The following is a 71,804-nucleotide window of genomic DNA, read 5'->3' as shown; positions in this document are numbered from 1 at the left end:
TATAAAGGGGAATATGCTTTCAATGAATAAAAAACTAGGAAATTTCAACAGAGAACAGAAATAAATGGACATTTTAGAACTAAAAGGAGAAAATCTGAAATTTTAAAAATAATCAATGGGTGGGCTTACTAGTAAATGGAAAGGACAGAGGAAAGAGTTAGTGAAGATGAAGACAAGTGAATAGAAATCGTTGGATCCAAAGAAGAAGGAGGAAAAAGATTGAAGGAGAGAAAACTTCCCGCGTGCCATGGGGACTAAATTCACTGCCTAGGAATCTCAATAAACCCCAAATACGATAAATTTGAAAGGAATTCTGCCTAAACACCTCATAACCAAGCTGTTGAAAATCAAAGATAAGAAGAAAATCCTGAAAAGAGGAAAAACAACAAATTTCATACAGAATTTGAATGAGTTGGACTTCTCAGCAGAAAGAAGAGAAGCCAGATGTTCTTAAAGATGAACATCTGTAAGAGCTGACAGGAAAAGAACTCTCAACCCCAAATTCTATATTCACTGAATATATCCTTCAGGAATGAGGGCGAAATAAAGACTTCTGCAGACAAAGAAAAACTAACGAGAATGTAATTATAGTGCACGACATGGCTCAACTGGGAATAATATTTACACAGTTAAAACAATGTAAATAATGCATATGGATTTAACCCAAAAAGGCAGATAAAACAAAATTTCAGGGATGGGTGGCAAGTGGGGGGAATGCGTGTGGGTGAGGTGGGAGCTAAATCATCTGCCGAGTCGGTAGAGAATATCTGAAACCTTACAAACCAAGAAATGCCAGTATGAGCATGAATGAAGAGAGAAAGAGTTATTCTCCAGAAGAAGCTGTTAGAGAGGAGTGATTACCCTGGGGGATCAAGAACCCCAGGGTGGGCTGGGTCGGGGAACTGCTGTTCATCATTATAAGCCTTGCAGTGTTATTTGACTTCAAACTACTGTCAGTATCACTTTGATAAAAAGTAAACTTTAAAAATCAGTCAGTCACAAAAAGCCGACGCTTAAGCTCTAAGAAAAGTAATAAGCAGGTCCTACGGGAGTCAGCAGCCTGAGGCCTTCACCTGATTGGGGGGATGGTCAGGCAGGAGACCCAAGGTGCCCAAGCCTGGCTCCCTTGGGTCAGGGCTGCTCCTCTGGGGAGGGCTTCTGGCTGCTGAGGGTGCCGGAGGGGCCCCTCCCCTCCAGAGTCTCCAGATCCTGCCTCTGCCTCACCGGGTGCTGAGGGGGTTAGAGGTGGCAAGGGCCTGGTGGCTGCATCCTCATCTGCCTCCCTTGTTCCTCTTGGCTCCTGACTGGCTGGGCAGCTGCAGCTGGAGATCCTGGAAGCCTGCCTGGAGGAGGAAAGCATGGCCTGGCTAGGCAAAGAGAATTTTATGTCTGGGATGAGGTGTGGCACCAGGTCCTGTGAAGAGTCTGTGCCTAGCCCTTACTGAGAAGACTATGACACTAGACATTTACAAGGCATTTCGAGAGGAAAAGGTGGAGCCTAGAAGAAGCAAGTGTGTTGTCAGGCCCAGATTCCGGACTAAGCGGAGGGAAAGGAAAGTGGGATCCTGCTTTTACATGCCCAAGTCCTCTGTGCTTGTTCCATTGGGATTTCTCCTCCCGCGATTCTGCTGAGCTTCAGATTAAAAAGCTGCCAAGTGAAGGAAGACTTGTCACCAGTAGGGGCTCTCTGCTTGGGTGAGACTCTGGCCAGGCTCCCGCGTGTTCACAATAGGAATGAAGTGCAAACATCCAGCTCCAGGCAGGGCCCAGAAGAAGCTGGAAAGCACAGAGGCCAAGTCAACCAAGGTCACGGGGGGGCCCGGAGTGGAGCTGCTTGCGTATGATCACACAGGTGCACGTCCTGGGCACGGACAGGGAGCTCATGGGCTCCGACAGTGACACTGAATCCGGGGCGCATCCTGGGGTCAGTCTATGCCAAGCCCCAGGAGTCAGTAAACAAGTCATAAAGAGCTCAGTTGAAAGCCGTGAGCGCCAGCGGCACTGGGGGACTCCCCCCCAGCCCCCATCACAAGCCTCCGGCTCACAGGGCTGGGCGTAGGTCCCTGGTCCCTCGGGCTGGATGTCCCTCAGCCTCCTTGGGTCACTCAGTTTTGCTCGTCTCCCACCATCTCCCACAATCTGGAAACCTCAGGTGCCAGGCCACACAGTTCACCTTGCAACACTAATGACAAAAGCAGCTGTCACGCACTGAAAAATGTGGCAGTGGGCCAAGTATTTTATACACATTATTTGAATCTTTCCAGAAAAAAAAAATCATTGCCCATTTTACAACCACCGCTGAGAGGATCAATTATGTGGGTCAACTTGGCGGGGCTGTGGTGCCCAGATGTGTCCAGGCACAGTGCAGATATTGCTGTAAAAGCATTTTCCAGCTGCGATCGACATTTCATCAGCAGACCTTGGGTAAAGCAGATCGCCCCAGCTGTCGTGGGTGGGCCTCATCCATTCAGTTGAAGGCCTTAAGAGAAGGGACTGAGGTCCTCCAGAGGAAGGAGGAATTCGGCTCCAGACTGCCTTTGGACTGGAGACCCCAGCGTCAGCTCCTCCCTGGGGCTGCAGCCGGCCAGCTGCCCTGCAGATTTCAGACTTGCCGGCCCCACAATCCCGTGAGCCAGTTCTTCAAAATAAACCTCTCTATCCTTCTCTCTACATATGCACACACACATCCTACTGGTTCTCTCTCCTTACACACAGTGCCTACTGCGGACTAATACAGAGGCTCAGGAAAGGTAACCCCCGCTCACACACCAAGGAAGAGGCAGTGCGGGCATTCAGACCCGGGCCAGGTCAGCTCGGAAGACACGCTCTTCATACCGCCAAACCGCCCTTTCATCTTGGCCTCTGAGGGGCTTGAGTCAGATGCCGCCCAGATCCCAGTGTCTGAGGGTCCCTAACTCTACGCAGCCTCTCACGGGAAGGGCAGTGGGCGGGAAGGGGCACGTCGCTCTTTTCGAGGCTGCATCAAAGGAGCCTCGTCTTAGTCCTCCTGTGCCACAGGGGCGTCCTTGGCTTATCACCTCTCACGGGGAGATTTTCTCAGTCTGACCTGGGTTTCTGATGAGTCCTGACACAGTGCCTTCCCCAGAGGGGCTGGGTGAACCCAGGAAACCTCAATTCACACGCCGCAGCGCCACCTACTGGTCAGCGAACATGGTCGAAAGCGGCAGATGAACCACATCTCATCCACGAGGCCACCAGACTTATCCCCTTTCAAAGATCGGCAAACAGAGCTTTTGCTCTTCCCTTTCCCCCAGTCACTTAATCACCTATTAAGTGCCAGGCACAAAGCTAGATGTTGCGGTTTCAAAGAGCCGAGTCCCCCTCAGAGGGATTTACAGAACCAGCAGGGGAGAAAAACAAGGAAAGACACAACTGAAAGGGGTACAGTGGGGACACCAAAGGGAGGCCACGTGTCCTGGGGAGGGAAAGGCTTCACCCAGGAGATGGTGGGATCTTGGGCTGAGTTTCCGAAAGTCCGGAGGGGTCTGCAAGGCTGACTGGACGGGGTGTGGGGGGTCATTAGATTCTAAATTCAGAACACTCCCATAAGCACGGGGGACCAGGGGCCAGGAAGGCAATGTTAGTGAACAAAAGACGGATAAGGAAAGACCTCAGTGTGACTTGAGAGCAGGGTGCAAGACAAGATAGAGCTGCACACAGGGGGAGAATGAACCAGGATTCCGGCCCCAGCATCACACACAGCGTGAGGCTCGGAACACCTCTGCCAGTCCCCCCATGAAGACTGTTGTCTGCCCTGCTAAGGACTCTGAACTTCGTCTCCTGAGGAAGGGAGAGTCACGGGAGGGTGTTAAGCCAGTGAGTAAAATGACCTGATTGCTTCAGAAAGATAACCTGGCAGAGTGAGGACAGGGTGACTGAGAAGCAGGAAAATCACTTAAGAGATTATCATCGAGGCAGGCGAGGCTAACTCTGAACTCCAGCAGCGGTGGTGAGGAGACAGAGGTCAGAAGAGACAAGAGCTATTGAGGATTCAGAGGCTGTTGGGCTGGTGATGCCCTGAAGGTGCAGGGAGAAGCGAGTGGGGCGCCGAGATGATTCCCAGGTTTCTGGCTTGGTTGGCTATTCAGGAAACTGGGAAGAAAAGGGGCAGATTTGGAAGACAAGATGATGTGATGGTTCTTGACATGTTGGCCTGTGGGATTTCCACATGTAGCTGCTCAAAAAGTAGTTGGATAAGCAGAATAAAGACCACTGACTTCCAAGGTTGCAGTGAGCGAAGATCTCCTTAAGGAGCTGCAGGCCCTGATTTCATCACTCCTATATAACTACACTATCAGAGACCCTTTATTTGAGCTGCAAAAAGGCTGCATAACACATCAGCCCAAAACAGGCTCCGTACGACAAGCATTTAGACTCATGCTCCTGAGCCTGCCTGTCACTGCGGTTTGGCTGGGCAGCCCTGCCTCAGGGGGTGGGTCAGTCAGGTTGGCTTCAGGCACAGTTCGGGTCTGTTTCACGCGTCTCTCATCCTCCATGATACAATGGCTACTCAGGGCACCATCTTACGATGAATGGCAAGAGTCTCCAAGGGCTAATGAAATTGCACAATGCCTCTTAAGGCCTAGTTCCAGACTTGCACACTATGTCTCCTGCCAACTTAAAAAAAAGCCACATGGATGGCCTAAGCCATTCAACGTCAGTGGGAAGAGAAATACATTCCATCCCTTCATGCACTGCAAGGTCACAGACAAAGGGAATAAGGAATTGAAAACAATATCCAATCTACCACAGCTAGTGGAGCTCCTTACTGTCACGTTGTTTGCTCTTGTCTCTCTGTGTCTCCAGTCATTAGGTCACCCAGCCTCAAATGCCCTCCTGGCCACCTGTCCTCTGGTGTACTGCAAAGATCCTTGCATTCAGATATACAACCTCGGCTCCATTTCCTGATCTTCCCACTAGCTGTGTGATCTTGGTAAAGTCATGTTACCTCCGAGTCTATCTCATCCACTAAAAACATACTCAGAAGATTGCCAGAAAGATTAAAGGGATGATGTCCTAGAAAAAACCTTGTCTTGATAAAGCGCTTCCTCTAAGAACCAGCTAAAGTCCTCCCTCGTCCACAAAGATTTCAATAACTACCATTTCTCCTCCCGACTCTTAAAGAGTTGGCATCCAGTGGCTTCTAGATACAAGAGGAGTTCCTGGAAAGCTCTTCAGAAGTGCTGATCTGTCTTCCAGCCTGTTGATCCAATTCATTCAGAGAGCATTGGCTTAGATTTTCCCAGGTGACTCTACAGCACCACCTGCAGTCTCTACCACATTCCTCAGCACTTCCCGGAATAGTTCACTGTCTCACGTGTGGAAGACTGGGATGTCAGTCCTGGATTTCACAGTCTGCACCTCGAGAAAGTACTTCTCTAAGCCTCACTTTCCTCAGGTGGAGTGGGGACACTCTCATCTCTCTCACACAGCTTTGGGGAAGTTTCCTGGGAAGCACAGGGCACTCGGCACAGTGCCCGGTACTCTAGCAAGTTGTCACATTGCCCCGTCTTACTCGGACTCTGTGTAATAGCTCCATTCACCCAGCACAGCACTGAGTTCACAGCAGATGTGTCACTGTGTAAATACACGGTGATCTGTGGATGGAAGTTGGCGTAGTGAGGACACTGGCTGCTTCTCTCAGCTGATGCTCTTCTCTCCCCACAGTGGTGAGCAAGAATGCACACGCAGCCCTATTTTCCACACAAACATGGCTCACAGGTACATGAGTGACACGTCAAGTGCCAGGTTCTTACTATGCATTTTCATACGTCCCAAGAGCTGACCAGAGAGGAAAGTGTTAACTGTGCTGCTAGAAAACCCTTCACTGAAACAAGCTGCAGCAGCTTTCTGCAGCACACCGTCTGTCTGGGGAAGGAGGGGCTATGCGGGTGGGTGGGAACCCTCTACTTTTCCTCCTTCCCTCTCTACACCCACCATGTGACATTCTGGAGTGGAAGGCACTAGAAGCTGGCATGGAGAAAAGAGGTGCTCCGAGCTCTAGTTGCTGGTGTGCAAAGGGAATCCTGGCACAGATCTTTCCAGGCAGATGCTAAAAATATCCTCCCCACCTCTTAGACTTTCTGTCCTTGAGAGACAAAAATGAGAAGGGAGAGGAAGGTTGGCAAAGGATAAAACCAAATGCATCTAATGTAATGAGAAAGCGGCCCATGAAGAAATGTGTCATTCTCTGTGGGATGCTCTGCTCTGTGAGGTCAAGCATCACACAAGGAATACCTCTGATGCTTTATGGGAAAAGCAAAGCCAAAAACATAAAAACACTCAATCCTCTTGAAAACTAGTGCTTTGGTGGTTCTGAGAGCCTGCAACGTGTAAGACTCAACACTGACGATGACAGGAGCCTCAGGACTTCGCATGGGAAAGTGGAGGCCAAACATGGTGACTGGTGAGGGAAGCAGAGAGCAACCTACACAGCTTGTTCACTACTTACTGCCTGTAAACAGAATGTAACAAACACAGGAAACGTCACTTTATTTTACCTGCCATTTCCTACAGACGACCAGGTTTCTCCCAAATTCATGTGCCTGGAAATGACACAGGCCAGATGGCTCATCAAGAAAACTTGTGAAGTTTTTCTTGGAAAGTGCCACAACTGGGCATCAGGAAAGGCTTCCCCAAGGATATACCTCAGACCTGTTAAGTCTGATCCCTCTTGTTTTGGGGCAGGTAGGTGAGCCCAAGCTCTAAGCCCTTAGCTAAAATATTTAAGTAGTTATCTGGCCCAGAAGCACAGGATCCCTTCAACTTTCATGCATCAGAGTAGCAAGAGGCAGAGTTTCTGTTCTCAGGCAGCCAGACCTCACCTGGGCTGTCTTGTTTGAGTTAAGCGGTGAGTCCATGGGGTATGAGCTATGCAGGTTGTGGGCTGGCATGGTGACACCCGGGGCTCTGGAGCTTTACTGCCATTCCCTAATGGCAGAAGCCCTCTTTTCTGCCGAATCCCATCAACCTGCACAGTGCCTGGCCACAAGAGGCCATCGATCAAATAAGACTGGCATGTGCGGTGAGATGGGCTTGCATCCAAAGAACGGGAACTGCAGAGTGTGGCCCAACACGCAGTGACGGGCTGTATCATTAGAACGCTATCCATTCAAAGAAATATCTACTGGACGATGTGCCAAGCACTATCGAAGTGCTGAGAGTAAGATTTAGGTTCTGTCGTGAGAGGGCAGGGTTTGCAACTAGTGGGAAAGGCAGTCAACAAACACATACTTTAGATAGTGCTGAGTTCCGTAAAGGAAAGAAAATAGGGAGGGGTAGATGGGAGATTCTCAGAAGGTGGAGTGAATGACTCCTCTTCCTCTGGGTCCAGACAAGCTGGCAAGGTGCAAGGAGTAAGATCTGGCCAGGAACTCAGGTCCTCTAATCCTGCCTCCCAGCTCGAGCCAGGCCAGCAGATCGCATTTCCGATCCGCTTGGTACGAGGGACTTCCAAGAAACAAGGGACTGTCAGTCCCAGAAGCCTTTGAATGCCCTGGCTAGAGCGTCTTTGGGCTGCGGACCCACGTGTGGCCAGACCTGGCCAGGCGCCTCAAGGGTAGAGAAAAGGCCCGCGCTCCCCACTTTCCAGCGGGGCCTGCCGCGCACCCGCGACATCCCGTTTCCACTTGCACAAATCAACACGGTCCGAAACCCCAGTTCGAAAGTGACACCGAAAGACGACACCCGCAGCTCGCCTCCAACCCCGCGGACGCAAAGCGGCTGTGGAGGCGGGGCCTGGCGAGACCCAAACAAGTCCCACGTGTCCGGGGCGGAGCCTCCCCCATGACGTCATGGAGCGCGCGTGCGCGAGTGGGTTCACGCGCTGGCGTACCCTTGCTGCGGGGCCGTAAAGCGCGGAAGGTCGTCGCCGCGGTCTCCCGCTTCCCCGGAACTTTTTCATCTCTCCGGCCCGGCCCCCTTCCCATTCCCTGTCCCCGTTCCGGCGCCCGGGTTCCCAGCCAACTGTTGTGGTTGCAGCGCCGCTTCCGCCGAGTGTTACCGAGCGCGGAGCCCGTGAGGGCCCATGAGGTAAAGAGACAGCTGCGGGGCCGCGCGGGCCTTAGCGCGCCGGGACCCCCAGCGTCCCTTCGTTCCGCTTTGGTCTCGCTCAGGGTGGTCTCGGCCGTCCCTGGTTTCCCGTCACTTCTGCCTCGTCCTCTCGGGAAGGCGCCTCCTGGCGCCAGGACTCTGCCCGCCCGGGCCGAGAGGGGTCCGCCTGATCCCCCTCCGCCTCTGCGGCTGTGCCCCGTCGGCCGGAGGTGGTCGGGGCCTCGGGGACCGGAGCCCGGCTGCCTCGCCCCGGCTCCTCCAGGCGTCCGCAGCCGGGCTCGGAAGCCCAGGGCGCCTGGGGTGACCTCGCCGCTGGCTCCCCGCTTCGGGCTTGCACACCCCCGCAGCGCCGGTGAGGCTCCCTGCAGCTCGGACTGCCTTCTCTGCGGGCGGAATCGTTTTCCCGCCTGGAAGCGTGTGGTCCGCTTGCGCTTCACTAACTAGTGAGACGGCTGCAGAAAAAGGCAGTTAGGTGACCGGGGGAAGTCTAAGCCAGGGCCGTGCGCTTTCTTCACTGTTTGACCCCTTGGGCCTGAGTGAATGTCACTCATTTGATTCGGGAATCTTCAGGTCCATTTCGCCCTTGCATGGAAGCGTGTGTACGGGGATGTTCGCGGGGTGGGGTGGGCGGGTCAGGGTGCTCCTTTCGCTGCTAGGGATTTGTATTAATGTCTTAAACTTGCCTTATCATTTGGTACACTTGTTGAAAAATACAGCACCCTGGACCAGCAGCAGGATCAGAATCCCCAGAGGTGGAGACTGGGAATGTGGTGGTGTTTTTTAAACAAGTGTCCCAGGTGGCTCTTATGCTGAGGCAGGTGCGGGAAATGTGTTAATCCGTCCATACTCATGTGTCTTCCTCGTGACCAGCAGCCCTTTTGTACACACCGCTGTGAGCAGACGGAGGAACAACGCAGAGGGAGTGAGAGCTGTCGTCTTGCTCTTGCTGGTGTAAGCACATCTGAGCATAACCAGCCCCAGTATTAAGGTGGTTTAGCAGAAATTATTCTTCTCAGCAGAGAATATCATACATTTGATTTTGTTAAATGTAATTTCATTTAAACTAGGTAACGGTGTCTTGTTTCTTTGTCTTTGACATCTTCATTTTCTTCTCTCCCAGCTTTACCTCCTTTGCAATCAAGCTTTGCTTTGGTTTTGCTGCCACACCTACTGAACAGACTCTGGTGCCTTCCTTTCCTTGGGTGTTTGCATCCACTTTAATTCCTTCCCCCCCCCCCCCAACCCCCCCATCACTTCACTCACTCTTTTGAAGGTCATGATGAGTACAAGGTCAGAAATCCTTTTCTTGGTTCTTATCACCCTGGGCTTTAAGCATTGTGTATTCCATCTTGAAACTCATCTGTTAGTATGTTTCTTCTGCCTGCTGGGGGGTGTGCCTTGTGGTTCTGTCCTCACAGCCACTGTTTCTTTATTCATCTGGTCTTATTTTAAAGACAGCGTGGAGTAATGATTAAATGACAGACTCTAGTGCTGGGCTGGCAGGGTTTGTGTCCTGGCTCTGCCTTTAACCAGTATCATAGGACTTCCCTTCTCTGTGCCTCAGTTTTCTCAAGTGGAGAATAGAAATTATGATATCTACCTTACAGGGCTGTGAGGATTAAATCGGTTGTACACATAAAGTAGCATCTGGCACGTTGTAACTACCTATCAATAGTACCTTTTTCTTTTTGAAAATTCTTTCAGGTTATCTAGATATCCCCTCAAATCGGGGAGCCCTGCCTTGGATCTCAGAATCGTCATTGAATGTTTTCCCATCTCCTTTGTTCTGTCTTCTCATTCATTCATTAAATTATTATTTCCTATTCCTACACTGAATGCTGGGAAAACCACGATCAAGTTATCATTGGTCCTTGTTTCAGAGAGCTGCTTTATAATGGGGACTGAAAAACTCCCACTTCCTGGGTGTTTCTTAGGTATCAACTGCCCTGTTTTTCCTGCATTGTCTGATTTAGTCTTTGTAGTCGAAATGGGAGGTATTTTCCTAGCCCTTGTTTTCGATGAGGAACCTGAAGCACAGGTTGAATAACTTGCTCAAAGTCACACAGCTAATGAGCGGTAGGGGAGATTTTCAAACCCAGATCTGTCTGCCTCTCAAGGCCGTGTTCTCAAGTGGGTTGCCGCGTTGCTTCCGTGGGTGGCAAACAGGCCGTTAACCCAGAGTGGTAAGCTCTGTGCTGGGAGGACTGCAGGATGTTATGGGAGAACGAGGACGAGTCGCCTAACGTGGTGTTGGGGACGAGGGGGTGGGAGAGGCTGTCGCCTAGGCAGGCTGAGAGCTGAGGGGATTATCTCTATTTGGGGAGAGGGCTGGCAGGACCTATGCCAGTTAGGAGCAGTATGCACAGATGCTGGAGGTGAAAGGAAGAGTTCATGCCCGACACGTGTGAGGAGTTACAAGTCCAGGCATATCTCGGAGATGTTGCGGGTTCGGTTCCAGACCACTGCAGTAAAGCCAGTCACACTAGTGTGTTGGTTTTCCAGTGCACATGAAAGTTATGTTTCCACTATACTGTAGTCTGTTAAGTGTGCAATAGCATTGTGTCAAAAAAAAAAACCTCAATTACAAAAGACTTTATTGGTAAAAAATGCTAACCATTATGTGAGCCTTCAGTGAGTTGCAGTCTTTTTGCTGGTGGAGGGTCTTGTCTCCATGTTGATGGCTGCTGACTGATGAGGGTGGTGCTTTTTGAAGGTTGGGGAGGCTGTGGCAGTTTCTTAAAGTAAGGTGACAGTGAAGTTTGCCTCATCGATTGACCCTTCCTTTCACGTCAGTTTCTCTGTAGCCCGCGATGCTGTTTGATAGCATTTTCAAACTTAGACTCAATCCTCTCCAACCTTGCTGCTTCTTTATCAGCTATTTATGTCATATTCTAAATCCTTTGTTGTCATTTCAACAGTCCTTGCAGCATCTTGGCCAGGAGGAGATTCCATCTCAAGAAACTACTTTCTTTTCTCATCCATAGGAAGCAGCTCCTTGTCCGTTACGGTTTTATCATGAGATGGCAGCAGTTCAGTCACATCTTCAGGCTCCAGTTCTAATTCTAGTTCTCGTGCTCTTTCCGCCACGTCTGCAGTTACTTCCTCCAGTGAAGTCTTGACCCCCTCAAAGTTGTTTGTGAGCGTTGGAATCAGCTTCTTCCAAACTCTTGTTAACATTGATATTTTGCCCTCTTCCCGTGAGTCGCGAATGTTCTGAATGGCATTGAGAAGGGTGAGTCCTTTTCAGAAGGTTAATTTACTTTGCCCAGATCTGTCAGAGGAGTCACTATTTATGGCAGAGATAGCCTTACAAAATGTATGTCTTAAAAAGACTTGAAGTCAAAATTACCCCTTGATCCATGTGCTACAGAATGGATGTTGTGTTAGCAGGCATGAAAACAACATTAATCTCATTGTACACCTCCATCAGAGCTCTTGGGTGACCAGGTGCATTGTCAATGAGCAGTAATACTTTGAAAGGAATCTTTTTTTCTGAGTAGTAGGTCTCAGCAGCAGGCTTAGAATCTTTAGCAAACCATGTTGTAAACAGATGTGCTGTTATCCAGGCTTTGTTCCGTGTATACAGCACAGGCAGAGTAGATGTAGCATAATTCTTAAGGGCTCTAGGATTTTCAAAATGGTAAATGAGAATTGACTTCAACTTAAAGTCATCAGCTGCATTAGCCCCTAACGAGAGAGTGAGCCAGGCACTGACTTCTCCTCTGTAGCTGTGAAAGTCCTAGATGGAATCTTCTTCCAATAGAAGGCTGTTGTGTCTACATTGAAAATCTGCTGTTTGGTGTGGCCTCCTCCATTAATTATCTTAGCTGGATCTTCTGGATAACTCGCTGCAGCTTCTACATCAGTACCCGCTCCTTCATCTGCACGTCTGTGTCGGGGAGACGGCTTCTTTCCTTAGACCTCATGAGCCAACCGCTGCCAGCTTCAAACTTTTCTGCAGCTTCCTCACCTCTCTCAGCCTTCACAGAACTGAAGAGAGTTAGGGCCTCCCTCTGGATTAGACTCTGGCTTAAGGGAATGTTGTGGCTGGTTTGATCTTCTATCCAGACCACTCAGACTTTCTCCAGATCAGCAACAGGGCTGTTTCACTTTCTTATCATTCGTGTGTTCACTGGAGTAGCACTTCTAATTTCCTTCAAGAACTTTTCCTTCGCATTCACAAGTTAGCTGTTTGGTGCAAGAGGCCTAGCTTTTGGCCTGTCTCAGCTTTCAACATGTCTTTCTCCCTGAACTTAATCATTTCTAGCATTTGATTTAAAGTGAGAGGTGTGTGACTCTTCCTTTCATTTGGCCATTATAGGGTTATTAATTGGGCTAATTTTAGTATTGCTGTGTCTTAGAGAATAGGGAGGCCCAAGGGAGAGAGACGGGGGAATGACAGAGCAGTGGAGCAGTCAGAACGCACACGTTTATCAATTAAGTTCACCATCTTATATGGGTGTGGTTTGTGGCATCCCAAAATAATTACAATAGTAACATCAAAGATCACTGATCGCAGATCACCATAACAAATATAGTTATGAAAAACTCGGAAATATGGTGAAAATTAGCAAAATGTGACAGACACAAAGTGACCAAATACTTTTGGAAAAATGGCACCGATAGACTTGCTTGATGCAGGGTTGTCACAGACCTTCAGTTTGTAAAAAATGCAATATCTGAGAAGCACAATAAAGCAAAGCGTAATAAAACGGGGTATGCCTGTATGTCTGATGCTTTCAAAAGAAATTAAGGAAATATTTAAATTGTCCTCACTCTACTTCCTTGTTAAGAGATACCTGATTGATTCAGCCTTTTCTTCATAACAACTAAGAGTAATTGCATTCAGGAGGATTGTCATTGCCCCAAGTGTAAGAATGGTTGTATCAGGTGTGTTGATTGCAGACAGCAGGTGTCACCTCTGGCTAACTTGGGCAAAAAGGAGTTTGATGGAAGACTGTTGGGGGCCTTTCGAGTTGACAGGAGGCCACCAGCTGGAGGCAGCATGGAGGCCAGGATGTGGGGACCCCTCGAGTAGCCGGCAGTTCCTCAGCTGGAACACGGGTCTGGGATGGCCTGGCCAGGACGCTGCTGCTCCTGAGATGAGTGACCTCCAGCCATTCACCTACTTGCTCAAGACCCAGTATTCCAGGAGGGTCTGATTGGCTGAGCTCAGGTCACGTGCCCACTGGCTGTACTGGGGAAGGACAGGGAGGGGCCAGCCTTCTGGGGGCTGATGTTGTGAGTAGCCTTCACCAAGGGTCACGCTCCCACCAAAGCTAGGAGGAGAAAGGTCAAATTGCCTAAAAAGGTAAAGAACAGAGACGCATTCTAGGCTGCATCCTTGCCCCCAAAAGATATTTTAGCAAGGCTATCTTTCACTTTTATTGTAGGAGCGATTTTATGTACATTAGAATCTCATTTGATCCTCACAAAACTGCGAGCTGAGACTGTCTGGATAGGGAACGGAACCTTCGTGTTAGTGCATCCGGTGTGCTTTAGATTTTCTGCAGATGCTCAGAGGAATCTAATCGACTTGCTCAAGAATAGCCAGTGGCAGTCCCTGGACTCATCACAGTTCTTCTAACTTAGAATCTAGTGGGCTTGCCTCTCTGCCACCCTATATTTGGCCTGGACTGTCTCATTTTGGGCTGACTTTTCTTACAGGTTACGTAAGGACAGGCTCGATCTTTCTGGCCCAAACTCAGGATCGGCTGATCTCTCTGAAGCGCATCAACTCAAGGCTGAAGTACGTATGAGGCTAGGAGCCTGTCTTGACTTTACTGTCAAACTGACCTCTGCCAGAGGGCCAGTGAATGTCATTGTCCCCCTGTGTTCTGTGGCAGTGTTATAGGCATCCCTTCTGAGATCATCTCTCCTCAAAATAATGGCTGGAAAGTCAGTCCCACTTAGACCTAGCTTGCTGGGCTTCCTCCTTTCTAGAATTACTTGTTAACATGGTATGTAATATTTTTAATCTGGTACGTTAATAAGAAGGCTCATATAACTTGAGAGCTGTCTCCTTCAAAGTAATCACCAGAGGAGGCTCTCCTCAAATTCCAGAAACATCTTTTGCAGTACGTTTTTTGGAACTCCTCTTTTGGTGTTAGCCACGGAGCCTGTGGGATGTTTTCTTATACTCTTTCAGCCATAACAGATGTTGTTATTTGTAAAACTGGAAATAACAGGAGTCGGTTTGGAAGAAAAGATGATGCGACTGTCATAGACACATTAGCCTTCCTAAAGATTCCTGGATGTAGTTCAAAAAATAGTTGGGTAGACAGAATAAAGTCCAATGACTAAGTTTGTGGATGTAAGCTCAGTATAGTAAAGGATCACTGGCTGCTTCTCTCAGATAACATTCTTCTCTTCCTACTGTTGTGTGCGAGAACGCACACACACACACCGTTTTCCACACAGACGTGGGTGATGTGTCAAGTGCTAGGTTCTTACCATGAAGTCAGCTGTAAGGCAGGATGCCAAATCCAGTGAGAGGGATAGTGACTCCAAGAGGAGGACTAGAGGCTTTTCTCCCCAGCCATGCCACCACCATAAATGCCTCTTTACCTCGGCTTCCAAATTTCTAATCTTTGGTGACACTGGTATAAATGGTTTTATGTTTTATGTATGTTTATCTTTGGAGATGGCAAATACATATATTGGGTTACTACACATGAAGAACATTTCACCAGTAGACAAAGCAAAAGTAATTAAAATGTCTGTTTATTCATTTACAAACCTAGTAACATGAAAAGAAAATCTTACTTGAAATCTGGCTTGATAGAAATACAGTGCACAATGTTAATATCACATTCATGGAGGGCAGAAATGCTTGGTCACCCTGTGTGCCTAAAGTCACCAGGGCTTGTGTGGACAGATCCCATTTACTAAAGTGCCTTGAATGTCTTCAGGACCACATGCTAAACTCTACACAGGGACAGAAAAGGGCTGAGCTGAACCGCACATTTACAAATGCAAATAATGAGTTATAGCACTTTACAATAATTACAGTGGTGCTTTCATACATCCCAAGGGTTGACCAGAGAGTAAAGTGTTAACCATGTGCTAGAAAACCCTTCACTGAAACAAGCTGCAGAAGCTTTCTATCCCACACCATCTGTCTGGAGAAGGAGAGGCTATGCAGGGTGGATGGGAACTGTCAGACTGAAAGGAAGTTACTTTCTTTTTCCTCCTTCCTCTCTACACCCACCATGTGACATTCTGGAGTGTAAGGCACTAGAACCTGGCTTGGAGAAAAGAGGTGCTCCGAGCCCCAGTTCTTGGTGTGCAAAGGAAACCCTGGCATAGATCTTTTGAAACAGATGCTAAAAATATCCTCCTCACCTCTTATAATTTCTGTCCTTGAGAGACAGAAAAATGAGAAGGCAGAAGGTTTGCAAAGGATAAAAATAGGTGCATCTAAATATCATGAGAAAACGGCCCATGAAGAAATGTGTAATTCTCCAAGGGATGCTCTGCTCTGTCAAGTCAAGAATCACATTATACAAGGAACAACTGGTGTTTAATGGACAAAGAGAAGGCAAAGACATACAAAAATACTCAGTCCTCTTGAAAAATAGTGCATTTGTAGTGATGAGGGACTGCAAATGGGAGCCCCATAGTGACAATGAAGGAGCCTTACAACTCAGCACCTTGAAGTGGAGGCCAAAAGTGGTAGTGGGGAGGGAGGCGCTGACAGGCAGACCCACAGTTCATCCATGGCTTACTGCAGGACGTGGTTATAACGCCTAAAACATCTTATTTCATCTACCATTTCTTCCACTTGTGTGCTTCTCCTGAATCCATGTGCAAGATGAAAATTCTTTACTCATGAAAATTTTCCCTATATCAAGTTGATAAAATGCTGCTTATATCAAAGTTTGTGAGGCATGTGAGGAGGGGGTGTGCAGAAAGAAAATGAAAACAGTAGGAGGTCTGAATACAGAATTAAGCACTGTTGACCAAACCTCTAGCTTAGATACTAAAAAGGATCCGTGCTGACTACCTGGCCAAGCGGCAACAAAGAGATAAAAAATGAACCTTGCAGGTAACCCTGAAAGAAAGCCAATGCAATTGTTGTACCAGGACACAGCCTTCTACGGGTCAGAACCAAGACTACAGGTCATAGAAGATTCCCCTTTATCTACTTCAGGTTCTCAAAGGATGGTGAACACTCACTCAGATGCCAGTAAATGTGTCCATAAGCCCAAGGATAAACAGAGCCAGAAATCAAGGCAGTGGGTCATTTCTTCAGTGAAGCAAAGCCTCTTTTAGAAAGCTGTCATTCCTGCCACATACGTGGTGGCGGTGGGGAGGGGTTAACATTTCAAATGCATGCAAAGGCAGGGTAATAGAGAAGGCTAGAGTTATTTTTCACGTTTTAGTTATTTTCTTAGAAACAAAAGCCCAGGGAAGAAGGTGAAACTCTTGGTCTGTACAAGGAGATAGAATCCAGGGACTGCACGCCTCCTGATGAGAATCAAAATGACTGGGCTCTACTCCTATAGAACTGGGATTTTGGGGGCCAAAGGGAAACTGAGGTTAACCACCTCCCACATTTGGGGGCACAGAGGCTCCCCAGAAAAGCACTGGAAATGTAGTGGGAATTGTTCAGTTCTCTCTCCTGGAGCATGTCTTGCCCATGAGGTGCTATGTGACTGCAACACAAGTTAAAGGACATCAAACAGGCTACCCAAGCAGGTAGTTCTTGACCCTTTTTGCTCTTAAAACTTTCTGAATTTTCAGTTTTCCCATCCTGATTTCAGATGGGACATCTTTCGGATGCAAGCTTCAATGTAAGTCAAACGACCGTGGCAGTGCCAAGACACAGGATTTACATGGGGCATGAGGAACTAGGGGCTTGGAACATACGTCAAGGAAGAAGAAGACCCATAGGAGACTTATAACCCTGGGTCTTCATCTGCTTGAGGCCAACACACTGTGTGTTTCTAGGTTCAAAAAGATTCTTCAACTGAATATGCTAACAAGATAGAAAGGAGTGCAGAGCCTCTCCCCCAAGAGATGATGGTGGATCATTTCAGAGAGAAAAAAGTACCAGCCACCTAAGACCAACATCCAGCTACCCATTCACAAGAATCCAGAATCCCTCGACTCTCTAGGGAGAGCTAAGTTGTCACACAGGGCAACACACGTGGCCCACTGTCCAAGAGATGGAAATGACACAGAAATGAGGGTATCTTGATTGTCAATTATGCAAGAGGCAGGAAAGACTCACCTCCTTCAGATTTAGGACCAAACAGAGAAAACTACCAGATCCACTCTGCCTATATTTGAATGAACCAAAAGAGACTCCAAGGCTGAATTTTAAAGTGCCAAAAGATAAATAGGTATGTTTCAGGGCACTCAATAAATAAGTGATGCCCCATAAGATTAACATCTTACCAGTGTCTTGGGAGTGTGACTCCTATTTTTAGACAAGATGAAATTTATGCATAAATCTACAATTTCTTTTGGATTCAATCCCAAATAGTTTTTCATTTACAAATTGACTTTGGAGTGGTGCAGAGCATGTGATACCTTTAGCGCTACATGTTTCCATCTTCTTGGGTCCGTCAGCTCCCTGCTGGTAACACCCGCATTGGCCAAGTGCCCTTTTCCTGCTGTCCCAAGTCCTTCACAGCAGCTGTTCACAGCTCTGCTCTGCAGCTGGGCAACACCTCTCCTCCTCTCTCTTCTTTGCCTAGGAGCAGCATCTCTCAGCTAGTTAAATACACATTTGCACCCAAATAGCAAGGCCCCCAAACAATTCTAATCACATGCTCCTCCCTTACTAAATCAACTAAGCCCTCCTAAAAAGGGTGGACACTAAAGTCAGTAATCAAGTAGGAGTGGTCTGGCTGGGGAAATGACAAGTAATGTTACAAGGAACCAGCCTGATTAAGTGGATAAACAAAGATCCCAAAGAAATGCCAGAGTGGGCAGAATTTTAAGCTGCTCTGGTAAAATGAAAGGATCTTTAAGATTCTTATAGACTTATCAGAGCTAATGCTTCCAAGATACCAAGACAACAAAGGCTATATTTAATTAACTTCTCTAACAGCACTTGGCACTTAAAAAGGAATCAGATCAGGGCAGTTATTGCACAAGGGAAAATGAAGTATTGGGATGGATAGCACAGTCTGTGATACCACTTACCACTGTGATACCCCTTAAAAGTGTGCAGGGCCATCTTGGGGTACCCCAAGTCATTTTCTATTCCAGAGGATATGGAGAGATGGCTGGATGGAGAAAAAAAGAGCCTGGAAGGAAAAGAGGGGAAGCAGTCTTCTAGGCTCGTGTAATGCACGCCCTCCATACTCAGAACTCTCACTGGACCCATGTGGGTTTTCTCTGTGTGGGTCTGTCTGTTCTGTGCCGGAGGAAGCAAAACTTGGGGTTCTAGTAGCTCTCTGAACCTCAGCATGGCCAGCAAAGTTCAATTACTCAACGAGGATGGCTCGTCCTACCTTCTCCCTCTTCTAAAGGGAGAGAAACATGTTGCTGAGCTAGTGAGCCTACTGTAGGAGAGACAGGTGAGGCTGCACTGATCAAGTCAAATGCAAGCAACAGAGCAGAGGAGAATCCAAGATGGGATGACTGAACTCAGTAGCTGAAAGAACAGCAGCACTGCCTTAATCGTAGAAGACTCAGCATCAGCGGTGGTGTACTTCCTGAGGTCAGACCCTGTCAGCTGGGATAAGCAACACAAAAGGCAACATGGTTTTCCCCTTTCAAACACTGTGACTGTCTTGTCTACTCAGCCAAGAAACAAACACACAAAACCCCTCAATTATAGAGATTAGCAAGAGATGAAGAAATTATATGCAAGTGGCCCTGGCCCAAGAGTATGATAACTAGTTTGGTAGGGAGGCTGGGGAGGGTGCCAGGTTAGCTATTTATCTCTCCTACAGACCAGATCACATCCACACGATGCCTCTCATCAATGAGGTAGATGGTCATCCTCTTGCTAGAGGTATCAGGGTATCAGCACAGTGGAACAGGAGAATGATCTGCCTGGCTAAAAGGCACAAACTGTTCCACAGGGCTCTATCAAACATACAGCAACCCACCAAAATTAACAGGTTACTCCAAGAAAACTTAGCCCCAAGGAGCTGGACTCTTGCCCTGAGGCCTGCACACCACCAGCTTCCCTTGTGTTAAGACACAGCATTTGAAATCAGATGTCACAGTAACCTACTTCCACAACTGGAGTTTGCTCCTGTCCTGCCTGTCAGACATGCTTCCTGTCACATGGGAATCTGAGAGGGGTGGAGGGACGGGAAGAACGGCCCAGAGTGAGTATCAGGAGATGGGAAACTGCAAAAGGGAGGAGGAGAAGATGGATGGACGAGAGGTTGCAAAGCAAAAAGTTTAAAAGTAGGAAAAGTTTAAAATCATATCAAAGAGATAGGAGATGGGAGGCAAAGCTTAAATCAAAAGGGTCAGGCTCAGGAGGAGGACAAGCTCCTAAGATGGTGAGAAGATGGGAGGCAGCGAGACTGCCTGGCATCACTTCCCATGCAAGTCACTTAGCTCCACGTCATCCTTTCGGCGCTTATGGGTGACGAGGGAGGCAACTGGGTAGAGCTTGGCCTTGGCCTGGAACCGGTGACCCGCGATGTCAATCTCATACTCTCCCCGGTTGATGAAATCTGTTGTCACCACCTGTTCTTCCCCAGTGTCCTCGGAGAAATTGTGCACAAAGCCTAGGCAAACGTGGCGCTCTAGGGTGTAGCTGTAGGCACTGCTGGTGGTCTTGCCAACATACTGCCCGTTTCGGTAAATGGGCTCTCCCCACCAAGGCCAGAGGTCCAGGTCTGTGTCGTGGTCATCCAGGATGAACATGGTGAAGCGTTTATATACCCCATTCTGCTTCTGCTGCAGCAGGGCATCTCGCCCAATGAAATCCATCCCCTAGGAAAGAAAGGCAATGCTGAGATGTCGTCTACACTCTGACTTTTGGCACCTGAGCAGCACAGAGGGAAGGTTCCCCTGGTGTCACCGCAGTGGAGTGCAGCACTCTCTCCCCAACCCTGCAAGCAAGCTTTGGGGAAATGGAGTGTTTACTCCATGTTAAAAAGTACACTCACAATATAAAAAGACATCATCAGAGAATTTTTCTTTTTTCTATTTTGTAAATACAGATTTCAGTCACAAGACCACACAGAGGAAAAACATTTAGGAAGAAAAATTGACATTCAAAAATATTTGCTAGAATTGTTTCAGAAAAATGTTTTTATATAATCCCAACAAAAAGTCCATGCAGAAATCTGTATTCAATGCATATATATTTATAAATGCTATGTACAAAAAACATGAACAGGATAAAATAAACTCAACAGTAATTATGAATAGATAAAATATGAATGATTTTAATTTTCTTCTTTATATTTTTCCCTGTTTTCCCAAATAAATATTCATTACTTTTATATCAGAGGAAAACAGTTATCTGTAATTGCTCAAAAAGAATACTGTAGATCTACTGTACTGAGAAAGAATGATTGCCAAGATGTGTTGCTAGTGAAAAAAGCAAGGTGCAACATAGCCAGCAGGCAGTATCCACCATCTAGGCTAGACAGGTGACGGGAAACTGTACACTCCTGTTTGCACCATGCTGACGCTCCCCTAAGGAGAGACAGGAAAGTGCTGCTTCTGGTGAAGTTGACAGTGAGACTGGGTGGGGTTCAGAGGTGGAAAAGAGACTCTTCACCAAATACCCTGTCGAACTATAATTTAAAAAAAAAATCATGTTCATATATTACTCTGAAAAGAAACAAAAATTAGGCAACTGAATGTAAGATGCTAATTTGTACAAATATTTAAGGCATGTTAATGAATCAGACTTCCCAGAGCATTCAGTCTAAAAGAGAGCGTAGTGCTCCAAATAAGTGTTGTGCATGTATTATGTTTTCATATTAAGATGTTTTATCCCATAGATACATTTTTCATTCTAAGCACATCCTAATTGTCATGAGTCACTTGATGCTATCACCAGGGTCTCAATCCTCGTACACCTCTCCTTCCACATCAGCTCCTCTTCCTACTCTACGGCAGACCCACTACTCAGGAAGCTGAGTGACAGTGTAGAGTGTGCAGAGATACAGTACCTTCTCTAATTTCACCCAAGACTCTCGTCCACATTCCAGCGGGGTGGTGAGGGTATTTAAATCCTGACCCCAGAAGGCAAAAAACTTCTCAATTCGGAGACTACGAAGAGCATAATACCCAGCATTCCGGATTCCATATTTCTGCCCAACACTCATCACTTCATTGTAAACATGCAGGGCATACTAGAGGGAGAGATGAAAGGTTAGTAACCAGGAGACCTTCGGAATTAAACATGGAATGTGTCTGGCAGTGCCTGCTGGCTCATGTACTAACCTGGACGAGGGAGAAGCTTGTCTAAAATTCTCAGGATGCCACATCCTCAACAAACGAAAGTGCTACATACAGCCCAGGAGTAACGAGTCAGGCCCCCTTAACCCAACTTAAGCTCCATGAAAACAGCATCCCTATCTTTTCACTTGTCTAAAACATTTAGGAGAGTGACCTAAGTATACAGCAATTATTAAAAAGCTCATACAAGCATTCTCACCACTGAGGAAATGACCAGTCTCACAACTGCTTCTCAAGAAAGAAGAAAAACTATACTATTTGTACAGGTATGTGACACTTAATGACAGGGATAAGTTCTAAGAAACGCAATGTCAGGCGATTTCGTTGTGCAAACATCATGGAGTGTACTTACACAAACCTAGGTGATAGAGCCTACTGCATCCCTAGGCTATGGGGTCTAGCCTATTGCTCCCAGGCTACAAACCTGTACAGCATGTTACTACACTAAATACTATAGGCACCTGCAACACAATGGTGTTTGGGTATCTAAACACAGAGAAGGGTAGAGTAAAAATACGACATAAAAGATAGGAAAAGGGTACACCTGTGCAGGGCACTTAGGATGAATGGAGCGTGCAGGACCGGAAGTTTCTCTGAGTGAGTGGTGAGTGAACGCGAAGGCCTAGGACATTCCTCTTCACTACTGTAGGCTTTACAAACACCGTACACTTAGGCTACAGTAAGTTTATAAAAAAAAAAATTTTCTTGGGGCTGGCCCCGTGGCCGAGTGGTTAAGTTCGCGTGCTCCGCTGCAGGCGGCCCAGTGTTTCGTTGGTTCGAATCCTGGGCGCGGACATGGCACTGCTCATCAGACCACGCTGAGGCAGCGTCCCACGTGCCACAACTAGAAGAACCCACAACGAAGAATATACAACTATGTACCGGGGGGCTTTGGGGAGAAAAAGGAAATAATAAAATCTTTAAAAAAAAAAAAAAAATCTTCTTCAACAATAACCTTAGCTTACTGTAACTTTACTTCATAAACTTCTTAATTTTTTAAAACTTTGACTCTCTTGTACGAACACTTAGCTTAAAACATAATGGGCCGGCCCTGTGGCCAAGTAGTAAAGTTCGCCCGCTCCGCTTCAGCAGCCCAGGGTTTCGCCGGTTTGGATCCTGGGTGCGGACATGGCACTGTTCATCAGGCCATGCTGAGGTGGCGTCCCACACAGCACAACCAGAGGCACTCACAACTAGAATATACAACTATGTACTGGGGGGCTCTGGGGGGAAGAATAAAAAAAAAAGATTGACAACAGTTGTTAGCTCTGGTGCCAATCTTTTAAAAAAAAAAAGTGTAATAACACATTGTACAGCTGTACAAAAATATTTTCTTTCTTTATATCCTTATTCCATAAGTGTTGTTCTATTTTTAAAATTTTAATTTTTTTTACATTTTAAACTTTAAAAAAAAAAAATTAAGACACAAGCAAACACACAAGCCTAGGCCTACACAGAGTCAGGATCATCAATATCACTGTTTTCCACCTCCACATCTTGTCCCATTGGAAGGCCTTCAGGGGCAATAATGCATGGAGCTGTCCCCAGCATCACCACAAACATGTAAGTAATGTGTTGTGCTACAATGTTATGATGGCTACAACCATCATAGGTGGGCTAGGTGGTAGGAATTTTTTAGCTCCATTATAATCTTATGGGACCACCGTTGTAGATGTGGTCCATTGTTGACTGAAGCATTGTTATGCAGTGCATGACTGTATATGGTAAGATTGAACTCTGGAAATTCCAGAGAATCAACTAAAAAACAAAAACAATAAGATAATTTAGTAAGAAAATAGGTTAAAGAATTAATATACTGAAGAAAATAGCTTTCATAAATCATAATTACTTCGAAGATAATGGAACAAAGACACCATTCTCATTCACAACAACAACAAAATATTCAAATAAACTTAAATGTATAATATCTATTTGAAGGAAACTCAGATACCTCTGAAGGTCACAAAAAAAAAGAATAAAAAATAAAAGGCATATTTTCTAAGATTCAACACATCAAAAGAATGTCAATTCTCCCTAATTTATAAATGTGACACAATCCAAAAAATATCATCAGTGCATTTTTATTTTGTTTTAACCAGATGATTATAAAGTTTACATGGGAAAATAAGGAAACAGGAATTATTCTTTTCCAAGCTATGAGGGAGGATAAACACTACCAAATATTAAAATATATAATGAAGACTCAGTAACTAAAACAGTGTGATCCTGGATCATGAACAGTAGACCAACAGAACAGAATAAAAGTCCAGAAATAAACTAAAATACATATAGGAATTTAGTATCTGATAAAGGTAGAATCTCACATCAATTGGTTATCCATGTGGAAAAAACCAGCTTGATCCATACCTCATAAGGTGCATCAAGAGACTATGCAAAAGGATGGAGGCATTTACATTTTTTTAAAAAAACCCCATAAACCTATAAACAGCAACAATGCAAACTATAAAAGCACCAGAAGAAAACTGGAAAAAATTTATAACCCCAGAGTGAGGAAGCCCCTTCTATGTGTCAAACTCTAGAAACCACAAAGGAAAAGACTGATCAATTCAACTACATAAAAATTGAAAAAAAACTTATGCAACATATGAAACATTTTCCATAATAAAAAGTAAATTTAAAAACCCTTCTACATGGCAAAAAACACAAAAAATCAAAAGACAAATGACAAACTAGAAAAAAAAAACTTTCAACAACAAGGGCTGTCTGAGAACGCCTAAATTGGTAAAAAGACCAATAATTCAATACAAAAATGGACAAAGGCTATGACCAGAACATTCATTCACACAACGTTCATTAAGTATTTACTATGTGCCAAGTACTTCTCTAGGTTCTAGGGATCTAAAAGTTAAAACAGACAAATATCCCTACCCTCAGGGAACTTACATTTTTAAACGGGTAATCTCACGAATGAAACAGAGAAAATATATTTTATTAGACAGCTGTAAGCACTATGGACAAAAATGAAACGGGGAAGGAGGCCAAGGAGAACTGGTGGGGGGCAGGGGGAGTTGCAACTTTAAGGCCTCATCAAGGTGACACGTGACTAAGATCTGCAGCAGGTGTGGCTGTGAGCTCGGGAGTCTCTCTGGAGGAAGGACGTGCCAAGGGGAAAGAACAGTGTAAAGGCAGAAGCTTGTTCAGAGACTGGCAAGGAGTGAGAGGCAGAGAAGACGGTGAAACCACAGTGTGCAGAATGGGCAGGCAGAACTGGGGAGGCCTGTAGATGGGCTTTTACCTGTGTTTTGATAAGTTGCCCAATCTCGTGCATAAGGGAAATTAAAACTGCACCGACAAACTATTTTGTACCTATCAGCCTAAGGTTTGACAACTCTATGTGTTGCTCCATGTGATAAGGAAAAAGGCACTCTCATACAGTGCAGAATTTTTTATAATAGCAAAGGACAAGAAACACCAAAAATGTCTATAGTACTAGACTGGTTAAATAAATTATGATTCTGCTATTTGATGGAATACTATACCACTGTTAAAAAATAAAGAAAAAAAGAGGAAGCTCTTTTTCTTTAGATATTGACAGAGAAAGACCTCTAAGATAAATTGTTAAGTGAAAAAATCAAGATGAAGAACAGCAGTATGCTTCTGTTTGTGTTTCCAAAAAGGGGGTAAAGAACATGTCCTTGAACTTGCTTACATATGCACAATCCGACACGACGTACAAAAAAACTAACAGTTTTATCATTAGTGGTGGTTGGTGGGAACTGGTCAGGTGAAACTGAATACTTTTTATAGGTCCGTCTTTATTTTTAAAAGATTTTATTTTTCCTTTTTTCTCCCCAAAGCCCCCTGGTACATAGTTGTATATTTTTAGTTGTGGGTCCTTCTATTTGTGGCATGTGGGACGCCGCCTCAGCATGGCCTGATGAGCGGTGTCATGTCTGCACCCAGGATTTGAATCAGTGAAACCCTGGGCCGCTGAAGTGGAGCACACAAACTTAACCACTCGGCCACGGGGCCGGCCCCTATAGGTCTTTATTTTTAAACCTTGTAAATGTATTACCTATTCAAAAGAAGTAAAATAACTTAGTCAAAAATGTTAAAATCTGTTTAATGCAGCCTACCTCAATTACCAAGGCCTAATCAGAGATGGCCCCCTAACCCTGCCAGTGCTCAGTGGGTGTGGGAAAGCCAGCACACCTGCCTTCCATGGGTCTCACCTCTATAGGGATATACAGCATGAATCCCGGCTCTCCCGTGTGGGTCATGCTCATCACCCGGATCCCGTTCGCATAGCCCACACTCATCTCCTGTGGAAATAAAGGGAGACGGTCAGCATGGAAACTCCTCAGGGGAAGTGGGCACTCAACATGTTGTTAAAGGAGTGAAACCTGAGGGAGACCCCTCTCATTAGCTCTGCGCCCTTTGTTTGACTCTAAAGGAGACACACGTGAATGAAAGAATTCCATCTTCAGGTGTGTTTCCCGGCATTAGGAATGGAGCACAGCCTTTACAACGTATCTTCTCAGGAGTATCGCCATTTCAGGAGTGCTAGCCAAGCAGCTGGTACAAAGTGGAGGCAAAGTCTTTGACAAGCATGAAATATTTCTTTTTGCAAAGTCCTGCTAAAGCTTTGTTTTAGTCAGGGACATTGAGAGCAATGAAGACCAGGCAAATGTCTTCTCAGGGGCACTTGCCCCACAAAAGATGATGCCTGATGCCCACAGAACATGGTTCACCTGCTACCCTGGGGTCAGAGACCAGGCTTCTAACGTTCAAAATGTATTTAGAGCAGCTGAGTTACCTAATGGGCCTCTGACTCAACTACTCTTCCTATAAAGGAAAGTGGTAAGTCCCAGACAGTACTAAAATGTTTCCACAGGAGGCCCGACACAATGTTGTACTTGGTAGGTGCATGCAGACGGATCACTCCTTCAGGCAGCAAAGTCCTGGGAAGGGGTCTGCTGATGGCTAACAGTGAGAGTTTTCCGTGGCTTTCACTCTGCCATGGAGAAAAGGGACACTGTAAAATCAATTAGCCTGTAAAATCAGTGGATCCCAACTTTGGTTTGAACTTCAAAGAGCCTCTGTCATAACTGTCCCGCAGCTGCTTGTTACAGGTTGCCAAAACGTCTGTTTGGACCTCTCTAATCAGCCGCTTCATATTCAGTTATCATTTCTTTTATTTAGATACAATCTGTTTCACTCAGTTATAGTGAAAATTATGTAAACTGTTTAGGGATTCACCTAAACCATTTCTTACCCAAAGATGCCACATACACAGAAATTACTCTGTGAATGGAAAAGAGGAAGCCTTGCATGGAGAGAAGGGACCTCACCTCGACTGGCATTTTTTGGTGTCAGTGTTATAATCTCGTAACTTGAAAAATTTAATCCACTGCTACAGAAAGCAATAAATGTATAGAACTGATATTCAGAGAAGCTAAATCCACTTCAAAGATATCCTAATGCTTATTAAATAATGAAACCTTGAAGGGTGGAAAAAATAAAGAAATGAATCTATTAATTTTGTTTGCTTAATAAAAAAAACACACTTTGTGGGTGCTAACGTCATAGTGAGAACATGTAATTGCCATCTCTACAAAAAAAATATTCCCTGCCCATTTAAAAACTAGAACTTTACCAGAACCTACCTTGCAAAACAGACTTGGGAAGTGGTCTGGAGTCATAGGGGCATAGGACAATTCGGACAGCACATCCACAGCTCGAGGACCAATCAGATTGAGGGCTAAACCGAAAAGAACAAGAGATGTCTGGCTGCTCCAGGTGAAGAGCTGAGCCAATGGGAAAGGTTTGTTCTGCACTTGCTCACCTACAGCCAGGCCTAGGTGGCAAGACCACGAAAGCATCCCTTTGTTTAGGCAATCCAAGGATGGACACAGAGCACCCTGATTCTGGCAAATACACCTCTCCTGACAGGCCTGCTACATGCAGCTACTGACCACCGGCATCAAAGAGCCTGGCTAGTGGGTTTCCTCTTCTGGGTACACAGGAAGACAACATTGCATAGTCTCCTGTGCAGTTAGATGGGATCAGGAGACCAAGTCCTGGCCAATGGAATAGGAGCCAACTTCTAGGACTGGCCATAAACCCCCTACTCAATTCCCATTCCCTTCCTCTTCCCAGTATGCCTACATGATGGAAAATGCTCCAATCCCAAATGAGCACCCACAGGAGAGCTGCCCAACCACCCTGGGTTCTGTCATGTTTGTGACAGCAGCTTATACTAATTACACATCAACTACCCTCATATGGGCTAGAAAACAACTTTGCTTCAATAAGATTCTGTAGTTTGCCAATCTTGTAGCAAGAAGTTAATCATATTTGCTGTTACGATGAATTGAGAATGAGGGCCTGGTGGGGTGAGGGGCAGGAGTCAGTTAAGTGGGGGGAGGGAGGGGTTAAACTTGGAATAAGGTGGAAGAAGGGAGGCCGCTCCCCCAACAGAACTGCTGAGGAAGAGAGGATCAGGAGATTGAAGTAGTCCTTAAAAATTATTCACTCATTTAAAAGAAAAAAAGCTAATGACTTTAATAAATTAAAAATGATTTACTCATTCATTCAACAATATTTGCATTCCTACATGCTGGCTGTGGCGGATATCACAGTGAACAACAGAAACGGAAGCACTAGCCCATCACACACTGCACTTATGAACACGTGGGGAGGATCAGAGATCCACTTCCTATGGCCAGAGAGCCTCCTCCACACTTCTGACACTCAATTCTGAAATGTCAAATATAAAGAAGGCAAATGGAGAAGACAAAGCTGTACTGGCTGGCCTTTTCTTGCACAGCTGACCCTAGAGGGCCACCTTACCAGTGTATTTCCAGGTGACATCCTCCAGAAGCAGGTTGCTGTCTTGTGGCATGTGTTTCTTAAGCCAGGCCCAACAGTGGACCTGCTGGTCGGTTGGAGAAATCATGAAGAAACTGAAAGTAAGACCCAAAGTAATCAAAACCAGGCAGCAGACAAAGGACCGGGAAGGAAGCAAGTTCTCAGATTGTTTCAAAGCAATGAGCAGAATATTGGCAAATGACCTCTTAGCTTTCAGGGAGGGCCAGTAGCACAGGATTCTAGGATATACCACATGAGGACAAAACGAAAGATTCTGGCTTCCTGTTACTGCCAAGAAATTATACAGACCTAATAATTTGAGATTAGGCATCTTCTCCTAGTAAGGTAACTAATTTTTCCACATCGTTTTATATAATCTGGTTTCTTTTTTCTTTTTCTGGTGACTTCTTTTTGTACTGGGCTGCTAAGAAACTGGCCATGAGTCAATGAACTTTTTTTGTCCTTGGTCTAAGTATGGTTTCCTGGAAAGTGAGTTGGGTGCTCTGCTCTGCCACAGCACCCTTAAGGAAGCGGTGTGGGAGGAAGCAGGGCGGCTGGCGGTCATCCTCACCTGCGCTTGCTCAGTCGCGCTATGCTGCAGTCATTTTCATACCCTCCACCCTCGTTGAGCATGCCAGTATGCACGATGTGGCCCACAGGCACATCAAGGTCATTGGAGAAGAGGTACTGTAGAATTTCTAATGCCTGATCCCCGGTGGACTGTAGGGTTAGGGAACAAAGCAGAGTGAGCGCAAGAGCATCTGGCTGAGTAACGCGGCCTGACAGGCAATGGGACTTGCTGGGAAAACTCAATTAGCCAGTACTCAGGCAACAATATTTGCAGATTTACTCCACTGCAAGAAGCTCCAGAGAAAGCTAGCTATTGATTCTAATGATAAACAGGCCTCTGCAAGCAGATTAAAAGCCAGAAACAAAGAGCGAGAAATTCAGAAAACTTACAATACAATACAGGTAAGACACTAAAATATATCAGAGTTCTTACAGAATCAGTTGTGAAGTGACAGATGAAAACCAGGAGGCATTCCATAAACATGCCAAGTTTCCTAATCTGTTATACTGGTTTCCAAAGACTTACTGTTATTTCAAACTTTGTGAAAGAGGACATGTCAATGACACACACAGCTTCCTTACAGCACTTGACTTCAGACTCCACAATGTCAAACCAATCTGGCTTATAGAAAGTCTTGCTCTGCTCCAATGCCAGGAGGTCTGCAGAAAGGAAAAAACAAAAGGAAGAGAGAAAAGGAGAGAATCTATACTGGGAGTCTCCCTGTATAGTTTAGCACAGTATAACAGATTTTTATTCCAGGAACACATTCTAAGCTATATACATTTAAAATTAAGTTTCATTGCCCTGAGAATCAGAGCAAAAAAAAAAAAAAAAGAACAAAAATGAGTATGTCTCTTCATACCTTTGTCCGGTGGCACAAAGTACTTTGGCCTCTCAAATCCATGTTTCTCCATCCATCTGGCTCCTTGTGCATCCAGCCGGTCATAGAGGGGAGATGTGCGTAACTGCCTCCCGGTCTGGAAGTCCCAACGGGGAACCTTCAGATCGTACAGCAGAGCTAAAACAGATAAGAACAGTCTATGAAAGCACAAGCCACAGAGCTGAGTAGTCAATATCCACTAGACTGTGGCGTTGTTCCTATTCAAAAGAGCATGCTTTCTGGGCTAACGTAGCCTAAAATTTGCCAAACAGTACCCAGTCTAACAGCATGCTCCAGAAGAAAGAAAACATTGCAAGAGCTGATATCTTCCCTCCACAGAGTTATATAACTATGAGTCACATAATGACTGTAGGTCTCTGTTCACAATCATCATTCCAAATTAGTAGGTAGAAACAATGAGAGAAAAGTCATAGTTCTAAACCTTGCTAAGCTCTACAGCAGAGACAAAGGTTATAGCTAAGTGGGACACAGGTGATTCCAAAGTGTGAAGAAAATGGCACTTGATTCCTAACAGTGCCTGTGTTCTTGGGATCTCAGACCTGTTACAGACAATTCCTCTCTAATATTTAACCCATTTCTGAAGTGAAAGGGCATATAGCATACCTTGATTTGGTGGCTCTGAAATCTGACAGGTTGCATAGTATTGTCCCAGTGACATTATTCACATAACAAAGCTAGGGTCAGAATTCATTTCTCCTAATGTCCAATCTGCAACAGCAATAAGTAAAAATAGCCAGAAAGAGTGTGATCTCTAGTCCCTTCCAAAGAGAAGACCTGACCTCACACCATTCCAACCAAGAGGTCCATCAGGGTAGTGGGGAGCCTGGGAGATTAAAGAGAAGGAGCCACACTGGCTTCCTTAGATTCTGACGACCTGTCCATCTCCTCTGGTACTTTAGGTTCTACTTTCCCCTTCCCCATTTTCTATGGTGCCTGCAATTTCTATTTTATAAGAATTGGAGAAGACTACGAAAAGTGTCGTCTCATCAAGGAGAAGCTCAATTATGATTGCACAGGTTCTAAAGTAACTATGGATGGGGAAATCTAGACTAACAATAGTTCAACATTTTAACCAGAGTTGTTAAAAATAAAGAACCTTAGCAGTTACACACAGTGCTGCAGGTCTTTTATCTCCCATGGACATGAGTTCCCTGTCACAGGACAAAAGTGAGCATGCAGGTGGTAAAGGTCATCCAAAGGCCTCATTGTGAATGGAACTTCCCTACTGAAACAACAGTTCATTCTTTTTTTATGGTGAGGAAGATTGGCCCTAAGCTAATATCTGTTGCCAATCTTCCACTTTTTGCTTGAGGAAGACTGCCACTGAGCTAACATCTGTGCCAATCTTCCTCTATTTTGTATGTGGTACGCCACCACAGCATGGCTTGATGAGCACTGTGTAGGTCCACACCCGGGATCCAAACTCACAAACCCTGGGCCACCAAAGTGGAGCACACGAACTTAACCACTATGCCATTGGGTCGGCCCCCAACAGTTCATTCTTAATCAAGAATGGTGGTCACAACCAATGTAGGAACTTAGTCCTGAGCATAAATATATCTGAAATATTGATATATTTTGGCAAAGTCTGAGAATAGTTCCTCAGTATAGGAAAATGATATTACAATCTGATTTGGTTCAATTCCTCATACAAAAGCTGTCTCTAAGGGTTTATGGGAAAATAAATCAGAGACAAGGTAGGGTAATAAGTTAAAATGAAGAGGCCAGTCCTTCAAAGCTGGAGGGAACCAAGGTCAAGGACAAAGAGAGCAAGAATGTATGTTTTGTGTTTACATGAGAAGTGGTTTCCTATCTTGCTAGCGTATAAGGGGTTAATGACAAAAATCACTCAGAGAAGCTTGAAGCTTTGAGAATAACTTGGCAAATTCTCTGCCTTGGAAAGCAAACCATATCTTCAAGACCCAGTGGAGAGCGAGAGCATTCGCTCTGACACAGGGTCTTCCAGGCAAAGTGGAAAGCAGGCCATGCTGGGAATGAACAGGAAGCTGCTGCGGGGAGTCTGACAGGAACTCCCAGCCTAAGTCCTCTTCTACTTTTCTTCCCCTGGAGTAAACAAGGCACGATATACTAAAGAAAATTATCCATAAATAGCACGTGGGCCATGATGCCCCCAACACAGGCCTGAAACAGTCAATCAGAAGCCCCATTTGAAGCAATGATTAAAGAACTGAGGAAAAATCTGCCGCTCTGAATGACAGAACAGGCCCCGAGGAAGACATCTGCAACTAGGTGCAATTGGGAGAAAGCTTCACTTACGCATGACTTCCATGACCCGGTGGCGCAAAAAGGTACGGCTGCTCTGGAGGGCTCCAAAACGTTTCAAGTCCAATTCCCAGACGTTTTCTGAGGGATACCCATGCATCATCCATTCTGCGAGGTACCTGTTTAGATGCGGGGGAAGCTATGGGCCTCAGATGGGATACCCTCAGCACTGTACTAGGAATCAAAAACCAACAGACTCAGAGATCCCATCTTGTCACAGACTGGTTGAGTGATTCTGGGCAATTTCCTTAACTTTTCTGGAAGAAACAAACATGGATCCACCTACTGCTCGCACAAGACCATTATGAGGATTTTAGCTCTGATGATAATATTCCCTAGAAAGTGTTTAAGATATAAGCCACATCTATGAAGAAATAAGACTAAAATAGACACAAAAATATATTCTAATTTATACATCCAATGGTTTTTTTCTATAAAACAGACACCTCAGGAGGTTATAGAGTTATCTGACCACATCTCCTCTGCTCCAAATGTTTCTGGGTAACTCCTCTTCCATAACTTTTTTCAGAGCCATTCTACAAGTCACTCAAGAAAAACGGCCTCATTAAAAAGAAGAAAACTTTTAAAAATAGTGGTAAAATACACATAAAATTAAACTGACCATCTTAACCATTTTCAAGTGTGAAGTTCAGTGGCATCACATCCATTCACACTGTTATATAGCCATCACCACTATCCATCTCCAGAACTCTTTTTCATCGCCCCAAACTGAATTGCTTTATCCATTAAGCAGTCACTCTCCAGTTTCTCCTAACCCCAGCCCCTAGCAACTGCCTTTCTACTGTCTGTCTTTAGGAACTGGACTACTCTAAGTATCTCATATAAGTGAAATCACACAGTATTTGTCTTTTCATGGTTGGTTTATTTCTATTAGAACCTAACTTTCAAATAAAAACTTTATTACTCAGCAGGATCATCTATCTCACCACAACTGGGTGTTTCCAAACTCAAATACCTAGCAAGCTGAGTCTGAGTAAGAAAGACTTACTTTCCAGCTCCTCCGCCAAATGAAAGGCCAGCAGAGTTCATTCCTGCCAGGACAAAGTAGCCTTGTACTGAAGGAGACTCGCCCATGATGCACCTCATGTCTGGTGTGAAGGTCTCAGGGCAATTCACCAACTTCATGATCTCCAGAGTCTCCAGCTGGGGCATCCTACGCAGGAGGGAACTCAACAGGGGCTCTGAGCAATAAAAACAAAACCCAACAGAGTGCTCAGCTTTAGGGAATTCCAAAACTTTAAACTCTTTATACTTTCCTAGTCCCTTTCCTTTCAGAAATTCTCTTGGAAGAGGTTTTCTAAGAAGAGCGAACTAGGTCATTTATCAGAAAGCAGAACCCATGGTGGAATTATGAGACACACCTATGAAGTGCTTGGCATAAAAACTTAGAAAAAAGATACTCTTGAGAAAGGGAAGGAGCTACGGAAGAACCCATAATACATGTGCCTACAGATAAGACTCTCAAAGGGGGGGCCGGCCCCATGGCCGAGTGGTTAAGTTCGCGTGCTCCACTGCGGCAGCCCAGGGTTTCGCCGGTTCGGATCCTGGGCGCAGACATGGCACCGCTCATCAGGCCACACTGAGGCAGTGTCCCACATGTCACAACTAGAAGGACCCAAAACTGAAAAAAAATATACAACTATACTCGAGGGATTTGGGGAGAAAAAGCATGAAAAAAAAAAAAATATCGGCAACAGTTGTGAGCTCAGGTGCCAATCTTTAAAAAAAAGAATCTCAAAGGGAAGATACTTGTGGAAAAGCTCTTAAATGGCACCCAAAGAGAGATACAACGAGACAGGGGTTTCTTAGGTTGGAATAGCTGCAAAAGACAGATCCTCAGCCTGTTTTAAAGTCAGTCCATCATCTAGGAATGGTCCAGTGGGATAGTGGTAATAGATGAAACCAGACTGAAGCCAATTGGTGGGTACATGGGGGTTTCTATTTACTATTCTCTCCACTTTTAAAAGTCTGAAATTTCCCACAATAAAATTTTTCTTAAAAAGTCCATCAAAGGCAGGATGGACACTTCATTATAGACCCTTTCATATCTTTTGAATTTGGAACCATGTGACTATCTTAACTATTCAATAAATAAAATAATTTAAAAATTGAGTAAAAGACTATATTAACAAAACAATTCTGCTTTCTAAAACTTTCTTCAGTCTTATATGAAGTCGTACAGAAAGGTTTCCTCCCAGCCTAAAATTTCAGCAGTGATTTTAGATGAGTAAGTAATAAGCCAGAAGTCCCTTAACCTAGATTTTAGTCCCCTGAATCTGTTACATAGTAACTGCATCCTTAGACCAGGAAAACTCTGTAGACTGCTCTCTGTAACCACCACATGGGGTTGTTACAAAGATCAAATAAGGAACTCCTCCTGAAAACACTTTGAAAAATATAACATCTTAGGTAAATTTAGGGCATTATTGTTATTATGTAGTTCACACACCAAAATGATCCCAGTCTTCCTGTAGATTCTGAATCTCCAGCTGGTTCTTGCCCTCAGTGAAAATTGGTTTCGGGTTCTTCTCAAAGCCCCCAGACAAGATGCCACCCTGCCAGTTCCGAATATAGATTCTTCCGTCAGTATCCACAATAGCTGAGGAAGAGAAATGACAAGGGAGTGGGGAATAGAAGAGAGAAATAGGGTTCAGAGGTAAGCCAGCTTTCTAAATGGAAAGAAAAAGGCAAAACAGAAACACCCATTATAGGCTTCACTAACCAAACAGCATGCAGAGAACAAAGGCATTCGTTAGCTTGAAAACACCCTTGAGGTCATGCAGGAGGATCCTCCCTCTCAGACGTACACTAGAGACTGTTTCTCTGATTACCCCTAACCCAGTTAGTTACCTAAAAGCTTTGACTAGTTCTCACAACCAAACTACCTAACTCTCACTGTGAGATCCTGAGCGCCTAAGCGAAAGGAGGGCTGCGGAGCCCATTCTAGGGATTAAGACCTTCAAAGTGAGGTCAAACCCTCTCCTACGGCGCTCGGGGTCACTGAACAACCTGAGTTTATAGCTTACCCGTGACATTTCTACAAGGCAAGCATTCAAGTCAAAAACTCCAGGTAACATTCCAATATTCTCAATTTAGACCTCTGTTTGGGACTACAATTAGCTTGCAAAAAAACGACAGAAAACTGTTTAAGTGGAATGCCCATTTTAGCCATCCTTTCATAAAGAGTTCTTAAAGAAAAGTTAGAATTGCGTCCACCTCCCTGTAACATGCTCCAGAAAAAACAAGACTCTTTCAGGCGCAGTCTGTCCCCAGCTGAAAGTCTTCCTTCTCAGAAGACAGAACGGGGGCAAGGAAAGAAGATGACAAACAAAGTGCAGGTCCTCACTTGGTGTGTTGCTCTGCAGAGGGGTCTCCAAGGGGCGAGTCAGAAGGTAGAAGTGTTCGCAGGCATGTAACGGGATACTAACCGGCTCCTCGTTGGACAGACCCAGCTCGTATGCCCACTACAAACGGACAGATTTATTTGTGGGTGGGGAGAGGAAGAGAAAGACAAATGAGGAGCTTCAGCCACTTGAAAAGAGTTAATTTCAAGTGGCTTGTGTGTGCTCCTGCTACAACGTCAGGTGTGGGAAGCCAAGTTTCAGCCTGCTGTAGAGTTCAATTTGGATGGGGAACAACACTATACTTTTTAAACCATAAAAATTACTTTTAGATCAAAGGAAGACAGATTTACCAGCTAGTAAAATAAGCTCATGGGGAGCAAATGAGGCCCTTTTAACAAAATGCCTGGCCTCAACTACAAACTCCAAATACCAACCATAAATGAACTTCATATGGCAAAAAGTATTCCTAGGTCACCTTAAGATTCAGAGTGGAAGGCAAGGGACCAATCTGCCTTAAAAGTAGGAGCAGCTTAGTGTTCTGGAAACTGAATCCACGCTCCTGACAATATAGAATAGCCTAATACTTTATGTGCTACGTTGTAGAATGAAATGAAACACCACAAAAAGACCCAACGCCAAGGATTTAGGTCAATGCCCAACTGTTCGCTGGCCTTCCTGATCAGCATAGCACCAATTAACCCAAGGTGGAGGAAGGCAAAGATCACAGGTGCTTCTACTGGAGGGATACAGGTTTCTGATTTGGAGTAGAAGGATTCTGAGTTTTCCAGTCCAAACAGTGTGGTCCCTGACACCTGTTTAGTCCACCACAACATACCAAAAAATCCCAAAGATAAAAGTTAAATAAAAAACCAGTGACCCAGTATTGTTGCTAACCTACCTGACCAGCACAGTTGACAAAATACTGGCATTGGATTTGTCCTTTATCTGTCTCCACGCCAGTAACTTGACCTTTTTTGACTATTACATGAAGAACACTTGTCCGGTCATAGATCTGAACACCTGTTCCAAGGTAAAGAAAGAGTTGATGTGTCCATCCTGATGTTCCACAGCTAAGGCATCTACAGCAGATTCTCAACTCAGAAGAAACACTGAAAAGGCCAGGTCAGTGCTTTAACTTTAAAAAACAAAAAACTCCTAGGAACCACATCCTGAGACTCTGCAAATGGATCGTTTACAAGACTGAAAATAGCAGGCCAATTTAAAAACTGACTTTAGGGGCTGGCCCCATGGCTAGGTGGTTAAGTTCGCATGCTCCAATTCAGCGGCCCAGGGTTTCGCTGGTTCTGATCCTGGGCACAGACATGGCACCGCTCATCAAGCCACGCTGACGTGGCATCCCACATAGGAGATCCAGAAGGACCTACAACTAGAATATACAACTATGTACTAGGGGGCTTTGGGGAGAAGAAGGGAAAAAGAAGATTGGCAACAGATGTTAGCTCAGGTGCCAATCTTTAAAAAAAAACAAAACCATGACTTTAGGACACAATTAAATTCCAGGACTATAAAAGGGGCAGGGAAGAAAAAGTCAAATAGGGCATCTTAAATCCTACTCTACCCACATCATGAATCAGTTCATTCAAAGTGTCTAACACTGTGGACACTGATTAGTTTTCCCTCATTCATTCCAATACTGGGACATGATCCAAGCTGTGGATTAAATCCCCAGGTGTGCTCTAATCTTGGTGCTTCTCGGGTCCTGTGGGGGAAAATATTCCAGTCTGAAGTGCATTAATCAGTACTAATAGCATTTCCTTGGAACTTTAATAAGAACAATGTGGCCCTGAGGAGAAGTATTTAACAGACATTATATGTTAAAACAAAAATTTTAAGAACCAGTGTCCAAAAATGGAAGCTGAGTTGGTGTTATTGTCTACTGTGAGACAGGTTCTTACGTAACTTCTACCTTCCTAACCCAAAACCTGCTTACCATTTTGGGAGGCAGCAGTTGCCAGGGCAAGAGCCACATCGGCGGAGGACACCATTGCATCCTCAGGAACATGCATGGCCCCCACCAGGTCGTGCACATTGAGGAGAGGATGAAGTTCGGCCACTTTCTTGGGGGAGATGATCTCAGAAGGGATGCCTATAACACTGCCACAGAACACAGGGGGACAATGACATTCACTGGCCCTCTGGCAGAGGTCAGTTTGACAGTAAAGTCAAGACAGGCTCCTAGCCTCATACGTACTTCAGCCTTGAGTTGATGCGCTTCAGAGAGATCAGCCGATCCTGAGTTTGGGCCAGAAAGATCGAGCCTGTCCTTACGTAACCTGTAAGAAAAGTCAGCCCAAAATGAGACAGTCCAGGCCAAATATAGGGTGGCAGAGAGGCAAGCCCACTAGATTCTAAGTTAGAAGAACTGTGATGAGTCCAGGGACTGCCACTGGCTATTCTTGAGCAAGTCGATTAGATTCCTCTGAGCATCTGCAGAAAATCTAAAGCACACCGGATGCACTAACACGAAGGTTCCGTTCCCTATCCAGACAGTCTCAGCTCGCAGTTTTGTGAGGATCAAATGAGATTCTAATGTACATAAAATCGCTCCTACAATAAAAGTGAAAGATAGCCTTGCTAAAATATCTTTTGGGGGCAAGGATGCAGCCTAGAATGCGTCTCTGTTCTTTACCTTTTTAGGCAATTTGACTTTTCTCCTCCTAGTTTTGGTGGGAGCGTGACCCTTGGTGAAGGCTACTCACAACATCAGCCCCCAGAAGGCTGGCCCCTCCCCATCCTTCCCCAGTACAGCCAGTGGGCACGTGACCTGAGCTCAGCCAATCAGACCCTCCTGGAATACTGGGTCTTGAGCAAGTAGGTGAATGGCTGGAGGTCACTCATCTCAGGAGCAGCAGCGTCCTGGCCAGGCCATCCCAGACCCGTGTTCCAGCTGAGGAACTGCCGGCTACTCGAGGGGTCCCCACATCCTGGCCTCCATGCTGCCTCCAGCTGGTGGCCTCCTGTCAACTCGAAAGGCCCCCAACAGTCTTCCATCAAACTCCTTTTTGCCCAAGTTAGCCAGAGGTGACACCTGCTGTCTGCAATCAACACACCTGATACAACCATTCTTACACTTGGGGCAATGACAATCCTCCTGAATGCAATTACTCTTAGTTGTTATGAAGAAAAGGCTGAATCAATCAGGTATCTCTTAACAAGGAAGTAGAGTGAGGACAATTTAAATATTTCCTTAATTTCTTTTGAAAGCATCACATACAGGCATACCTCGTTTTATTATGGTTTGCTTTATTGTGCTTCTCAGATATTGCATTTTTTACAAATTGAAGGTCTGTGACAACCCTGCGTCAAGCAAGTCTATCGGTGCCGTTTTTCCAACAGCATTTGCTCACTTCGTGTCTCTGTGTCACGTTTTGGTAATTCTTGAAATATCTCAAACTTTTTCATTATTATATTTTTTATCGTGATTTACGATCAGTGGTCTCTGACATTACTATTGTAATTGTTTTGAGCCGATACAATCCATAAAATGAAAGTTTGATTGGTCTGGATAGAAAATCAAACCAGCCACAACATTCCCTTAAGCCAGACTCTAATCCAGAGCGAGGCCCTAACTCTCTTCAGTTCTGTGAAGGCTGAGAGAGGTGAGGAGGCTGCAGAAGAAATGTCTGAAGCTGGCAGAGGATGGTTATGAGGTCTAAGGAAAGAAGCCGTCTCCCGACACAGACGTGCAGGTGAAGGAGCGGGTGCTGGTGGAGAAGCTGCAGCGAGTTATCCAGAAGATCCAGCTAAGGTAATTAATGGAGGAGGCCACACCAAACAGCAGATTTTCAATGCAGATGAAACAGCCGTACACTGAAGAAGATGCCATCTAGGACTTTCACAGCTACAGAGGAGAAGTCACTGCCTGGCTTCAAAGGACAGGTTGACTCTCTTGTTAGGGGTTAATGCAGCTGGTGACTTTCAGTTGAAGCTGATGCTCATTTACCATTCTGAAAATCCTAGGGCCCTTAAGAATTATGCTAAATCTCCTCTGCCCGTGCTCTATACACGGAACAACAAAGTCTGAATGATAGCACATCTGTTTACAACATGGTTGACTGAATATTCTAAGCCCACTGCTGAGACCTACTGCTCAGAGAAAGAGTCCTTTCAAAATATTGACAATGCACCTGGTCACCCAAGAGCTCTGATGGAGGTGTACAATGAGATTAATGCTGTTTTCATGCCTGCTAACACAACACCCATCCTGCAGACAACAGATCAAGGACTAATTTTGACTTTCAAGTCTTATTATTTAAGACATACATTTTGTAGGGGGCAGCACAGTGGTGTAGTGGTTAAGTTCATGTACTCTGCTTTGGCAGCCCAGGGTTCATGGGTTAGGACCCCATGTGCAGACCTAGGCACCAGTCATCGGGCCATGCTGTGGTGGCATCTCACATACAAAATAGAGGAAGACTGCCACAGATGTTAGCTCAACTACAATCTTCTTCAAGCAAAAAGAGGAAGATTGGCAACAGATCTTGGGTCAGGGCCAGTCTTCCTCACCAAAAAAAAAAAGAAAAGAAAAGAAATACATTTTGTAAGGCTATAGCTGCCATAGACTGTAATTCCTCTGATGGATCTGGGGAAATTAAATTGACAACCTTCTGGAAAGGATTCACCATTCTAGATGCCATTCAGAACATTCATGATTCATGGGAAGAGGTCAAAATATCAACATTAACAGGAGTGTGGAGGAAGTTGATTCCGGCTCTCATGGATGACTTTAAGAGGTTCAAGACTTCAGGGGAAGAAGTAACTGCAGACGTGGTGGAAAGAGCACGAGAACTAGAATTAGAACTGGTGGCTGAAGATGTGACTGAACTGCTGCCATCTCATGATAAAACTGTAACGGATGAGAAGCTGCTTCCTATGGATGAGTAAAAAAAGTGGTTTCCTGAGATGGAATCTCCTCCTGGTGAAGATGCTCTGAAGATAGTTGAAATGACAACAAAGGATTGAGGGTATTACATAAAGTTAGTTGATAAAGTAGCAGCATTTATTTGAGAGGACTGACTCCAATTTGAAAGAAGTTCTGTGGGTAAAATACTATCAAACAGCATTGCATGCTATGGAGAAATCGTTCATGAAAGGAAGAGTCAATTAATGTGGCAAACGTCGCTGCTGTCTAATTTTAAGAAACTGCCAAGGGGGGCGGCCCCATGGCTGAGTGGTTAAGTTTGCGCACTGTGCTTTGGTGGCCCAGGGTTTGCTGGTTTGGATCCGGGGTGTGGACCTACGTACCGCTCATCAAGCCATGCTGTCGTGGCATCCCATATAGAAAAACTAGAATGGCCTACAAATAGGATATACAACTATGTACTGAGGCTTTGGGGGGAAAAGAATACAAAAAGAGGAGGATTGGCAACAGATGTTAGCTCAAGGCCAATCTTCCTCAGCAAAAACAAAAACAAAAACAAAAACCCCCCAAAAAACCCCAAAACTGCCATAGCCACCCTAACCTTCTGCAACCACCACCCTGATCAGCCAGCAGCCATCAACATCAAGGCAAGACCCTCCACCAGCAAAAAGATTATGACTCACTGAAGCCTCAGATGACGGTTAGCATTTTTTACCAATAAAGTACATTTTTTAACTAAAGTATGTTCATTAGTTTTTTAGACATAGGGCTATTGCACTCTTAATAGACTACAATATAGTAAACATAAATTTACATGCACTGGGAAACCAAAAAATTCGTGTGATTCACTTTACTGTGGTACTTGCTTTAGTGTGGTGGTCTGGAACCGAACTCGCAATATCTCCGAGGTATGCCTGTATGCATTTTACTGACATGACAAGAATGTCCCAGTTTAGAGAACTGAAATTTCAGAGGCTTTTTTTTTAACACTAGGAGATATAGCAGACTAGTGCAGTGATCCAGGCCAGTGACTTGTGGCTCATGACTCTGAATTTCACCATCAGACAGACAAAGGGTTCAGAAGTGATTTTCTACTCACTAGCAAAGACTACATCTAGGAGAATACCACTGTATATGAACCTACAGTATCGATCATGTTATCCTATGTTAAATCACGCAGCCCGAAACAGACCTACGTATCCAAACAACATATCATCCATTACCAAGATTAAAAGTCCACTGTTTTGCCCGGATTTCTAAAGTTTGGTCTAACGCAATTCTGACACGTAATTTGCTGACAAACGTTAAGAGCCATAAAACAGAACTTTCACAAGTCAATAAGAAAAAAAGGTGACATAAGACATTAAAAGGCAAGTCAAAGAAGAAATAAAAATGGCCAATAAATCTATGAAATAATGTTTAACTGAAAGAGATGTAAATTAGAATCTGATAACTTTTTCCATCTCTCAGATTAGCAAGAAGTAAACTATCGAAAGCTGAGAAGACTGGAAAGACATACACACTCTCACACACTGACGGTGAGAGGGTACAACCCTTTTGGAGGATGGTCTGGCAATATCTATCACAGTTTAAAATACGCACACCCTTTGCCCAAATTGTCCATCTTCTAGAAATCTATCCTTTATAAATAGCAAGAGAAAATAAAGATATACAGACAAGGACTTTTACTGAATCATTATTTATAAAGAGGAGAAAAACCTATAAATGTCAGGTAATGGGAAAATGGGTAAAAACTATGGAACACACATACTATGGAACATCACTCTGCAGTTATAAAAAATGGAACAGATGTATGTGCTGATTTGGAAAGCAGCCTACAATACCCTTTAACGATTATTAAAAATGTTACTGTATTTGAGGGAAACATGAAATGAACACAAAACAGAGAAATAGGGGCTGGCCCCGTGGCCAAGTGGTTAAGTCCGCACGTTCCGCTACAGGCGGCCCAGTGTTTCGTCAGTTCATATCCTGGGTGCGGACATGGCACCACTCATCTAGCCACGCTGAGGCGGCGTCCCACATGTCACAACTAGAAGGACCCACAACTAAGAATCTACAACTATGTACTGGGGGTCTTTGGGGAGAAAAAGGAAAAAAATAAAATCTTTAAAAAAAAAAAACAACAGAGAAATAATTCCAGATACAAAGAGCACATGATCAATTGTTACACAAATAGCACTGACAAGAAGTAACATATAAATTTGGAGAGACAAGACCCCTGTGGGCTGGATGGTCTGGAATGGACACTGCGTGAAGAACTGATGTATCAGGATATTTAAGGCCGGGCAGGATTTGGACAGCTTGAGAGAAGGAAGCAGGTAGTTATTGTCTAACTTTGAAAACATAAGCCAGTATATTGGGTCAGTTCAAAGAGAGGAGCCCTGGAGCTGAACACTATGACTTGTCAGTTGAATTTCAATTCCAGGTAAGTCAGTGGTTCTCAGGCCCACCTGCACATTAAGAATCACCTGGGGAGTTTTAAAAAGTTACATGGGCCTGACCCCGCCGATTCTGATTCCATGGGTCTGGGGTGCAGCCTGGACACAGGTAATTGCAATGTGCAATGATTCTTTCTCAAGCCTGGAGGCACATCAGCTGAGAAGCTTCAAAATTATACATGCCCAAGGCCACACCCCAAACCAACAAACTGAACTATGAACTAGAATCTTTGAAGATGGGGTCCCTGCACCAGGACTTTTTATTTTTTTAAAGATTTTATTTTTTCCTTTTCTCCCCAAAGCCCCCCGGTACATAGTTGTATATTCTTCATTGTGGGTCCTTCTAGTTGTGGCATGTGGGACGCTGCCTCAGCGTGGTTTGATGAGCAGTGCCATGTCTGCACCCAGGATTCGAACCAACGAAACACTGGGCCGCCTGCAGCAGAGCGCGTGAACTTAACCACTCAGCCACGGGGCCAGTCCCACCAGGACTTTTTAAAAGCTCCCTAGGTGATTTTTTTGGGGGGGAGGTAACTTTTCATTATAATTCCAAACTTAGGGACAAGTTAGAAGGCCAGTACAAAGAGCTCCTGACACTCTTTACTGGGAATCACCAATTGTTTGCATTTTGCCTTCTTTATCATTCATATTCTCCCTTCCTCCCTCTCTCCAAATACAGACTTTTTTTTTCCTGAAGCATTTGAGAGGGAGTTGCAGACACTGTGCCCTTATTCTTAACTACTTCAGTGTGCATTTCCCAAGAACAAAAACATTCTCTTATAGAATCACAGTAATCAAAATCAGTGAATCAACACTGATACAACACTAATATCTAATCCAGAGTCCATACTCAAATTTCCTACATTAATTGTCCTACTGATGTCCTTTACAGCTCTTTGTGCCTTCAGCCCAGGATCTAATGCAGGGTCTGGAACCGCATCTAGTTGTCATGTCTCTCGAGTCTTCTTCAATCCGGAGCAATTCCTTTCTTTCTCTTCTTGACCTTGATATTTTTGAAGAGTCCAAGTCAGGTGTTTTGCAGAACACCTCTCACTTTGGATTTGTCTGACAGTTCCTCACCATCAGAAGCAGGGTATGCATTTTTGGCAGGAATACTCCAGAAATGATGCTGTTTCCTTCTGTAATGACCGCCTGTCCCACTATCGGTGACGTTAACTGTGATCACATCCTTAAAGTGGTGTCTGCCATGTTTCTCCACTGTAAAGTTACTATTTTTCCTTTTGTAATCAACAAGTAACTTGTTGGAAGATACTTTTAGACTATTTAAACATCCTGTTTCCTCCTTAATTTCATCCAGTAGTGACGGCATCAATTGGAAATTCTTGCCTGAAATAATTATTACTATGATGGAGGCCAAATGGTGATTTTCTAATTCCATCATTCCTTCACATTTATTAGGTGGCATTCCTCACTAAGGTACAGTTTTCCCTCCTTCTCAATTTATTGTTGTACTTACTTTATCAATATGGATTCCTATTTCACACAATGGGTTATAATCCATTGCTCTCATTTATTTTCTTGCTCAAATTATCCCAGATTTGACGAGGAGTCAGTTCAAACTGGCTCCTGTGTCCTTGGACATGTCTCCATCATTTTGGGACCATTTCCTTACTTTCTGGCACAGTAAGAAGTTCCAGGCTCACTATTTGCACTTTCCCAGCCTCAGCCAGGAATCAGTCCTTTTTTCAAGAAGCTCTGAAGCTTCCAGTTAGGTAAGAATGTCTTTTGAAACCAAGATCTGGGCACTAGGTGTGCTCATGCTACGGGGATGCCATTGCCTCTGAGCCCTCTCAGCTGACAAAGCTGGAAATTGGCCCCTTGGGGCTTTTCACTCTTCCTAAAATCCATGACTTGATACTGACAACACCTTCAATCCCAATCCCACACCCAGGAGTCATTCTAGTGATCCTCCTTTCCACATTTGCAACTCCTTCTCCAACCATGAGAAACCTGGCTCCCTTCATCTTCAATATATTTACTCATTTGCTCAATCCTAGAATACACAGAAAACAGAATTGTGCATACCATTGTGAAAAAGAAAGAAACTTGCTGATTCGAGGTCAAGGTTTGTTCACATTTCTTTTTATCTCTGGACTGAGGGTCCACAGTCAAAGTGCTGTGGTCACAGTCCCCCAGGTGAGTTCTTCCCCCTGTGGGGCAGTTGTGATTCATGGGAACTGCAGCTGGGTTCCTTTATTTCTGGTAGGATTCCACTGGAGGTTCCCCTGCTTGATGATTTATTTTATATCTGAATATACAAACTGTTAACATGGTTCTAAAAGTCAAACTACACAGAGTAAACTCAGAAATATCACTACCCTCTACGGCCCCCCCTGCACCCTGTTTTCCCACTTACCCTGTGAAGGTATTCACCCTCAGGAGTTCCTGCTTTATGTTTCCTGTATTTCCTTGTTTTTTTGCAGAAATAAGTATATACTTACATATTTCTTTATGCTTATTTCTTAGACAAAAGTAGCACATTCTATGTACTTTCTTTATACTTTGTTTTTCTCACTTAACAACATATCCCAGAAATCACTCCATGGCAAGTAGTTCACAGAGAGCTTCCTCATTCATTTTTTTTTTTATTTTTATTTTTTTCCTTTTTCTCCTCAAAGCCCCCCGGTACATAGTTGTATATTCTTCATTGTGGGTCCTTCTAGTTGTGGCATGTGGGACGCTGCCTCAGCGTGGTTTGATGAGCAGTGCCATGTCCGCACCCAGGATTCGAACCAACGAAACACTGGGCCGCCTGCAGCGAAGCGTGTGAACTTAAACACTCGGCCACGGGGCCAGCCCCCCTCATTCTTTTTCCATCTACCTAATAGTCCTTTGTGTGGATACACATTTTGGTCGACCAATCTCGTATGCATGGCCATTTAAATTTGCAATCCTACATTTGCAATTAAGCAGTGTTACAATAAATAATCTCGTGCATGTATATTTTTGTATGAAACATTGCTAAGTGGAAAAAACATGGTATATAATAACATGCTTAATACAATCTCATTTTGGTTAAAAAACATATAGCTGTATACACATACAAAAAAAGGGAGTCTAACAGGGTATAAATAGAGTGACAACCTTTTGGTGGGTATTCTGTGGGGAGAAAAGATTTTCACATTTTATTTTTTATATTTCTGTAATTGTTAATATTTTTATAATTAATATATAACATTACATACATTTAAAACTTTTTAAAAATTTCTTTTAAATCACTAAATAATTTTAAAAATTGATTTGTCACTGACTTGGAAAACTGACTTAATCTCCCTGCATCTAGGTTTCTTCATCTGTAAAAGAATGACCTTTCCTTATTAGTAGGTCAAATAATATATGGAATACTTTCAAAAGATTATTACAATTTTTTAGATTATCACATTCATTCACTTGACAAAAGTTATATCACATGCAAATTGAAGCACTCCAGAAACTAATATTCACACATTCAGGGAATGAGGACTCTTGGAGTGATCCAGTAATTCTGATTAAAAAGTAGTTAACATACACCTCATGTAAATGAACTATTTTCAGAGTATTAGCATATAATATCTTACCATTAAATCTAGGTTGGACATATATCACTTATCTTTATTTATCACTCAAAAGCCATCCACTGAATGAAGTGATCATGGTAGTGCACACCGGCACATTCTGACAGATGATAGAATTCTCCATCAGGGAAGTCCTTAGGTCATCTTTCGCTGCACCATAGGTCAACTATAATGAGGGTGACAGATTGAGGGTGATGCCCCTACACTCCCCTGCCTGACTTCCTCACTGCCCCACAAGCATCAAAGAGAAGTCAGGCCAAATAAGAGGTTCCAGATGGTGACCTAGAATGAAAACTAGGCTAACATACTTTACAGAAAAGAGGCCTATGGCCCTAAGTCCTCTGGAATCCCACCAGCTGAGTGGTGCAAGGCTCAGCAAGCACTAGGAACTGAACCCAAAGGACCGAGAGTGAGAAGTTCCATCTCTGGGCCTATTATGTGGACCCTCTTCTGACTCACCCTGGTTAATACCTGATGATTTAGGTACCCTGTTGCCATCAAATTAAATCCAACCAAAAGGGACTGTTCAATGCCTGTCCTGCCTGTAGCAGGCATCTTTCCTAGTAAAAGTCAGAGAGAGTGTAGCATCAGGAATTACTTTTACTTCATTCACTCTAGAGCCCCTGCCTCACAAAAGGACGCCTGGGGTCAGCCCCATGGTGGAGTGATTAGGGTTTCCGCTTTAGCAGCCAGGGTTCTCGGGTGTGGATCCCGGCTGCAGGCCTACTCCACTCATCAGCCATGCCGTGAAGGCATCCCATATACAAAGTAGAGGAAAACTGGTGCAGATGATACCTCATGGCTAATCTTCCTCAAGCGAGAAAAGAGAAGGATTGGCAAAGGATGTTAGCTCAGGGTGAATCTTCCTCACAAAAGAAAAAAAATGACACCTGGCCAAATTCGATGACACCATGGGGAGTGAGGCACTGGGCAGGGACCAGGGTGAGGCCAGTGAGGTGCCTTTAGCACCCTGTGAAGGAAGCACTCACTCTCAGCACTGTGCCAGCACAGAGTCAGCCTAGGAGCCATGCGTGCCTCACCCCAGCCCCAGCCCTGCCTGTGTGGCCAAGAATATACAGCCTCTTCCTTCCCTGCCTCTACTTCTGGCATCTCCTCTCTCCACTTCCATGTCTATCAAGTCCTAGTTACTAGAAATTCAGTCTTAATCTACAATTTACAAATAAGGTTACGCTTTATGAAAGTGTGAATTATATGAAAGAGAAACGTTATAGAACCTTTTTGATCATAATTCGAATAATTCAAATCTCACCTCCCCTAATTAAAATTACGTCATGTGTCACATAATTTCGAAGTTGGCTGGCTAAGTAAACCATAAACTGTGCTTGTACTATGATCACATGGCAGTCACTTTAGTTGGCAAATAGAAAAGGCTGCTATCCTTTGTCAGGATTGGTCTTGAATTATCTGTGATTTGAATTATGCAAGCTCTTCAAAAGAGCAACCCTCACATACGCAAGTGTCCTGAATGTCATCACTGGGCCTTGCTACCCTCTCATGATAATTAGCGTGGTCACCAAACCGTTTCATCAGCCACAAGACTAGACTCAACTCTGGGCTTCTGGCTAATCCATCACCTTTCTACCTTGTTATTGTACGGGACCATAGTGTAGATTAGTCTTCCTGTTCTTGGAACAGTTCCTACTTATTCCAGTACTATTTAGCTTATAATTCCCTGTGTCCTTTCCCCCTGATTACACAGATAAGGGGAAATATACAGTCATGTGCCACATAACATTTCAGTCAACAATGAAATGCATATACAATGGTGGTCCCTTAAGATTAGTTCCATATAGCGTAGGTGTGTAGTAGGCTGTCCCATCTAGGTTTGTGCAAGCACTGCAGGGGAGGAAGAATCTATACTTGTAGGCTCTGCTGGCTGGTCTAAGAATTAAATTGACATGAGCCAGATTAACAGGAGAAAAACAAACAAAAGTTTAATTACGAGTATACATGGAAGAAACCCAGGAAAACTGAGTAACTTGCCAAAATGGCGAAAGCCCTCACTTTAAATACCATCTTCAGCAAGAGACAAAAGAAGATATTGGAGGTGGGGAGAGTCAGGGACTTCAAAGGGAAGGAAGGCAATTCACAGGTAGGTGAAAAGGAGCAAATGTCTGCAAAACAAGTGTTTCTTTGGCCACACAGAAACAGAAGAACATAGAGGGAGCCCAACAAACAGGCTTCTCTGGGTTCCTCCCTGTCTACCGCCTAGTTCGTGTTATGCTAAGGTGACAGCTTGCTTCCTCAGACAGGGTTTTTTCAATCTGAACTCTTTTAGGCAGTAAAGCGGGAGGTAACAATAAAAACTTTCTGAGTCTTTTCTTTCTTAAAAATAATCAGCCTAAAATAATCCTCGTGTTAAAGAGACACATTTTGGGTGGCAAATTTTGTTCCCCTTCAGCGCACTCTTAGACATTCGCACATGGATGAAATCGCCTAATGACACATTTCTCTGAATGTATCCCCATCGTTAAGTGACGCAGGACTGTATGTTTAAGCTTCTTAGTCAGAAATATCCTTAACGGAAATTGGTGAAGCTCAGTGGGTCAGACCATATTAAACTACCCAGCAGCTAAACTGAAGTTCTTCCTCCTCTTCATTTAGGAGCCAAGTGTTGCCATTTACTATAATTCAATGAGTGAAAGATACAGCAAATGGCTAGGAAAACTTCCATATCATAAGAATTATAAGATCTGAAACAGATCTGGGATATTCATTGAATCCCCTCAATTTATAGACAGGGAATCTGAAGACACCCAGCAAGCTAAGTGACTTGCCCAGGGTAATACCCTGACCAGTGGCAGAGCCTGGACCAAAACTCAAGTCTGATTTACCAAATCACCAGGCAAACATGGGGTAGGACCAGAAACAGTACTGAGTAAAAGAGTCTGGGGGACAGGCAGACCAGTAAATGGTAGATCACCTGCTTACCTGTTTGGATCCCAGTTTCTTGCTCTAACTGATGGTAGAGTTTGTTTGAATAGTCTGCCATCTTCTGCTCAATGGTCAAGTGCCTGGCAGTGCTTAGGATGCCAGCACAAAACCTCGTAGAGCCAGCAGCCAGCCTGCAGGATGAATGCAAAATGCCATTAAGTAGACTCCATCTGTGACTGCAACAAGTTCAAGGTTCCTCATCATAGCATTGTTTGTAATATCAAGAGATGGAAACAACCTAAATATCCATTGACATGAGACCAATTTCGAATTTTGGGGTTCACCTATACAATCGAAAACTATACAGCCATAAAAAAAGGAATGAGAGAGCTTTTATGCACCAATATGGAACAATCCTAATGAAAAAAGCAAGGTTAGAAACAGTGTTTAAGGTATACTACATCTTGTATAAAAAGGAAAAAAAACCCGAATACCTATATACACATATATACACAGATCAATACATATTTGCTGATATATGTAGAGAGTATCTGGAACAGTACACAAGGACCTTAACTTGCCTCCAGCTAGGCAAACCTGCAGCGAGAGGTCAGGGATGGGCGGGAGACTTTTCCCTGTACACTCCACAATTTCCAACTCTGAATAATGTAAATGTATTGCCTATTCAGAAATAAATACCATTTAAATTGTAAAAATGTTGTCCAATTTGTGGTAGGCAACAGAACATAAAAAGCCTGGAACAGAAAAAGGACATTAAGGTAAAAGAGAAAAAATTCAAATCAAGTGAGAACTTTAGTTAATGATGATCAATACTGGTTCATTAATTGAAATATTAATTCTAATTGTAAGATGTTAATAATATGTGAAACTGGGTCTGAGGTATATGGGAACTCTGTACTATCTTTGCAATTGTTTTGTAAATCTGAAACTGCTCTGGGGTCAGCCTCGGTGGCCTGGTGGTTAAGTTCGGTGTGCTCTGCCTCGGCAGCCTGGGTTTGGTTCCCAGGTGCAGACCTACACCACTTGTCTGTCAGTGGCCATGCTGTGGTGGCAGCTCACATACAAAGAGAGGAAGAGAAGCAGTGCATATTAGCTTAGGTGACTCTTCCTCAGCAAAAAGTAAATAAATAAAACTCTTCCAACATGAGTCAATTAGATGAAAAAGAGGAAGAGAAACAAAGAAGGTAGCCAATTTCATTTCGGCTCATAGAGGGAGCTCCTGAGCCAAGGATTTATCTTGCTGTATGACTCCAACAGAGGACAAGATGGTAAGATGTGCTGTGAAGCTGAAATAAATACATTCTTTAGATACTTGGTTCGTTGGAATCTGCCAACTCTCTAAAAACCAGAAAACGTGTGTTAGGCATGGCAAAACAAAGTGCAGGAGACTTCACCTTCCTGTGATTCTTCTCACGCTCCTTAGCAACACTGATTAGCTACTGGTGAGACAACTACCGAAAGGAGAGGGCATGAGGGAGGCCCATACAATTAGTGCAGCATAGCCCCAAGCCATGTCCAGTTCAATCCTTACCTGCCCTGCTCCAAAAGGACAATATCCTTCCACCCCATCTTAGAGAGGTGATAGGCCACAGATGTGCCCATAATTCCACCACCGCAGATGACCACCTGTGCCTGGGTGGGCAGGGCAACAGAATGAGCCTCAGCAACTGACGCACCACTTCTGGCTGAGGACCACTTCTGCCATCCTCTCCTAATTCTTTGTCTTCGGACCACCGATAGCAACCAGTAAAACATCACGTCTGACAGCAACTGGGAGATGTGCTCTCACTCAGCTAAGAAGGAGATCCCAAGAATTCAAACTGGACAGAAAAAAAAAATACATTTCATTCCATTGTACTCAGTGCATAGGATTAATGAGAAAAGGATGCTATGAAGAACAATAATGGTTCATTCAGCAAATATTTCAGGACATACTAAGTTCCAGACATTTTGCAAGGTGTAGATACAGCATTAAACAAGAATAAGAAGGACTCTGTCTTTATGCAACTTACATTTGGGGGGGGGGGGGTGAGGGTGTGTAAGTGTGCATGTATGGAGCAGGGGCAGCCAATACACAAATAAAACAAGTAACAAGGCTAAGATGGAGTAACTAGGGGAAGATTAAAATACGACAGTCAGGAAAGAAGGTGATATCTGAAGAGACCTGATGGGTGAAAAGGAACCAGCTTTATGAGTGTTCCAGACAAAGGAATGAGCATGTACAAAGGCCCTAAGTGAGAGAGACCTTGATGAGTCCAAGCACAGAAAGGAGGCCAGCATGCCCACAGCATGATGGCAAGGGGCAGATGATCTAAGACAAAGTGGAGAGGCAGGCACAAACCAAGTACACACAGCCCTTGGATGCCATCATGAGGAGTTGGGATTTATTGTAAGTGCAAAGGAAAATACTAAAGCAAGGAATGAAATGATCTCAGATGTTTTTCCAAGATCAGTCTGGCTCCAAGGAGAAGAGTGGACTGTAGAATGAGAAGAAAAGCAGAGATGAGTAGGAAGCTATTGCCATAGTCCAAGGGGGCTATCAGGGTTTAGACAAGCATGGTAGCAGTGGACACAAAGAAATGATTGGATTGTTTTGGAAGCTGAAATGATAGAACTTACTTGCCAAAGAAGTGGATGTTAAAATGGGAAAAAGGGAGATTAATAAGGATGATGGCTAAGTTTCTGGGTTAAGCAACAGGGGCCACTTCCTGTAGTGTGAAGTATTGGAAAAAGGGAAGGAGGCAGGGAAGGAGAATGACCAGAAGGAAGGGTGTGAGGGGTAAGACCGTGTTTGTACAGTGAAATGTTTCACTCTTACATGTTAAGTGCAAGGTAGCCATCAGGCATCCATAGGGAAACACCAAGCAGCAGCTGGATATACAAGCCTGAAACTTGGGGAAGAGGTGTGAGTCATTAGCAGATATACAATATATAAAGCCCTAGCATTTCAAGGCACAAGAAGAACTCAGAGGTTCCCCAGCACTTACAGATTGGGAAGAGAAAGAAAGGACTAGAGACAGGACTGAATGCTATGGCAGACTCACATAGTGTTCAGATAAAGGAAAGTGGGGAGAGAAAAGAGGAGTGGTTAGTAAGACAGAAAGAGCACCAGCCAGAGGCGTCACAGAAGCCAAGAGATGAAACTGTGTCAAGAGTGGTTAACTAAAGAGGGTGCTGAGGGGTGGAGCAAGATGGCCAAGGGTCCACCAGAATTTGACAACACGCAGGTCGTTGGTGTCCTCAACAAAAACATTTTCAGGGGAATGGTAGGGATGAAATACAGATGAGACCAAATTGAAGAGTAAGTGAGATAAGGGGGTGGAGACAGCTCCGTTACATTTTGCTCTGATGGGGAGCAGAAAAACAAGACAGAAGCGAGGGAAGAATGCGGGGTAGAACAAGGTTATTGCTTGCTTTCAAGATGGGAGCTATTAAGAATATTTCACTGGTGGTGGGATGACCCAGTAAAAGGGAAAGAGATGGTGAGAAACAAGAAGCAATAACAAAGAATGAGGTCCTGGGGAAGGAAAGAGAGAAGGAATCTCAGGCCCAAGTGAAGGATGCATGCCTTGTGTTTCCACAGATGATGTGGTGCAGATTTAAGGTACAAGTTGTCTCTTCCCGAAAAGCAGAGGATGATTAGCCATGTTAGGCTTATCACTCATACACACGAGTTCTGGGCTCTAACCACGCACACATTTCTACAGGACAATAAATATCATAAGTTAGAGAAGGAAAAGAGTATAGGCCACAGCCATCAGGGAAGGGATCACACAGAAAGAAGGACATACGCTAAGCCCTGGAAGGGTAAAATTTGGACAAAGAGAGACAGGAAGGACACAAAACAAAGTTACAGAACAAGTCTGACCATCTGTGCTTGTGGATAAAAGTAGGGGACCTGACTTGGAGGCCTCAGTGTCTATGAGTGTTGGGTAGCAGGAACTGAAGTAAGGTGGAGCCAGACCATGGAAGACTCTGTATACTTAGTCTGACTTGGTCCTGTATACCATAATGAATTACTACAGGCTGAATGTGACAAAGGCAGAGTTTTAACAAAAATAACCTAACAGCAAAACAGAGGACTGTTCAAGTTTCAAGAAACTGAAGAAAGATCTGCTGGCAGACTAGGCAGTCATTGAAGTATAAGAAGAAGAGGGCGTAAGGCAAGAGTGGTGGCAGACAAGTGCACATAAGGGCAGCACATGGCTAGTAAACCCACCACCACCTCCACCTCCAGTCTCAGGACCCACAATCAGTTCCACAAGCGGACCAAACCGTCTAAGGCCAAAGTAATGGATGCCCGTTCATCAGGGAGGACTCTCAGAACTGTGACCAATGCAGTCACAGACTGTCCCAAGAGCAACCCCATCCAACTGGGATAATTATTTTGGCCATCTTGAGGTTGCCACCATGCCTTTGTCCTTGGTCCCTGTAGAACTCTGTCTCAAGACAGAAGCTTCTCCACACAGCTAGTCTTCCTGTAGTCTCCATATGACCAATTTCTCTCCCCTGACCCAACCCCTCTCTCTCTGCTTTTCTCCCTCTGAACCTCTCCACTATGCCCTCTAGAACTTCCTTTCCAAAGTTAAACACCCACCTCTTCACTAATGTTCTCTCTACCTTCTGTCTCAATGGAAATGCCGCTCTTCTGAGGGAACTGCCACTGCCACATGGCCAGCCCTGTTCCACTGACCTTGCCATCAAAAGGCAGGGTCGGCATCTTTCTCGCTTCCAAACTACTACCACTTGGTCATGCGTGAAAAACACCCGGTTCCTTTGTGGCTTACACTAGCAGGCACCCCTACCTAGCTCCAGCTACGGCGTGTTAAGCCACAGGCAGATCTCTGTCTACATTTGGGTTCTGAACCATAACTCTGCTCCTCTCCTGATCTTTGACCCCACCTCCTTTCTTCCTTCATTCTAAACACATAACCTGTCTCATCTCATTCCCTGAAACTCTTCTACAAACCTACTTGCATCTGCAACCACCTCTTCCTTCTTTCACAGGGTCAAAAATTAATCCCTCCACAAGAGCCCTGGATCCCACTCCTTCCTTCTCCACCTCCATCAACTGTCCTCCCTCTTTCATGTACCTTCAATGTTCCCCTCCTTCTCCTCAGCACTTTAAGTTCTAAATTATAAAAATTATGGTCTTCACAAAAACTCAAATACAAAAGGAAATTAAGATTTCCCACCACACAAAGATAACCAATACCACTGTTCATATTTTCCCAGAATTTTTTTTTTGGCAGCAATGTCCACTTGTTTGCCACCACTTCCACCTTAAGTCCTTCTTTTCTTATACCTTCATGATTCCACAATCTCCCAGCCAGTTAAACAAAAATTTACTGTCAATGTATTTCATAACTTGTCTTTTTCACTTGACAAGTAATATACAGAAAAGGCTGCTTATGTTATCTATTTTTCACTTTTCCTCCATCCTACCCTTTCCTGAACCAAGAGCAGCCGGACTTCTGCCCAACCACGCCTCTGACACTGATCTCACCAGGAAAGCTAATGTTGCTAATTTCCTAGGATACCTTCTGGGCACCATCTAATTTGACCTCTCCCCTCTCCACAGCAGTTAATACTGCTGATGGCTCCTCCTTCTCACACACCCTTTCCTTGTTTTATTTGACACCTCCTTCCCTGCTCACGTCTTTGCTGGCTTCTCTCTCCCATCCCTTATGTGCTGACGACTCTCATGGCTCTCTGAACCAGCTTCTCTTCTCGTTCCACCATTCTCCAGGATGATTTCATCTACAATGACTGATGGCCTAACCCATAGCCATCCTGAGCTTGACACCTGCATATCTAGCTGAAGAATGGCCATCTCCACTTAGATTCCCATAGGTCAAACTGAGCACAGCCCAAAGGTAAACCCATCTTCCTCAATCTCAAAATCTGCTCCAGTTCCCGTGTCCTCCAGTTACACAGCATACTACAATCCTGGGTGTTATCCTGGATTCATCCCTCTCACTGATCTTTTCCATCCAGTCAATCATCAAGGCGTAACAATTCTACATTCTAAATTTCCCTTAGACTGATCTACTTCTCTCCCGCTCCACGGCCATTACCTGAGTCCAGATCGTCATCCTCTCTCATTCAGATTTCTGCAGAAGCTCCTTAATAGGGCTTCCAGCCTCTAATCTGCACACCATTCTCCCCACACCCCACAACCTTTACACAAGGGCCTGAGCAAGTCTTCTAAAATGAAAATACTATCAAACCCCTTTTTAAAACCCTTCAGTGACTTTCTGATGCTCTCTGGAAAGTCAAACTCCTTAATATGAAGGGCAAGACCCTTCACTATCTGGCTCATATCTTATCTCTGTTCTCATTCCTCTTCATTCTTCTCCTCTCACGCTGTCATCAAACCATAATAAACCACAGGCATACCTCATTCTCTTGAGCTTTGCTGTATTGTGCTTTGCAGATATTGCATTTTTTACAAATTGAAGGTTTGTGGCAACCTTGTGTCAAGCAAGTCTAACGGCACCATTTTTCCAATAGCATTTGCTCCCTTCGTGTCTCTGCGTCACATTTTGGTAATTCTCACAATATTTTGAACTTTTTCCTTATTATTCTATTTGTTATGGTGATCTGTGATCAGTGATCTTTAATGTTACTATTGTAACTGTTTTGGGATGCCATGAACTCTGCCCATATAAAAGAGCAAACTTAATAAGTGTTGTGTGTGCTCTGACTGCTCCACTGCCCGACCCTTCCCCGTCTCTCTCTCTCTCTCTCTCTCTCACCTCGGGCTTCCCTATTCCTTGAGAAACAACAGTGAAATTAGGCCAATTAATAACCCTGCAATGGCCTGTAAATATTCAAGTGAAATGAAGAGTGGTATGTCTCTCACTTTAAATCTTTACTCTCACTTTAAAGCTAGAAATGATTAAGCTTAGTGAGGAAGGCATTTTGAAAGTAGAGATATGCTAAAAGGTAGGCACCGAAAAGCCAACGTGGGAATGCAAAGGAATAGTTCTTGAAGGAAATTACGAGTGCTACTCCAATGAACACACAAATGATAAGAAAGCGAAACAGCCTCATTGCTGATCTGGAGAAAGTCTGAGCAGTCTGGATAGAAGATCAAGCCAGCTACAACATTCCCTTAAGCCACAGTCTAATCCAGAGCAAGGCCCCAACTCTCTTCAGTTCTATGAAGGCTGAGAGAGGTGAGGAAGCTGCAGAAGAAAAGTTTGAAGCTGGCAGAGGATGATTCATGAGGTCTAAGGAAAGAAGCCGTCTCCCGACACAGACGTGCAGGTGAAGGAGCGGGTGCTGGTGGAGAAGCTGCAGCGAGTTATCCAGAAGATCCAGCTAAGATAATTAATGGAGGAGGCCACACCAAACAGCAGATTTTCAATGTAGACGAAACAGCCGTACACTGAAGAAACTCCATCTAGGACTTTCACAGCTACAGAGGAGAAGTCACTGCCTGGCTTCAAAGGACAGGCTCACTCTCTTGTTAGGGGCTAATGCAGCTGATGACTTCAAGTTGAAGCTGAAGCTCATTTACCACTCCAAAAATTCTAGGGCCCTCAAGAATTATACTAAATCTACTCTGCTCGTGCTTTATAAATGGAACAACAATGTCTGAACGAGACATTTGTTTACAAAATGGTTTGTTGAATTTTTTTTTTTTAAAGATTTTATTTTTCTCCTTTTTCTCCCCAAAGCTCCCCAGTACATAGTTGTATATTTCGTTGTGGGTCCTTCTAGTTGTGGCATGTGGGATGCTGCCTCAGCGTGGTCTGATAAGCAGTGCCATGTCCGCGCCCAGGATTCAAACCAACGAAACACTGGGCCACCTGCAGCAGAGCGCGTGAACTTAACCACTCGGCCACGGGGCTGGCCCCGGTTTGTTGAATATTTTAAAGCCACTGTTGAGACCTACTGCTCAGAGAAAGAGTCCTTTCAAAGTTTTACTGCTCACTGACAATGCATCTGGTCACCCAAGAGCTCTGATGGAGGTGTGCAATGAGATTAATGCTGTTTTCAGCCTGCTAACACAACAGCCATCCTGCAGACTACAGATCAAGGAGTAATTTTGATTTTCAAGTCGTCTTATTTAAAAGATACATTTTGTAAGGCTACAGCTGCCATAGATAGTGATTCCTTTGATGGATCTGGGCAAAGGAAACGGAAAACCTTCTGGAAAGGATTCACCATTCTAGATGTCATTCAGAACATTCACGATTAACCACTCGGCCGTGGGACCGGGCCCAAAGTTCCACGCTCTCTGCCTCGGCGACCCAAGTTCATGGGTTCAGATCCTGGGTATGGGCCTACTCCACTCACCAGCCATGCTGTGGTGGTGTCCCACATACAAATAACAGAGGAGGATTGGCACAGATGTTAGCTCAGGGCTAATCTTCCTCAAGCGAAAAAAGAGGAGGATTGGCAACGGTTGTTGGCTCAAGGTGAATCTTCCCCAGCAAAAAAATATTTTTTTAAAAAAAGACAACATTCATGATTCATGGGAAGAGGTCAAAATATCAGCATTAACAGGAGTTTGGAAGAAGTGGATTCCAACCCTCATGGATGACTTCTAGGGGTTCAAGACTCCAGTGAAGGAAGTAACTGCGTGGTAGAAACACCAAGAGAACTAGAATTAGAAGTGGAGCCTAAAGATTTAACTGAATCGCTGCAATCTTATGTTAAAACTTTAGCAGATGAGGAGTTACTTTTTCCCCTTTTTTTGTGAGGAAGATTGGCCCTGAGCTAACATCTGTTGTCAATCTACCTCTTTTTTGCTTGAGGAAGATTGTAGGTGAGCTAACATCTGTGCCAATCTTCCTCTATTTTATGTGGGATGCCACAAGAGCATGGCTTGACAAGTGGTGCTAGGCCCTTACCCAGGGTCTGGACCTGCAAACCCCGGGCACTGAAGCAGAGCAGGTAAACTGAACTACGCTGGCTCCAAGTAGTCCTTACGGAAAGAAAGTGAGCAAAGAAAGTGATTTTTTGAAATAGAATCTACTCCTGGTGAAGATGCTGGGAAGATTGCTGAAAACCAACAAAGAATTTAGAATACTACATAAATACTTCTTAAGTAGTTGGGGGGGTGAGTCTAATTTTGAAAATGCTATCAAACAGCATCGCGGGCTACAGAGAAACTGACGTGAAAGGAAGGGTCAATCGATGAGGCAAACTTCACTGTCACCTTACTTTAAGAAACTGCCACAGCCTCCCCAACCTTCAAAAAGCACCACCCTCATCAGTCAGCAGCCATCAACATGGAGGCAAGACCCTCCACCAGCAAAAAGACTGCAACTCACTGAAGGCTCACATGATAGATAGCATTTTTTAACAATAAAGTCTTTTTTAACTGAGGTATGTTTTTTTGACACAATGCTATTGCACACTTAACAGACTACAGTATAGTGGAAATATAACTTTCATGTGCACTGGAAAACCAACACACTAGTGTGACTGGCTTTACTGCAGTGGTCTGGAATCGAACCCGCAACATCTCCGAGATATGCCTGGACTTGTAACTCCTCACACGTGTCGGGCATAAACTCTTCCTTTCACCTCCAGCATCTGTGCATACTGCTCCTAACTGGCATAGGTCCTGCCAGCCCTCTCCCCAAATAGAGATAATCCCCTCAGCTCTCAGCCTGCCTAGGCAACAGCCTCTCCCACCCCCTCGTCCCCAACACCACGTTAGGCGACTCGTCCTCGTTCTCCCATAACATCCTGCAGTCCTCCCAGCACAGAGCTTACCACTCTGGGTTAACGGCCTGTTTGCCACCCACGGAAGCAACGCGGCAACCCACTTGAGAACACGGCCTTGAGAGGCAGACAGATCTGGGTTTGAAAATCTCCCCTACCGCTCATTAGCTGTGTGACTTTGAGCAAGTTATTCAACCTGTGCTTCAGGTTCCTCATCGAAAACAAGGGCTAGGAAAATACCTCCCATTTCGACTACAAAGACTAAATCAGACAATGCAGGAAAAACAGGGCAGTTGATACCTAAGAAACACCCAGGAAGTGGGAGTTTTTCAGTCCCCATTATAAAGCAGCTCTCTGAAACAAGGACCAATGATAACTTGATCGTGGTTTTCCCAGCATTCAGTGTAGGAATATGAAACAGGAAATAATAAGTTAATGAATGAATGAGAAGACAGAACAAAGGAGATGGGAAAACATTCAATGACGATTCTGAGATCCAAGGCAGGGCTCCCCGATTTGAGGGGATATCTAGATAACCTGAAAGAATTTTCAAAAAGAAAAAGGTACTATTGATAGGTAGTTACAACGTGCCAGATGCTACTTTATGTGTACAACCGATTTAATCCTCACAGCCCTGTAAGGTAGATATCATAATTTCTATTCTCCACTTGAGAAAACTGAGGCACAGAGAAGGGAAGTCCCATGATACCGGTTAAAGGCAGAGCCAGGACACAAACCCTGCCAGCCCAGCACTAGAGTCTGTCATTTAATCATTACTCCACGCTGTCTTTAAAATAAGACCAGATGAATAAAGAAACAGTGGCTGTGAGGACAGAACCACAAGGCACACCCCCCAGCAGGCAGAAGAAACATACTAACAGATGAGTTTCAAGATGGAATACACAATGCTTAAAGCCCAGGGTGATAAGAACCAAGAAAAGGATTTCTGACCTTGTACTCATCATGACCTTCAAAAGAGTGAGTGAAGTGATGGGGGGGTTGGGGGGGGGGGGGAAGGAATTAAAGTGGATGCAAACACCCAAGGAAAGGAAGGCACCAGAGTCTGTTCAGTAGGTGTGGCAGCAAAACCAAAGCAAAGCTTGATTGCAAAGGAGGTAAAGCTGGGAGAGAAGAAAATGAAGATGTCAAAGACAAAGAAACAAGACACCGTTACCGAGTTTAAATGAAATTACATTTAACAAAATCAAATGTATGATATTCTCTGCTGAGAAGAATAATTTCTGCTAAACCACCTTAATACTGGGGCTGGTTATGCTCAGATGTGCTTACACCAGCAAGAGCAAGACGACAGCTCTCACTCCCTCTGCGTTGTTCCTCCGTCTGCTCACAGCGGTGTGTACAAAAGGGCTGCTGGTCACGAGGAAGACACATGAGTATGGACGGATTAACACATTTCCCGCACCTGCCTCAGCATAAGAGCCACCTGGGACACTTGTTTAAAAAACACCACCACATTCCCAGGCTCCACCTCTGGGGATTCTGATCCTGCTGCTGGTCCAGGGTGCTGTATTTTTCAACAAGTGTACCAAATGATAAGGCAAGTTTAAGACATTAATACAAATCCCTAGCAGCGAAAGGAGCACCCTGACCCGCCCACCCCACCCCGCGAACATCCCCGTACACACGCTTCCATGCAAGGGCGAAATGGACCTGAAGATTCCCGAATCAAATGAGTGACATTCACTCAGGCCCAAGGGGTCAAACAGTGAAGAAAGCGCACGGCCCTGGCTTAGACTTCCCCCGGTCACCTAACTGCCTTTTTCTGCAGCCGTCTCACTAGTTAGTGAAGCGCAAGCGGACCACACGCTTCCAGGCGGGAAAACGATTCCGCCCGCAGAGAAGGCAGTCCGAGCTGCAGGGAGCCTCACCGGCGCTGCGGGGGTGTGCAAGCCCGAAGCGGGGAGCCAGCGGCGAGGTCACCCCAGGCGCCCTGGGCTTCCGAGCCCGGCTGCGGACGCCTGGAGGAGCCGGGGCGAGGCAGCCGGGCTCCGGTCCCCGAGGCCCCGACCACCTCCGGCCGACGGGGCACAGCCGCAGAGGCGGAGGGGGATCAGGCGGACCCCTCTCGGCCCGGGCGGGCAGAGTCCTGGCGCCAGGAGGCGCCTTCCCGAGAGGACGAGGCAGAAGTGACGGGAAACCAGGGACGGCCGAGACCACCCTGAGCGAGACCAAAGCGGAACGAAGGGACGCTGGGGGTCCCGGCGCGCTAAGGCCCGCGCGGCCCCGCAGCTGTCTCTTTACCTCATGGGCCCTCACGGGCTCCGCGCTCGGTAACACTCGGCGGAAGCGGCGCTGCAACCACAACAGTTGGCTGGGAACCCGGGCGCCGGAACGGGGACAGGGAATGGGAAGGGGGCCGGGCCGGAGAGATGAAAAAGTTCCGGGGAAGCGGGAGACCGCGGCGACGACCTTCCGCGCTTTACGGCCCCGCAGCAAGGGTACGCCAGCGCGTGAACCCACTCGCGCACGCGCGCTCCATGACGTCATGGGGGAGGCTCCGCCCCGGACACGTGGGACTTGTTTGGGTCTCGCCAGGCCCCGCCTCCACAGCCGCTTTGCGTCCGCGGGGTTGGAGGCGAGCTGCGGGTGTCGTCTTTCGGTGTCACTTTCGAACTGGGGTTTCGGACCGTGTTGATTTGTGCAAGTGGAAACGGGATGTCGCGGGTGCGCGGCAGGCCCCGCTGGAAAGTGGGGAGCGCGGGCCTTTTCTCTACCCTTGAGGCGCCTGGCCAGGTCTGGCCACACGTGGGTCCGCAGCCCAAAGACGCTCTAGCCAGGGCATTCAAAGGCTTCTGGGACTGACAGTCCCTTGTTTCTTGGAAGTCCCTCGTACCAAGCGGATCGGAAATGCGATCTGCTGGCCTGGCTCGAGCTGGGAGGCAGGATTAGAGGACCTGAGTTCCTGGCCAGATCTTACTCCTTGCACCTTGCCAGCTTGTCTGGACCCAGAGGAAGAGGAGTCATTCACTCCACCTTCTGAGAATCTCCCATCTACCCCTCCCTATTTTCTTTCCTTTACGGAACTCAGCACTATCTAAAGTATGTGTTTGTTGACTGCCTTTCCCACTAGTTGCAAACCCTGCCCTCTCACGACAGAACCTAAATCTTACTCTCAGCACTTCGATAGTGCTTGGCACATCGTCCAGTAGATATTTCTTTGAATGGATAGCGTTCTAATGATACAGCCCGTCACTGCGTGTTGGGCCACACTCTGCAGTTCCCGTTCTTTGGATGCAAGCCCATCTCACCGCACACACCAGTCTTATTTGATCAATGGCCTCTTGTGGCCAGGCACTGTGCAGGTTGGTAGGATTCGGCAGAAAAGAGGGCCTCTGCCATTAGGGAATGGCAGTAAAGCTCCTGGGCCCCGGGTGTCACCATGCCAGCCCACAACCTGCATAGCTCATACCCCATGGACTCACCGCTTAACTCAAACAAGACAGCCCAGGTGAGGTCTGGCTGCCTGAGAACAGAAACTCTGCCTCTTGCTACTCTGATGCATGAAAGTTGAAGGGATCCTGTGCTTCTGGGCCAGATAACTACTTAAATATTTTAGCTAAGGGCTTAGAGCTTGGGCTCACCTACCTGCCCCGAAACAAGAGGGATCAGACTTAACAGGTCTGAGGTATATCCTTGGGGAAGCCTTTCCTGATGCCCAGAAGTGGCACTTTCCAAGAAAAACTTCACAGGTTTTCTTGATGAGCCATCTGGCCTGTGCCATGTCCAGGCACGTAAATTTGGGAGAAGCCTAGTCATCGGTAGGAAATGGTGGGTAAAATGAAGTGATGTTTATTGTGTTCTGTTTACAGGCAGTAAGCAGTGAACAAGCTGTGTAGGTCACTCTCTGCTTCCCTCACCAGTCACCATGTTTGGCCTCCACTTTCAAATGCGAAGTCCTGAGGCTCCTGTCATCGTCAGTGTTGAGTCTTACACGTTGCAGGCTCTCAGAACCACCAAAGCACTAGTTTTCAAGAGGATTGAGTGTTTTTATGTTTTTGGCTTTGCTTTTCCCATAAAGCATCAGAGGTATTCCTGTGTGATGCTTGACCTCACAGAGCAGAGCATCCAACAGAGAATGACACATTTCTTCGTGGGCCACTGTCTCATTCTATTAGATGCATTTAGTTTTATCCTTTGCCAACCTCCCTCTGCCTTCTCATTTTTGTCTCTCAAGGACAGAAAGTCTAAGAGGTGGGGAGGATATTTTTAGCATCTGCCTGGAAAGATCTATGCCAGGATTCCCTTTGCACACCAGCAACTAGAGCTCGGAGCACCTCTTTTCTCCACGCCAGCTTCTAGTGCCTTCCACTCCAGAATGTCACATGGTGGGTGTAGAGAGGGAAGGAGGAAAAGTAGAGGGTTCCCACCCACCCGCATAGCCCCTCCTTCCCCAGACAGATGGTGTGCTGCAGAAAGCTGCTGCAGCTTGTTTCAGTGAAGGGTTTTCTAGCAGCACAGTTAACACTTTCCTCTCTGGTCAGCTCTTGGGACGTATGAAAATGCATAGTAAGAACCTGGCACTTGACATGTCACTCATGTACCTGTGAGCCATGTTTGTGTGGAAAATAGGGCTGTGTGTGCATTCTTGCTCACCACTGTGGGGAGAGAAGAGCATCAGCTGAGAGAAGCAGCCAGTGTCCTCACTACGCCAACTTCCATCCACAGACCACCGTGTATTTACACAGTGACACATCTGCTGTGGACTCAGTGCTGTGCTGGGTGAATGGAGCTATTACACAGAGTCCGAGTAAGACGGGGCAATGTGACAACTTGCTAGAGTACCGGGCACTGTGCCGAGTGCCCTGTGCTTCCCAGGAAACTTCCCCAAAGCTGTGTGAGAGAGATGAGAGTGTCCCCACTCCACCTGAGGAAAGTGAGGCTTAGAGAAGTACTTTCTCGAGGTGCAGACCGTGAAATCCAGGACTGACATCCAGTCTTCCACAGGTGAAACAGTGAACTATTCCAGGAAGTGCTAAGGAATGTGGTAGAGACCGCAGGTGGTGCTGTAGAGTCACCTGGGGAAATCTAAGCCAATTCTCTCCGAATGAATTGGATCAACAGGCTGGAAGACAGATCAGCACTTCTGAAGAGCTTTCCAGGAACTCCTCTTGTATCTAGAAGCCACTGGATGCCAACTCTTTAAGAGTCGGGAGGAGAAATGGTAGTTATTGAAATCTTTGTGGAAGAGGGAGGACTTTAGCTGGTTCTTAGAGGAAGCGCTTTATCAAGACAAGGTTTTTTCTACTACATCATCCCTTTAATCTTTCTGGCAATCTTCTGAGTATGTTTTTAGTGGATGAGATAGACTCGGAGGTAACATGACTTTACCAAGATCACACAGCTAGTGGGAAGATCAGGAAATGGAGCCGAGGTTGTATATCTGAATGCAAGGATCTTTGCAGTACACCAGAGGACAGGTGGCCAGGAGGGCATTTGAGGCTGGGTGACCTAATGACTGGAGACACAGAGAGACAGGAGCAAACAACTTGACAGTAAGGAGCTCCACTAGCTGTGGTAGATTGGATATTGTTTTCAATTCCTTATTCCCTTTGTCTGTGACGTTGCAGTGCATGGAGTATATTTCTCTTCCCACTGATGTCAGTTCACTTCCGCCATCCACATGACTTTTTTTTAAATTTTTTTTTTGAGGAAGATTATCCCTGAGCTAACGTTTGCTGCCAATGCTCCTCTTTTTGCTGAGGAAGACCAACCCTGAGCTAACATCTGTGCCCATCTTCCTCTACTTTGTACGTCGGACGCCTACCACAGTATGGCTTGCCAAGCGGTGCCATGTCCACACCCGGGATCTGAACTGGTGAACCCCGGGCTGCCTAAGCGGAACGTTCAAACTTAACCGCTGTGTATCTGGACGGCCCCCACATGACTTTTTGTAAGGTGAGCAGATGCCATAGTGTGCAAGTCTGGAACTAGGCTTTAAGAGGTATCATGCATTTTCATTAGCTCTTGGAGACTCTTGCCATTCATTGTAAGATCGTGCCCTGAGTAGCTATTGGACCATGGAGGATGAGAGACGCGTGAAACAGACCCAAACTGTGCCTGAAGCCAAACCACACTGACCCACCCCCTGAGGGAGGGCTGCCCAGCCAAACTGCAGTGACAGGCAGGCTCAGGAGCATGAGTCTAAATGCTTGTCGTACGGAGCCTGTTTTGGGCTGATTTGTTATTCAGCCTTTTTGCAGCTCTAATAAAGGGTCTCTGATAGTGTAGTTATATAGGAGTGATGAAATCAGGGCCTGCAGCTCCTTAAGGAAATCTTCACTCACTGCAACCTTGGAAGTCAGTGGTCTTTATTCTGCTTATCCAAGTACTTTTTGAGCAGCTACATGTGGAAATCCCACAGGCCAACATGTCAAGAACCATCACATCATCTTGTCTTCCAAATCTGCCCCTTTTCTTCCCAGTTTCCTGAATAGCCAACCAAGCCAGAAACCTGGGAATCATCTCGGCGCCCCACTCGCTTCTCCCTGCACCTTCAGGGCATCACCAGCCCAACAGCCTCTGAATCCTCAATAGCTCTTGTCTCTTCTGACCTCTGTCTCCCCACCACCGCTGCTGGAGTTCAGAGTTAGCCTCGCCTACCTCGATGATAATCTCTTAAGTGATTTTCCTGCTTCTCAGTCACCCTGTCCTCACTCTGCCAGGTTATCTTTCTGAAGCAACCAGGTCATTTTACTCACTGGCTTAACACCCTCCCGTGACTCTCCCTTCCTCAGGAGACGAAGTTCAGAGTCCTTAGCAGGGCAGACAACAGTCTTCATGGGGGGACTGGCAGAGGTGTTCCGAGCCCCACGCTGTGTGCGATGCTGGGGCCGGAATCCTGGTTCATTCTCCCCCTGTGTGCAGCTCTATCTTGTCTTGCACCCTGCTCTCAAGTCACACTGAGGTCTTTCCTTATCCGTCTTTTGTTCACTAACATTGCCTTCCTGGCCCCTGGCCCCCCGTGCTTATGGGAGTGTTCTGAATTTAGAATCTAATGACCCCCCACACCCCGTCCAGTCAGCCTTGCAGACCCCTCCGGACTTTCGGAAACTCAGCCCAAGATCCCACCATCTCCTGGGTGAAGCCTTTCCCTCCCCAGGACACGTGGCCTCCCTTTGGTGTCCCCACTGTACCCCTTTCAGTTGTGTCTTTCCTTGTTTTTCTCCCCTGCTGGTTCTGTAAATCCCTCTGAGGGGGACTCGGCTCTTTGAAACCGCAACATCTAGCTTTGTGCCTGGCACTTAATAGGTGATTAAGTGACTGGGGGAAAGGGAAGAGCAAAAGCTCTGTTTGCCGATCTTTGAAAGGGGATAAGTCTCTGGTGGCCTCGTGGATGAGATGTGGTTCATCTGCCGCTTTCGACCATGTTCGCTGACCAGTAGGTGGCGCTGCGGCGTGTGAATTGAGGTTTCCTGGGTTCACCCAGCCCCTCTGGGGAAGGCACTGTGTCAGGACTCATCAGAAACCCAGGTCAGACTGAGAAAATCTCCTCGTGAGAGGTGATAACCCAGGGACGCCCCTGTGGCACAGGAGGACTAAGACGAGGCTCCTTTGATGCAGCCTCGAAAAGAGCGACGTGCCCCTTCCCGCCCACTGCCCTTCCCGTGAGAGGCTGCGTAGAGTTAGGGACCCTCAGACACTGGGATCTGGGCGGCATCTGACTCAAGCCCCTCAGAGGCCAAGATGAAAGGGCGGTTTGGCGGTATGAAGAGCGTGTCTTCCGAGCTGACCTGGCCCGGGTCTGAATGCCCGCACTGCCTCTTCCTTGGTGTGTGAGCGGGGGTTACCTTTCCTGAGCCTCTGTATTAGTCCGCAGTAGGCACTGTGTGTAAGGAGAGAGAACCAGTAGGATGTGTGTGTGCATATGTAGAGAGAAGGATAGAGAGGTTTATTTTGAAGAACTGGCTCACGGGATTGTGGGGCCGGCAAGTCTGAAATCTGCAGGGCAGCTGGCCGGCTGCAGCCCCAGGGAGGAGCTGACGCTGGGGTCTCCAGTCCAAAGGCAGTCTGGAGCCGAATTCCTCCTTCCTCTGGAGGACCTCAGTCTCTTCTCTTAAGGCCTTCAACTGAATGGATGAGGCCCACCCACGACAGCTGGGGCGATCTGCTTTACCCAAGGTGTGCTGATGAAATGTCGATCGCAGCTGGAAAATGCTTTTACAGCAATATCTGCACTGTGCCTGGACACATCTGGGCACCACAGCCCCGCCAAGTTGACCCACATAATTGATCCTCTCAGCGGTGGTTGTAAAATGGGCAATGATTATTTTTTTCTGGAAAGATTCGATTAGTGTGTATAAAATACTTGGCCCACTGCCACATTTTTCAGTGCGTGACAGCTGCTTTTGTCATTAGTCTTGCAAGATGAACTGTGTGGCCTGGCACCTGAGGTTTCCAGATTGTGGGAGATGGTGGGAGACGAGCAAAACTGAGTGACCCAAGGAGGCTGAGGGACATCCAGCTCGAGGGACCAGGGACCTACGCCCAGCCCTGTGAGCCGGAGGCTTGTGATGGGGGCTGGGGGGGAGTCCCCCAGTGCCGCTGGCGCTCACGGCTTTCAACTGAGCTCTTTATGACTTGTTTACTGACTCCTGGGGCTTGGCATAGACTGACCCCAGGATGCGCCCCGGATTCAGTGTCACTGTCGGAGCCCATGAGCTCTCTGTCCGTGCCCAGGACGTGCACCTGTGTGATCATACGCAAGCAGCTCCACTCCAAGCCCCCCATGACCTTGGTTGACTTGGCCTCTGTGCTTTCCAGCTTCTTCTGGGCCCTGCCTGGAGCTGGATGTTTGCACTTCATTCCTATTGTGAACATGGGGGAGCCTGGCCAGAGTCTCACCCAAGCAGAGAGCCCCTACTGGTGACAAGTCGTCATTCACTTGGCAGCTTTTTAACCTGAAGCTTAGCAGAATCGCGGGAGGAGAAATCCCAATGGAACAAGCACAGAGGACTTGGGCATGTAAAAGCAGGATCCCACTCTCCTTTCCCTCCGCTTAGTCCGGAATCTGGGCCTGACAACACACTTGCTTCTTCTAGGCTCCACCTTTTCTTCTCGAAATGCCTTGTAAATGTCTAGTGTCATAGTCTTCTCAGTAAGGGCTAGGCACAGACTCTCTTCACAGGACCTGGTGCCACACCTCATCCCAGACATAAAATTCTCTTTGCCTAGCCAGGCCATGCTTTCCTCCTCCAGGCAGGCTTCCAGGATCTCCAGCTGCAGCTGCCCAGCCAGTCAGGAGCCAAGAGGAACAAGGGAGGCAGATGAGGATGCAGCCACCAGGCCCTTGCCACCTCTAACCCCCTCAGCACCCGGTGAGGCAGAGGCAGGATCTGGAGACTCTGGAGGGGAGGGGCCCCTCCGGCACCCTCAGCAGCCAGGAGCCCTCCCCAGAGGAGCAGCCCTGACCCAAGGGAGCCAGCTTTGGGCACCTTGGGTCTCCTGTCTGACCATCCCTCCAACCAGGTGAAGGCCTCGGGCTGCTGACTCCCGTAGGACCTGCTTATTACTTTTCTTAGAGCTTAAGCGTCGGCTTTTTGTGACTGATTTTTAAAGTTTACTTTTTATCAAAGTGATACTGACAGTAGTTTGAAGTCAAATAACACTGCAAGGCTTATAATGATGAACAGCAGTTCCCCGACCCAGCCCACCCTGGGGTTCTCGATCCCCCAGGGTTATCACTCATCTCTAACAGCTTCTTCTGGAGAATAACTCTTTCTCTCTTCATTCATGCTCATGGTGTTATTTCTTGGTTTGTAAGGTTTCAGATATTCTCTACCGACTCGGCAGATGATTTAGCTCCCACCTCACCCACACGCATTCCCCCCACTTGCCATCTATTTTTTTAACTTTGGTTTTATTTCCCTTTTGGGATTAAATCAATATTACTTACATTGTTTGACTTTATAAAAATTATTCTCAGCTGAGCCATGTCATGCACTATGATTCCGTTTCCTTTTTCCCATTTTATTTTTAAAGATTTCAAATGTACTGAAAAGTTGAAAGGATTTTGCAGCGAACACCCAAATACCTACAGCTACATTCTACCATTTTACTAAGCATCCTTGATCCCATCTTTATTCATCTATTCATCTCTATATCTATTCATTAATTTGTCTTGGTTTTGGTGCATTTCGAAGTAAATTGTAGACATCAGTCACATTTCACCCTAAATACTTTTCTTGTAATATCTTTATCTGGTTTTGGTATCAGGGTAATGCCGGACTCACAAAATAAGTTGGATAGTATTTCCTACTGTTTTTTTTTAAATACAGCTTCATTGGGATATATTTTACATGCCATGAACTTCACCCATTGTATATGTACAGTTGAATGATTTTTAGTCAATTTATACATTTGTGTAATCATCACCACAATCTAAATTTAGAACACATTTTTATCACCCCCAAAAGTTCTTTCATGCATTTTTACAGTCAGCCCCTCTCCCATCCCCAGCCCCAGACAACCACAGATCTGCTTTCCGCATCTAGAGATTTGCCTTTCTAGAAATTTCCTGTAAGTGGAATCATACAATATATCATCTTTTGTGTGACTTCATTCACTTAAGCTAAAAGCACTTGAAATTCATCCATGTGGTAGCATGAATCAAAAGTTTGTTCCTTTGTATATCAATTACATTGCAACAAAGCTGGAAAAAAATTTGTTCCTGTTTATTGCTGAATGATATTTTCTTATATGGATATACCAAAGTTTATCAATTCAACATTTCAATAGACATTTGGGTAGTTTCCAGCTTTTGGCTATTATGAATTATGCTACTATGATCATTTGTGTACAAGCCTTTGTGTGGACATGTGTGTCTATTTCTCTTGGCCAGGTAACTAGAAGTAGAATTTCTGGCGTTTGTGGTCAGTATATATTCAACTTTTTAAGAAACTGCCAAACCATTATCCAAAATGGCTGTACAATTTTACATTGCCACTAGCAATATATTCAGGTTCCATTTTCACCACATCTTCCTAAAACTTGGTATTATCTGTCTTTCAGGCTAAAGTCACTCTACCGGATATGTAATGGTATCTCATTGTGGTTTTGATTTTCATTTCCTTAGTGACTAATGATGTTTAGCATCTTTCATGCGCTTTTTCTCCATTCATATCTTTTTTAATGAAATGTCTATTAAAATATTTTGCCCATTTTTAAGTGGTTATTTGTCATTTTTATTTAGTTGTTAAGAGTTCTTTGCACACTGCGTGTAAGTTCTTTATCAGGTATATGATTTGTAAATATTTTCTTTCAGTGTATGGCTTGTCTTTCATTTTCATAATTGTGCCTTTTGAAAGCCAAAGTTTTTAATTTTTATGAAATCCATTTTATCAATTTTTCATTTTATGAATTGTGCTTTGGTGTCATATCTAAGAAATCTTTGCCTAAGCCAAGGTCACAGAGATTTTCTTCGATTGTTTTCCCTAGATCTTTTATAGTTCTACGTCTTATGTTTAGGTCTATGATCCATTTGAAATTTATTTTGTGTATAGTGTGAAGTAATTGTGTAAATTCACGTTTTTGCATATGGATATCCAACAGTCCCAGCACCACTTGTTGAAAAGATTATCCTTTCCCCCATTTAATTGTCTTGGCATCTTTGTCAAAAATCAATTGACCGTAAATTTAACTGTTTCTTTCTGGACTATTCTCTTCCTTTGATCTATATGTCTATCCTTTTTCCACACCATATGCTTGTGATTATTATAGTTTCACAGCAAGTTTTGAAATCAGGTAGTATAAGTTCTTCAATTTTTTTCTCTTTCAAAGTTGTTTTGGTTATTTATAATCCCCTTGCTTTTCCATATACATTTTAGGATCCACTTCTGGCTTTCTTTAAGGAGAAAAAAGAAGGCTGTGGGATTTTGATAGGAACTGCATTGAATCAGGAGATGAATCTGGGGATAATTTCCGTTTTAACGATAGTGAGTCTCCCAATCCATGAATGTGGAATGTCTCTCCATTTATTTAGATTTTCTTTAATTCCTCTCAGCAATGTTTTGTAGTCTTATGTGTTTAGGCCTTATTCTTTTTGATGCCATTGTGAATGGAATTGTTTTCTCAATTCTATTCTTGGATGGTTTGTTGCTAGTTTATAGAAATACAATTGATTTTTGCATATTTACTTTGTATCTTGAGACCTCTGTTCCAGGAGGTTTTTAAAAAACATTTCTCAGGATTTTCTGCATACAGGATCATATCATTTTACTTCTTCTTTTGCAATCTGAATGCCTTTGTTTTTCTTGCCTCATTGCACTAATCGCACATCCAACAGTACAGAGTTGCGCGGAAGTGGTGAAAGCAGACATCCTTGCCTTGTTTCTGATCTTAGTGGGGAAAGCGTTTAGTCTTTCACCCTTAAGTGTGATGTTAGCTGTAGGGTTTTCACAGCGGCTGTCTTAGTTTGCTAGGGCTGCCATAGCAAGGTACCCCAGTCTGTGGCTTAAACACCAGAAATTTATTTACTCAGTTTTGGAGGCTAGAAAGCCAAGATCAAAGTGTCAACAGGGTTGGTTTCTTCTGAGGTTCTCTCCTAGGCTTACAGATGGCCATCTTCTGTGTCTTCCCATGGTCTTCCCTCTGTGAGTATGTGTGTCCTAATTTCCTCTTCTTACAAGGGCACCAGTCATATTGGGTTAGGGCCCATCCCAATGACCTCCTTTAACCTTAATTATTTATTTAAAGATTTTATTATTTTTGTTTTTCTCCCCAAAGCCCCCCTGGTACATAGTGCATATTCTTAGTTGTGGGTCCTTCTAGTTGTGGCATGTGGGATGCCACCTCACTGTGGCTTGATAAGTGATACCATGTCTGTGCCCTGGATTCGAACTGACGAAACACTG

General features: G+C 45.2%; 1 protein-coding gene across 6 annotated transcripts; it reads right to left on the bottom strand.

Annotated features, from left to right (window-relative positions):
- Window positions 1-14,780: 14,780 nt before the first annotated feature.
- On the bottom strand, window positions 14,781-61,391 carry PDPR (pyruvate dehydrogenase phosphatase regulatory subunit). Of its 6 annotated transcripts, none has more exons than XM_046680769.1 (20): window positions 61,198-61,391; window positions 60,226-60,306; window positions 52,070-52,142; window positions 50,783-51,071; window positions 49,288-49,421; window positions 37,632-37,713; window positions 37,371-37,534; window positions 36,318-36,439; window positions 35,422-35,539; window positions 34,525-34,674; window positions 33,064-33,256; window positions 32,049-32,173; window positions 29,733-29,888; window positions 29,396-29,529; window positions 28,871-29,019; window positions 28,282-28,394; window positions 27,096-27,190; window positions 25,662-25,751; window positions 21,180-21,362; window positions 14,781-19,986 (listed from the first exon to the last, which is right to left on the bottom strand). In XM_046680769.1, the coding sequence occupies exons 4-20, from the start codon at window positions 51,004-51,006 to the stop codon at window positions 19,582-19,584; spliced, it is 2,637 nt and encodes an 878-aa protein (XP_046536725.1). In that variant the 5' UTR covers window positions 51,007-51,071; window positions 52,070-52,142; window positions 60,226-60,306; window positions 61,198-61,391; the 3' UTR covers window positions 14,781-19,581. The 6 variants fall into 6 exon arrangements, with proteins under 6 accessions (XP_046536725.1, XP_046536726.1, XP_046536728.1 ...); XM_046680770.1 differs by having other exon boundaries at window positions 60,226-60,303; XM_046680772.1 differs by lacking the exon at window positions 52,070-52,142.
- Between the last annotated feature and the right edge of the window lie 10,413 nt (window positions 61,392-71,804).

This window comes from Equus quagga, chromosome 13 (genome assembly GCF_021613505.1).
Source record: "Equus quagga isolate Etosha38 chromosome 13, UCLA_HA_Equagga_1.0, whole genome shotgun sequence".
In the NCBI taxonomy this organism is placed as follows: Eukaryota; Metazoa; Chordata; class Mammalia; order Perissodactyla; family Equidae; genus Equus; species Equus quagga.
The sequence above is the reverse complement of the archived record's forward strand: the minus strand, read 5'-3'. Positions and strand labels throughout refer to the sequence as shown.

What these genes read in the sequence shown, in the direction of transcription:
- PDPR (XM_046680769.1), bottom strand. Translation starts at nt 51,006, where the DNA reads ATGTTTTACTGGTTGCTATCGGTGGTCCGAAGACAAAGAATTAGGAGA. An exon ending in GTCCTTTTGGAGCAGGGCAG is followed by an intron (nt 49,422 to 50,782) that starts GTAAGGATTGAA and finishes TTCATCCTGCAG; the next exon opens with GCTGGCTGCTGGCTCTACGA. An exon ending in GCGCGACTGAGCAAGCGCAG is followed by an intron (nt 28,395 to 28,870) that starts GTGAGGATGACC and finishes TCTTACTTTCAG; the next exon opens with TTTCTTCATGATTTCTCCAA.